Source organism: Mya arenaria, chromosome 15 (assembly GCF_026914265.1).
Source record: "Mya arenaria isolate MELC-2E11 chromosome 15, ASM2691426v1".
In the NCBI taxonomy this organism is placed as follows: Eukaryota; Metazoa; Mollusca; class Bivalvia; order Myida; family Myidae; genus Mya; species Mya arenaria.
The window spans coordinates 39,808,547-39,880,635 of NC_069136.1; the positions used below are offsets into that span (position 1 = coordinate 39,808,547).

The 72,089-nt window shown below is 33.5% G+C and overlaps 2 protein-coding genes across 2 annotated transcripts; one reads left to right on the plus strand and one right to left on the minus strand.

Moving 5' to 3' along the window:
- Nucleotides 1–3,063: 3,063 nt before the first annotated feature.
- LOC128220469 (orexin receptor type 2-like) lies at nt 3,064–15,877 on the plus strand. Its single transcript, XM_052928874.1, has 7 exons — nt 3,064–3,807; nt 6,355–6,560; nt 6,704–6,867; nt 7,850–7,997; nt 9,553–9,665; nt 10,475–10,615; nt 15,277–15,877. The coding sequence occupies exons 1-7, from the start codon at nt 3,397–3,399 to the stop codon at nt 15,363–15,365; spliced, it is 1,272 nt and encodes a 423-aa protein (XP_052784834.1). The 5' UTR covers nt 3,064–3,396; the 3' UTR covers nt 15,366–15,877.
- Nucleotides 15,878–63,680: 47,803 nt separating this feature from the next.
- On the minus strand, nt 63,681–66,990 carry LOC128219374 (putative nuclease HARBI1). The gene is made up of 4 exons (XM_052927183.1): nt 66,586–66,990; nt 65,902–66,050; nt 64,366–64,513; nt 63,681–63,878 (listed from the first exon to the last, which is right to left on the minus strand). The coding sequence occupies exons 1-4, from the start codon at nt 66,988–66,990 to the stop codon at nt 63,681–63,683; spliced, it is 900 nt and encodes a 299-aa protein (XP_052783143.1).
- Between the last annotated feature and the right edge of the window lie 5,099 nt (nt 66,991–72,089).

The window sequence follows — 72,089 nt, forward strand, 5'->3', positions numbered from 1 at the left end:
ATTTCTTGCGAAGGAGTTTCGAGCTTAAGAACTCATTTATAGAAACACACCTCCTATTCTACTTCCATAATGAACTGTTCGTAATTGAGATGCTTCAAGAGGTGATATTCATCATCAGATTCTTAATGCGATGTTTAAAACTCTCATACCACTGCAGAAAAATAATCACTTAAATCATAATTATCAAAAAGACATTTTTTTGTAAAGAAAAAACAACAGTGCAGCAAGTATATTTTAACTCGTAGTTGGATGTCTTCAATGACACAGTATCCTTTTAGATGCAATCCATATATCAAAATTATAAAGAAGAGAGACATAGTATAAGCCCCAAGGCTTTCTTCTCAATTCTGTTTACACTTTTGTTTTCGCATAATTTACATGTTTTTTTTTGTTTCGATGCAGTACGTATTTGGTCTTTGTTAATTTTGATTATGCTCATTTTTGTAGAACTTAACTAATTGTAAATATTATATCGAAATAAATATTGTTTAAACCAAAATTATAAATCGTTAGTAAAATTATACCGTCCTCGTTTATTTTTAATGTCATAGTCGGTGCAGTTGGTGTCGTCGGTGTTCACTTCTTTTACCTTTCAAACTATTCAAATTAAATACTGTTCATCGGTTACCAGTGACAATAAACACAGTACCTACATTTCTGAAAACATGACAACAACATCATCATCATCATCACCAACAACAACAACAATAATAGACGAGCGTATATGTAGCCGGTAGCTTGAATATTGATACAAGGATCTGCATATGATGATAACATATGGGCTGCCCCGCGATACTTAAACTATGAAACATGTTGCTGTTACAGGCATTTACATTTACATAGTTGGTGTTGGTGTTAAATTATCCCAATAAAGAACATTACTGTACTACAAGATGCCATGATTTAAGAAGCTGCTGTCAATCAATGTGATCTCCTATAAAATATAACAATGGTTCATTAAAATGTTCGTAAATCATATAAAGACATGCACATATTCATTAATAGCCTTCTTAAGAAAATAAAATTCATTTGTTACGTTCCTTAGACATGAACATATTCATGCATTACTATCAATAGACAAGAACATATTCATTAAAAACATGCAAAGGGATAAATATATTCAATTTTTACCATCAAAAGACGTGAACATTTATAGCCATCTAAAGATATGCACATATTAATGTATAACTTTCTTAACAAAGGAACGTATTCATGTAAACCCATTTGAAGACATAATCATAATCCTTTTCGACAATCTAACGACTGGATCACATTCATCCTGAAGGAAAAATATAAGATGTGAAAATAAAATGAAATTTCATAAAAACGCATAAAAGAAAAAAAATGGGATTCAATTATGTTGCACTAGAATCCATAGTCTGCATACAGTGAAAGTATTGTAAAATCAATGTGTATATTTTATAAATGTATCACGATCTAAAAACATGAAAATATTCATTTCCTACCATCTACATAAACAACCATACGGGTTCAAAACCTTCTAATGGCATGAAAAAATTATTAATCACCCTCTAATGGCATGTACATATTCATCATAATAAGCTATCTACATATATGAAGTTATTCATTTATAAACTTCTAAAGACGTAAACATCTTCCTGTATAGCCATCTACAAACGAGAACATGTTCATGTATATTTATAACCATCTAAAACAAGTTACATAACTCAATCTAAAGCCATGCAGTTATTAATTTACAGCTATTTAATGACATGAACATGTTTATGTATGGCCAACTTAAGATAAGAACATATAGCCATCTAAAGACATGACTTTTTCTATCTCTTACCATCTTAAGTAAAGATTATATAGCTATCTGAAGTCAGGAAGTTCTTTGTTTATAACCGTCTTAATTCAAGACTATTTAGTCATTTAAAGACATGAACATTTATATGTATAACTATCCGAAGAAAAGAACATAGTCATCATAGAACGAACGTTAACCAAGGAGGGACAGTTTGATAAAAATAAGTAATCAAAGAATAATTATTTTTATATAGAAAAGAGAGAACATGTTCGCCAATGAAGGGGGATTGTGTACATATTAGTTTTCAAAATGTAGGTACTGGTAATCATTTGTCTTCGCTCATGTGTATGTTTACCCATTTCTGATAAAAAGGTATTAACGATAAGTTTAGTTTTTATTGCAATGTCATTAATGAACATTTTCAAAAATACGGTTTATACATTGAAACTACTAATTAACACAATGAAGAATGTATCAGCTTGCATACAAAATAAAGGTTTATGAAGGGTTACTAGAAACGTCTCAATGAGGGAGATTGCATGTAAGCTTTTACAGCTGACATAAATCATCATTTGCATTGAAATATGCATCGTTTCATTTTCTACCTGTTAAGAGGAATGTATACAATAAACGCTTTATGAATATAACACCTGCAGAACTATGTTCACTAAGCATCGACAAAATATACACGGAGTCTTGTTTTCTCAAGCAATGCTTTATTTTCAAGCCGTTAATTCCAGTTTAAATTCTATGTCATTTTAAAAATTGCTTTAATCACATTCATATCGAGGGGTGATGGCTTCGTTATTTACTTCCTATGTTCGGAATCACCACAGATATGCAAGACAGGGAGTGTTAATGGGAAAACGCTTGTTTGTCCACGTTATCTAGTAAATGTCTTGTATGTGTTAGTGATCGTTCATAATTTAAATTTCATGGAATGTATTACGAGCGATATGTTCTATAAAAACATGACATGAACGACAACAAAGTTACAGTTAAACCTATTTTGTCACATACCTAACTGAATTTTAATCGTGTAGTCTCCGGTACGCATAAAAACATATTCAGAAAGGCTTTTTTTAATAATTAGCCTTTGTCTGTTTCTTTTGCAATTCACTTCCAACAACCTTAGAGAAAAAAAAACCGTCTGCATTATCTGATGTTCTGGTCTCGCATTTATCAGCTATATCGGAAACATCGGAAAACAACAGAAATCATTTATTAATAAGTTAAGACAAGATTCGAAGTTTATATTCAGTGTGTGACTAAAGTGTTGATTCTCATAGTGAGTCGTTAGAATATTTATATCGTTTTTTTATTTTTAATACAACGTTTTCTGTTACAATTTTTACTAAGAAACTTTGATAGAACTCGTGTTTGTCTCAAAACTGTTTGACAAGAAACATAAGTCCTATTATAACAGATAATATACTACTACGTGTTAGTTACCAGACTCAATTTCCAATGATCCATTCAACTTGCTGCAGATTTCTCCAATATCAATAAATATAGGTTTTACTTACTATACGGCAATTGAGGTCTCTATCGTTTATAAAACGGACAGTACCAACGGAATTATATTACATGGCAGCTACATATTGAGAAATTATTTAAAAAAAGAAAAGATGGATGTAGTTCTTAAAAATGGAACGAGTTATAAACCATGGAATACAAGTGTTGACCAACATAGCGACTGTACCAAAAATGCTACGGAAACTAATATAAATCTAGTAAGCTTATGCAGAAATTCAAGTTTGAAGAATTTCTTTGAATGTGTCATTCCAGACGCCGAAGAATGGGTACTGATTGCAGCTTACGTTTTAACGTTTGTAGTTGGTGTTTTGGGGAATATTCTCGTCTTTTTTGTACTTAGTAGAAACAAAGAGATGAGAACAGTTACAAACGTATTTTTGGTGAACTTGGCTGTGACCGACTTAACTGTGATACTGATAATTATGCCTTTGGCTCTGATCGTTGACGTTACAGACACGTGGCTTTTTGGAGGAGCAATGTGCAAAATCAGCATCGCTTTTGGGGTAAGTTATGTATTGTTATGCAAAGAACTACTTTAGGAGATTTTAATCAGAACTGAACTAATATTTTGATACGTATGACATGTCTACTCGTCACGAAATTATCGTTAATACCTCTTTAGTACGTTTTTCTTTGTTCTTTTTTAAGGTTTTTATCTAGGTTAGAAGCATATCAACGAACAATTAAGCGAATATAAAAGTTAACACAAATCTCATACAAGTTTTTTAACTCTGCAAAACTGCTTGTTATGAGGAACTACCCCTATGTACCATACCAGATGAAAATATTATGAAGCGCAACATCTCTGTACCATATATAATAATGTTATAAGGAACTACCCCACTGTTCCATAGATAATAATCGTATGAGGCACAACATCTCTGTACCATATATAACAATATTATGAGGAAATACCCCACTGTTCCATAGATAATAATCGTATGAGGTACAATATCTCTGTACCATATATATGAGAAACTACCCCTCTGTACCATAGATGACAATGTTTTGAGGAACTTAAATTCTGTACCATATAAAAAATATTATGAGGAGCTATGTCTTTGGGAAAATCCCTCTGTACCATATATAACAATGTTATGAAGACCTAGAATTTCGGAAACTCCCTCTGTTCCAAAGTAAACATTGCTATGAAGAATTTCCCGTTCGTACAATAGATGACAACGTCACTGGGAATCACTCCTCTGTATTTGATCTGACAATTTAATGAGGAGTCAACCGTCTGTTTTATAGATGACAATATTATGAGGAACTAATTAATATTCTGTACCTAAGACGACAATGAAGAAATACCCCTCTATATTGTATATGGCAATGCATATGGTAAATAATCCTTTACATAATTTGGGACCAAATCTGATCGCGTTTGACTTTGTTTCTCGCAAATAAAAACCTGTAACATTTGTATTTACATAACGGATAAGAACGAGCTTCATTGGCATGCTTAATATGTTTATTAAATAGTGCTTACTTCAAAAAGAAGAATTTCAGCGACATATTGAAGGGATGGCTACTACTTATATACATTTAATAAGTATGCTTTAAATTATTCAAAGAATCGTGATGTATTCTTAAAACAAATGATGGAGCAATCATTTTATTAAAAACAATAACTTTATTTTATGCCTTTCTTTCATTTTTTTTATTTTAGATAATGGCGGGTGTTAATTTTGATGAAGTTTTGATTTGAAACATTGAGATTGTCGAAAGATAACTTCATTGTAACATTATTAACACCAATTGTTAACAAACAAGTTGCCAGAGCATAATAATCCAGTTTGACGTCATGTGGCTAAACACTGGCACGATTTCAAAGTGAAATAGCAATAAACTGTTTATGTTAGTGTGTTTAAAAACGAAAATAGATAACAAACAAGTTTTAATATATTTCATCTCGTGAAAATATTTGTCTTTATGCTACTTGTGCATTAAGGCTTTAGGTCCTCACATGGTGAAATAAATTGCTTTCTTACATTTATGTTGTATAAGGTTTCATATATATTTTTTATCAATTTCATTTATCTTGTATGATATTTCATATCATTGTTTATCATTTATCAATGCAAATTGTTGACAACTGTCAAGCTGAAACAGTGAGTCGCGACAACATATGAGCAACTTATACAACACCATAATGTTCCTATCATAAAAACACAACCAAAGCAAAAGCGGATACCAACGCTCGTTTCTTGTTTCTGCTGTGTTTCAAGAGATATTAGTCTTCAACGCATTGGCACTGGTAAAATGTGTACGACATTGCATGAGTATTTCTCTAAGAGTTAAAGTTTGTGTAAGTACCGCGGAAAACGTCATCGTTAAAACCACAAAGGAAAAAAAGAAATGTATAATACCGTTCTATGTTGTAAATTTACATCTCACTAAATATATTACATTGTATAAGAAGACAGCATGCTGTTGTGTTATATTATAACTACTGAGCTTTTTTATCTACTGTTATTGCCCGGAAAACCTACATCTGCGCATGATTATGATAATGTTTGTATTGGCACTGTAATGCGAGATTACAACATCGAATTGAGTAGCTGTTAATTCAAATAATCTAGACAAGCATCTCATTAAAGAACAGTTATGATGAATGTATGGTACACACTTAATTATCTGAATTAGATATAATGCGTTAACTGTTGCATCTTATTGTCGACACGCTGTTTTATTGTAGCCATTATAGCTTCGCAGCAGGGATTCGTACTCTTATGTGACTTAGTTGCAGTAATTTGAAGAATGCATATAATGATTTGTAATAAATAGGTGTATTATAATCGTCGGTTAATATCTGAAACTTTATTACTTCCAGTCGTTCGCGTTAAGAATATATCGTACAAAGGGGGAGTTCAAGTCAATTACTAAAATAAGAACAGTTGTTTAACATGTTGTTTATTTAAAAAAAAAATACACACATTATGTTTTTGTTCTTTCATTTGAAGCATTGAACTGGGGATCAAAACATACATTCTGGGTAACTATCATTTCATAATAATAATAATAATAAGGAGTTCTTTCTATATTTTTAGACAATGTGTTTAACTGTCTCCATCCTGACACTTTGTGCGATCTCATTAGAACGTTGGTACGCCATATGCGGGTCTCCCAATTTCAATATCAACATCCAGAAGGCCCAGATCATTATTGCCGCCATTTGGGCAATCTCCATATGCGTGGCATTGCCCGAGTTCCTGGCCTTCACTGTGGTACCTTATCACACCGATTCAATCTTCAGGTAGCATATTTGTTTATGTTTTTAATAGTCCAATAAAACGTTTAAACACATAAAAATAAAAAAAATGAACAGATATACAACGCAACCAATATCTCTGTGGTACAGAAAAAGTCCAAAAAGGTATATCAACTTTCGTTCTGCAGGACAATGTGTTATCCAGCCCTATGGGAGAGGAAAACGATGATGATATTCCAGATCTTCTTGATGGCGTCACTTTATTTTCTGCCGATTGTACTCATCGCCACCGTGTACACATACATGTATGTCGTGCTCTGGAGGACACGTATCCCGGATACAGGAAATGTTCGTGCGTATCATTACTTCCAGTTTAGTAGATGCGTAGCGCACACGTATTTCGTTTTATATTATTAATCAGAAACATTGTATCATTTCTTTAAGGGTTTATATTACTTCGTATTTGACGATGGCGTTTTGAAAGCAATGCACACATGACCGATCATGAGGAATCAGATCATGCCAAATAAAACTGTTTATAATAAAATACGAGGCTAAGCTAATGTATCATTGGCAGTTTTTACACAGTAGAAATAGTCATTCAAAGACAGAAACATAACAGAAAGTGCCTTTTTTAAACAAAATATTGAACGTAAAACAATCTCCAGAAAGGTACACTTTTTAACGCAACTGTAACTAGATTACTTTGGTTACATACAGATCAATGACAAAAATGACGTCGACATGTTAATTAGTGGTCGTTTTGGATGACAGTTTATGTGTTTCATTTTTATGCGATACATTTTCAAATAAAAGAACCACCAGATAACAATATTGTTGAAGAACATTTTACATTTTGTACCTATAATTATTTTTAGAATGGCAAATTTTAGAATTTTTGATATCGATAAATCGTACAATATCTCAACAATAAGCAGACTAATAACCATGTGGTGAGTGTATGTAAGACTGATACATTGTTGGTTATATATACGGTAACATTATTCTTCACTTATATTAATAGGCTCGTCTTTCGATATTTCCGACCTTGATAATAATAATTGTACTCATTGATTTCTTAGTATTCTTCGGGTTACAATAAAATGTACATAGTCCTATTAGTACTACAGAATGAAAAGAAAAACGGTGATATTGCAAGACGTTTTCAGCTGAATACAATATTGGAACATTCTGATGGGTGGGATTAAACATTCACTTATTAGAGTGTTTTTGCATTGAAATGCTATTTTATGTTTTGTTAGTTAGCAAAGCGTTTTTTTCCAAATATTAAATATATTCATAAATATAAATATATATGTTACGATACATTGCAGACATATGTCCATTAAACGAATCAAGGCAACCTAATACGGAGTTTGGCAATAGGTTGTCGAGACGAAGAAAGACAGTAAAAATGCTAATGATGATTGTTGTGGTGTTTGCGCTGTGTTTCCTGCCTAACCACACACTCAACATTTTAAGGTAAGCTTTCTTATAACTCACTTAACATATTCATGACCTGTCCTGGCATCAAGCAACTGATAAAAGGTTTGTATCAGAATGTATGGTGTAATATGATTACAAGAACCACGTTCGCTTGAACAAGTCATTCGACAAAAGATTTAACTTGATATTAAGTGAAAACATAATTGTTATTGTTTCATGCTTTAATATCATGACATTCAGAAATAATAAAAATAAATGGAGTTTTAAATCACACGAAAAATGATCAAAATTGATGAATACATGGAATGCAAAAAATTAAAACATCTGCACAAAATTACGTTTTGAAATTAACACACAAAACCCATGCGCACTGCCTGGAATATCACGCAAATGAAATGTGTAATTTTGTTCTTGGAAATCATTGTCAAAATACAGAGTTAGATTCTTTTTTGCATTACCGATAATATCTGGGACACTACGAAAACAAAGACAGTAAGATCCGAAAAAAACATTAAACTTGGTACTAATTGCAGAACAATTTAAATGGTTGCTCCTCTATAAACAGCACACCACAAAGAATGCTATCATATCCGCCTATCTATCGCAATATTTAAACATAACGACCATATCGTTATTATCAATCGAACACGCTTGTGAATTTATGTTCACGAGTGGATTGTTGGATGGCAAATATAACATTATACCATTTTTTGAGGTATGCTTTTGAATATATGTAACCACTTTAAAAGTCAATGCAGGAAATATTGGTTTAAATTAAATCTATATTCTTCATTGTTCCATAGGGTAGTTCTTTCCATAGGCTTAGTGCTGAAATGCAGGCCTTAATAAAGCATGTGTTGTATATACTGCATATGTTATATGTCGATATTTTCTAACGTCTGTCTAGCATGCCCTTGTTCTGCTGAGCAGGCACACATGTATATTAAACGCCATTCTTCAACTGCATTTTGCTATCTTCTCTACATACGATTATTTCATAGATACACACATAATCAGTAAAGAAGAATAATTAACCGAAGAATACCGTTTAATATTTGCACCTCAAATTCCATTCCTTAATTGAACTACCTTTCGGCAATTGCGTTCATCAAACGATGAACGCAACATCTTCGGATATGTTCGGATCGGAATTCATTGCAAAACAATATACATGAAAAATATTTATCTTGTTTAAAATTTGGGTTTAAAAGTTTTTCAAGTGGTTGATCTTTTCCCGCGATATTGTACATCATTTGAAAAAAAATGCTTCCGGTTACAGTCGGGTCGTTCTATTTACAGAATGGGTAGGAAAGGGTTACTGAAAGGATTTTTAAAATGAAATAAATTATTTTTTTTAACAATTATTGAATGAAATAATGAACAACTGGTGTTAATATAAGTAATGAATTGCGGGCTTGATGTCATTATCGGGGATATGAACGCAATTGGGCTGGTCAAAGTACGCGTGGAGTCCTTCGGACTCCACACACTTTGACCAGCCCAATTGTGTTCATACCCCGATAATGACATCAAGCCCGCAATTCATTCCTTAAAAAAAACTACAGTTTGAACGCATGTATTTTATGTTCAGATACATGGAACAGCTGCAGAAGCTTCCTCACCTGAGAAGCATCGCTTTTATCTCTCATTGGTGCTCATTCTTCAACAGTTGCGTTAACCCAATTATCTACAACTTCATGAGCGGTAAGACTTGATAGGAGGACAGTGGTCTAGTGGTATGGGTTTCCACCTCTCATTATCGAAGTTGGCTTCGATTCCAGTCTGATGTTCTTCCTAATGGCCAATTTTAAATTTGAACCGTTTTCTATCAACGAACGTACTCGAGCGTAATTCTATTATCTATCAGGCCTGAGGCCACAGTCCCAATTGCAAAACAAGTAACTGGCAGCTGTAGAACAATTCAAGACACAACATCTAATCACAAGAAAACATAATGTTGACCAATGCTTTGTCTCACAAAATTCAGTAGTAATACCCGACCCTGAGGTCAAGTCGGAGTAAGACTTCAAACAATCAATTTACATAATTCCACAAGCAATGGTTTTTCCAATGTTTACACTGAAAACTATCATTTTTTTGCGATACAGTGTCTAATTATGTTAAGCTCTATGCAAAAAGGCCACCCGTTTCTTCTCCATCATTCAAATTCAAAAAAAATAATATTGATACTTGAACACAAACACTCTTTTTTCTGTATTCACATCCGGATCTTGGTCAACGGGGGGCAGATAACTGTGGTCTTGAGCCACCAGCTTTCATTAAAGTCGAGCTGAAGGAAATAATTATAAACTTTATAAACAACCCATTCGGTCTATAATACATCTGAACCGAGCAGCTGGTTATTCATGCTGCTAATTGACATGGATTATCTTAATAGCATTATTCCCATAATTCCAATGTAAGCGTTGTTATCTATTATATCATGTCAGAAACAAATACAGCGGTATATACAAAGAAATATAGATGTGCTGCATAGGTGTTTTATGTTACAGACAATTTCCGGAAGGAGTTCCGTGCGGTGCTCTCTCTGTGTTGCCATTGTGGGAAAACTTCAACTCGGGAAACCAGGATTCGTAACCAAATAACTTGTTCCGAGACGAGGCATTTACCGTTGATGAATAGGAACACTGACGGTAACTTCATTGTAAAATCAGAAGAGTAAACATGACGCTTTAAGATTGATCATTGTATGTGACATTCAAATGTCATTCCGTAAATGTTCTCTTTGAATGCAACGTCTATATACTCAGCCGATTCGAATTTCAATACTGTTGTTACAATAGACGTTCCGAAATTCGCACACATCGTCCGTACAGTTTGCTTTGTGTTTTGACCTTACGTGATTCGAAGCTCTCTAATATTGAATGTGAAAAGAAAATCGAAGAAGGTCGAATAAAGATGGCTCATGAATGAAAAGGCTTTAATCCTAAAATATTTTAAGCAAAAAGAACAAAACGACCTTGGTCTGTCCCGTCGTCGCATCTCACAAATAGGGTTTCGTTTTATTTCAATACATTATGCTGATACACCTATGAAATCATATAGGGATGTTGGTTATTTATATAAATTGTGCACATGTAATTTGTGTGCTATTCACTCGGGGAAAGAGTTATTGCATTTGACATAGTCAAGCATGGTCTTAATTTGTTTGTTTCGCAACTAGCTCTACAATAGTACCACATACACTCATAAAACCTCATGGAACTGATGGTTACAGTAGGAAACTTTGCAATGAGTGTGAAGTTTAAAGCAATCTTAGATTGGTTGTGGCGCTTCTCTTAGTAAAACATGAACTTAAAACATTCCGTTTTATGTTCATTCATATGGCAAATACACTCATGATAGAAAATACGAAGGCTGTACGGCAAAGGCAATTGTGCACTTATGGTATGAATATTATTTCACTCGGACTCACTATAGCTCAAGACCACTTAGTAAATATCTGTCTGAAAACATTTATCGGCTGACCTTATAATACTATAATGTTGGTCCGTTTTATAATGAATAGAAGCAAGTCGTTAGATCAAAATCTCGACATTAATAATGACTCTTTTCAGACGTCGTCTGCGGGTATTCATCACTTTTATGATAAGTCTTGGTATGTTTTGAAAAGTTGTGTGAATTCAGGTTTTAACTGGCGACAGTTTAATAAACAATGAACGCCGGGAATTATATAAACAATGAATGCCGGTGATTCTATAACAATGAATGCCGGGAATTCTATAAACAATGAATGCCGGGAATCATATAAACAATGAATGCCGGTGATCTATAACAATGAATGCCGGGAATTATATAAACAATGAATGCCGGAAATCATATAAACAATGAATGCCGGTGATTCTATAACAATGAATGCCGGGAATTCTATAAACAATGAATGCCGGGAATCATATAAACAATGAATGCCGGTGATTCTATTACAATGAATGCCGGGAATTCTATAAACAATGAATGCCGGGAATTCTATAACAACGAATGCCGTGAATTCTATAAACAAAAAATGTCGGTGATTTTACAACAATGAATGCCGGGAATTCTATAACAAGGGATGCCGGGAATTCTATAAACAATGAATGCTGGTGATTCTATAACAATGAATGCCGGGAATTCTATAACGATGAATGCCGGGAATTCTATAAACAATGAATTGCAGTGATTTTATAACAATGCATGCCCGGAACTATATAATTGCGGTAAATCTATTAACAATGAATGCTGGTAATTCTTTAACAATGAATTCCGGGAATTCTATAGCAAGGAATGCAGAGAATTCTACAAACAGTGAATGCCGGGAATTCTATAACAATGAATGCCGTGAATTCCATAAACAATCATGTATGATTTCTGGACAATTAGGGTCAGCAGTACTGGCATATTTAATAGAACATACCGTCACTTTAGTGCAACAACTCAATAACTGCATATAGATATAGAAGCAGATATTGAGTTCTTGCACTAAGGTGACGATACGAACGTTACCATTGCCGTTAGGGAATATCTTTACTGTTATCATTATGTCCAACAACGATGCCTGAAATATCAAATATTAGCTAGTTCGTCTTATAATGGAAAGAAATAATTGTGTGACTCCATTTAATTAAATTACCATTCTTGATAATATTCGAGACGAACGTGTTTGGATATATGAAAGTACAGTAGTGGTAGGAAACACTAAAATGTCAATGAAACTTTTATTGATAGTAGTTATGTATGTTAAGATATGCGTATAATCCAATTCATACTAGTATGAAAGTAATTGTAAATAAGGGCTAAAATATACGTTGTCTCATTCTCTGGACAGTAACGAAACATTGCGAGATAATATACAATGCTTGAAAATGAGGTAGTCGTCATGCTATTTCAAATTGATTTGAATAAAATGAGTGTGTAATATTAATAACGCAATACATTCTTAACCAAGGGCAGTAATGTCAGGTGCGTCCATGTTTCCCGGTTCATTGTTTTGAGTGATAAACGTCCTCGATTCGGTGATTATTACCACTGTTTTCTATATGTTTCAACGATAATTTTTAGAAACGACCTTGTGCACCGAATGAAGAGCAATTGCTCGTTTACGAAGACGCTTGTTTTAGATCAAAATAATGTCTGTATTAATATATCTCGTGAAAACAATGCTCGTTCTTACTAGGCTTCCCGACTCACTCGATGCATTTTTTTGCTTCAAAACAACTATTTAATACCGTTTTCTTGCTTACAAACCCCACCCGATGATTTGTTTTGGTCAATAACAGTATTGCTATTGTTTTCCGAATGCAGACAGCCAATTTTGGAGTTAAATCGGCTTATTTACGAAAATGCTTGCTGGTTCATTCTATACATTTTTAGAACCTAGGTTCATCTCAAATCTGGAAGATCTATGACACACTGTATTTACCCGAATTACCAGTCGTTTTGTTCTAGATTTTCAAAAATATTAATTTTGGTAATTATTTAATTAAATAAGAGGGTGTACAGATATATAATTTATATTTTCAAGGAATAAAAGATGAAACGAAAGAAGAGATCAAACCTGAATCTAAAAAGACAAAAAACAAGACGCTTTAAGGTAGTCCATATAAACGACATAATAAATGAACTCTGAAAAAAAAATAAAAAAAATAGAGGTTCTTTATATATTAAAGGCACTATACACCAGTTTGGCACCAAAAGGTTTTTTTTTCTGTAAAGAAATTTAGGGCAAGTATTTAAAGAAATGATTTACTCTTTCATATCATTAATGTAGAAAAAAAATCGAGGCGGAGACCGGGGTTGGGACCGGTGTCGCCAAAATTGCAGTCCAGTGTGATAGTCTAAAATAATAGACGTGCTATACGGGATTCTTCCAATCCCTAACGTCGTGAAGGATTTGCCATATCAAAAATCTAAAAAAAATCCGTCAACGTACAATTATCCAGTGTGGTATCCACTTTTTTTGCTACTTTAAAAATTTCTAATGTAATAATGTAAGGGAAAAATGTGGATTATTTAAAACTACCTTCTTAGGAAATAGCAATGAAGAGGAACAAAGATTTTACTTTAAAGAGTGGGCTATTGTTTACTTTGGCAATCGAAATAAAAAGGGAGACAACCTGCAGGAAACAGTCAACAAATTAAGGTCTTAAACTGTTTTATGTACAGACATAACCGTGTCTCGACTTACTATATAACCTCCAAAAATAATGACAGTTCTACTTTAAGTAGAGAGCCCTGTCAGAGTGTCTATACCACGTGATAAATAATGTAATAAACGCTACGTCAGAAAACGTAATTTTGCTTCGAATGAAGACTTTAAACAATTTGAAAGATAACTTTCCTATTTCTTCACCATTTTAAATGAAATATAGCGCAGTCTACGCCGCTAACGGAGCCCCGCCTTCGGTCGTTTACCAGTGTTTGATTGAGAGTTTAGTTTCTTAAAACACTTCGACAAAACTTTTCACAATACGGCCGTCTGACGGAGCACTGTCAAAATATTATTTTGGAAACAGATTTGTCAAAGTGTTTGTTGAAACTAATCACCTTATCAAACTCCGGTAAAACAACGAAGGTGGGACTCCTTAGGTGGCATAGACTGCCCTTTGTTTCATTTTAAATGGTGTAGTGATTGAAAAGTCATCGATTTAAGTCTTTATTTAAAGCAAAAAGTTGCCTTCCGACGTAGCATATATGACGTAATTTATCAAGAGGTATACACATATTGCCTGTACAAAATTACCCTTATTAGACGTGTGAAGAACATGTACATGAATTTAAAAAAAAATAAACGCCTTTTATTCGTTATTTTAATGTCCCTTAGATCTTCAAGATTTGAGATGAACCTAGGTTCTAAAAATGTACAGAATGAACCAGCAAGCATTTTCGTAAATAAGCCGATTTAACTCCAAAATTGGCTGTCTGCATTCGGAAAACAATAGCAATACTGTTATTGACCAAAACAAATCATCGGGTGGGGTTTGTAAGCAAGAGAACGGTATTAAATTATTTTTGAAGCAAAAAATGCATTGAATGAGTCGGGAAGCCTAGTAAGAACGTGCATTGTTTTCACGAAATATTTTAATACAGACATTATTTTGATCTAAAACAAGCGTCTTCGTAAACGAGCAATTGTTCTTCATTCGGTGAACAAGGTCGTTTCTAAAATTTATCGTTGAAACGTATAGAAAACAGTGGTAATACTCACCGAAACGAGGACGTTTATCACTCAAAACAATGAACCGGGAAGCATGGACGCACCTGACATTACTGCCCTTGTTAACACTTGTTTTAATCAAATCCTTACCATATCTTACAGAGATCATCAGTTTGATTTACCCGGAAGAACCAGACTTGCAGGGCGACGAAAGTGTGAGCATGTGTCAACAAAAAGGAATGCCGTTATGAGGGGAAAATATTGTGTGAGATGTGAAAAGCTAATATGCAAAAATTTAAAAATGTTGAACACTAACAGAATTGGATGTGACGACATACAACATCACAGTATTTGACCTATTGTCATATACTAGCATTAAAATGGACTGAAATTCTACAAAACTATAACAAAACACGAAATAATTTATTTCATTGGTATAAGTCGGTTCATGGTACAAATATATAGTAACCATTTAACACAATTGCTATTTAACTTGGAGAAATCTTCCCTTTAATAGTTTATGTTGTTATTGTTTTCTTATAAAATTATTATACACTAATTAGTCGAGTCATACACTTGATTTTTTAAAAGAAAATGATTATTTCACATACTCGTAGAAACAATGGTTTTCTTTTCCTCTCTTTTAATACGCATTTTGGGAAGGGCCACATTTTGGAAAGGGCCGTAACTGATGTTGGAAAAACTGGTGGCCCAATCACTTTGCATGTCCTTTTTATATGAAAGAAAGCTTTTTTACATTGCATTGTTTCTGTTTCTTTGTTGTTATCTTTATCATATATTGCGCAAATGAATCGCCATGCTATAAAATATGTTCATCTAAACTAAACTTTAATACGCAATATTTCAAGGTGATATTCGAGGGGAAATTAAATAACCGTGCAACTGACAATATTATTTTAAAAGCAAAAACACCCATTTAATGGCAAAAATTATAATCATTTTGAAAGTAAACGGATAATTGATAATTCCAATTTGAAAAGAAATTTCGATTTTGTATTTCACAAATGCAGGACGCTAACCTTGTAGAATTAACACTTCTATATTGAGTTTCCTCAACTATATGAACAGCAGTTATTTTTGAACCAATTTAATGATAACATTAATTGTTGATCATTGGAATATTTTTTTTTTCTTTTTTTTTTCTTTTTATGTATTCGATTGCAAAAATTGAATATGCTTATTCTATCTTCAAACAAACGCAGTCATAGGGTCAAAACATGATACATTGTTCAATGTTTCAGAAATAATACATGGTAGCTTCAAAATGAGATATATTTGAAATTAACAATACAAGTATGTATTTTTTTTATCTTATTTGCATTTCAATGATAAATGTCTTTTAGGATTTAAAAGATACATTTTTTGGTCAACAAGCCGGAGAAGTGGGTTTCCTCCGGGTATTTTGGTTTTCCCCACAAGACAAGACCACGCTCTCGGGTAAAATCGTGCCAACGAGTGTTATTATTATAATGTTGTAATTACTTGTTTCCCAATCGTTGTAAAAGAAATATTAACATAAGATTTGGTGGTATACATTAAACATTGTTCACCGTAAGTTGTGAAATGTTTTATTGAAGAATCGAATCAAATAAATTTTACTAGTAGCAGCACTTACCATTCAGGTTTATTATTGAATAATGCGTCCTCAGGCATATCCAACAAAAATTAGTTCAAAGTTAAGCATGGGAACAACATGATTTCCTGCAATAACACTGTCCTGAATTAGTATTGATCAAATTTTTCTCTTGGTATAGAAAAATAAATCTGGTAGACACGTCTAGTTTTAGTTGATTTAGTTACTTACTGACAATGTTGTGTACCATTGTACATTCCTAACACGTTACTTACGGGAAAAAATGTCACACTTTTCATATAATATGAATTCCATACAGAGAGCATACTTTTCGTCCATCTGTCAATCATTCCGCTTTGAGATGTCTCCTCGATAAGTCAGTAATCAGTTAGATACTCACATAATGTTTGTGCTGAGTGTATGCTCAGCCAATGTAGCTCCATGGTAAATGCAGCACTGCAATCAATGAGCAGATAGCCAGCCTTCATTTCCCCGGAAAAAAAATCCTCAACCAATATATTTGTTTCCAAATAACTGAACAAGTACAAAAACTCATCCTTTTGGGAATACGAGAAGTGCGCATGTCCAGTAAGGTTCCTTTATATCTAAAATTGGAAGGAGCAATTGCCATCATACGCGTCCGTTCTTAAATTTCCCAAGTGATGAAAGGCCAGCAAATATGAGTATAAAATCTGAAAGCTGTTAATTGAGTTTATTCCACAACCACTGAACTGACTTACAACATGCAAACAAAAGCCAAATGAAAAGCAAATACACATAAAACAAACACACTAAAAGTGAAATGCAATTCATGAAATGTTAGATAATATTTCGATTACATATAAATGTGTGTCAAATTTTTGGGATGAAAGATAACTTAAAAAATATAAATATAACTTTCACAATTTTATTATACTGTAGGAACGTTGTATTCATGTTTCTATCGATACATCTTGGATTCAAAGTTTAATTTCAAACATTGTATAATTAAACAGCAGGTAGATTTATTATCTTCAATTAGATAGCAAAACAAATTCTTTGAATTGATGATGATATCGATCATTATATACTTTCAAAATTGAAAGAAATACAAGTTAAAATCTAAAATTTAAGTTACATTAACGATATAAATATCAAATGTGTCTTATCATAAGAACAGAATTATATGCTAACGGAATGTAATGTAAAGTATACCTATCAAGGCAACCGAGTACGGATAATGTCAATCGGTTGTAAAGCCTACGAGAGGCAGTGAAGATGTTGGCGATAATCGTTGTGATGTTTGCGCTGTGCTTCCTACCTAATCACAAACTTAACATTCTAAGGTAAGCCTTCTTACAATTCTTAATGTATTCATAACCTGTTCTTTAATCATACAACTGATTAAGGGTTTGTATCAACATGTATGTGTGTGCTATGACAAAAACATATTCGCTTGTACCATAAAACGCTTTAACTAGACCCCGTAAGAAGACATATTGTGAGTAGTGTCCAATGGAGAAATTGTAGAAAAACTACCTTTATGGAGCATAACGTAATCTGGTTTGCAGCACAAAGTTACCTTTTGGAGCACAACGTAACTTTTTGGAGCAAAAGTTATGTTGAGGGGGGGGGGGGGGACTAACGACATATCATATTGGTTTAAATGGTGATTTTCTTTTATTCCCCTTCATCCAAATGTCTGTAAACACCTGATAGTCCACGTGAAACAACTCGCATAAAGATTGAAGTGTGACCTATGCCTAATGGTAGGACTTGTACTTCAAGATCATATAAAAGTAGAGCTTTTTGATCTGGTGCGTTTCTAGGATCAGTCACGATGGATAGTGAAAAAGATGGTATTTTACGGAACAATAATTGCTAGAAAAAGAATCCTTCCTCCTACGCCAGTTCACAAAACTATTTAGTGTTATTGATAACCTACATGATATAAATATATCTTGGAATATTTACTATAACTTTTATATAACACTGGTTAAATAAGCATGATGCCTACTCACTTCAAGTCAAAGAGAAACAACTCGAGTTTTATCAGAATGAATTCGTTATGATTCAAGTGTATTGCTTTTTTGGTAATTTCTTAGTTAATACAAGTTTTAGTGTTTTTGGTCGTTCTGTTTATCTGACTAAAGCCGTCTTAACACATTAGTTTAACTCAAGGCTTTGAGAAAAAACAACAAATGTAAGCGTAGACGATTTTCTGTAGATGAACGTGCGTTTTTTACATTCATCGCACGAGTTCCCTGATGAGCTTACTAAATTAATAAATCATGGGGATGAGGATAACTTTTTTTATTTAGTGGAAACTTAATCCGCCCCTTATACCAGTCCTCAGAAACTTGTATTATTAATAAACAACATTCTGGAATATTGACTATCATCTTAAATGAGCAATCCGTGATCTGTTAATTCCAATGATGGTCTAATTTGCTTCCATGTTTTTTTTGCATACTGAATTATGTATTTGGCTCTTGTTTTGGTTACTTAAAAATGTTTTGCACCACTTTAACTGGCATAATCAACGGAGAGATTTCCTGATGTTTCACTAACTGTTTGAAGGTGTTTACACACTTGTTCATCGATACAGGTTTTATTGAAACTAACCTTTACTCAGTGAATGTCTTGTCTTGCACATGTACAAGTGTGTTTTTATAAAGATCATGTTGCGTTTCGGGTTGCCTGACCTCACGAAACGTTTCGAGGCGAACATCGTTTAAATAGTTTTATTGATCTTGTTGTTCTTGTTGTTGTGTGTGTGTGTGTGTGTGTGTGTGTGCATGTGTGTATGCGTGCGTTTGTGTATGTGTTGTGTGTGTGTACGTGTTTGTGTTCTGTGGGCGTTCTCTGTAACATCTTAATAATTGAATGGAAGCCGAGTTTTTTTGAATTAGGCAATAAGCTGTAAAATCTGTAGTAATTTTAAGAATCTACTGCTTTTTAGTTTTTTTAGTTGAATTTTTACTTTTTCCTTAACAAGACTTTTTCTTTAACTGTTTTATTTTCAAGAAAATTACGTCATGTTAAATGCGCACTTCTCCATTTAAATAAATTATAATTAACACGTAATTAAAGAGATACATGTTTTTTAAGTAAAAACATTCTTCAACATTAGCTAAATATTCACTTAAACAATCTAATGTTTCCACTCGTCTCCTAGTTATTAATCTTAATGCCACTTTAACAGATGCTTTATCACTTAATTAGTTTGTCTTTTTCCACTTTTAGAGCAATTTTGAACATTCTTGAAAGGGTTGAAATACGCATGTCAAATTTGTTGTCTATATGTGAATAAGGAAACCTTCAATTGTATCATTTTCTTGTAAAAAACATGTTTGTGTGTGAGTGTTCCATCAATAGTCATCAAAAGATTCAGAGTGCAATATAACCTCGAATATATCATTCATGTGAAAATGTATTCACATCAATATTTTACAATGTTTCGTTTGCCAGTGATTTTGTTTGTTAAGAAGAATGGGCAAAGACTAATTGTGCCGATCACAGCCCTGGAATCATGTGTTGTGTTGTTAATTAGACAACACTTTTGCTATTTCACAGCACTTGTACCTAGTGATGTGCTATAAGTGACATTACTATCTTACAAAAGCTCATCGAATCAAATGAGTATTGTGATAACAAGCAAATTCGTTGAATTGATATCCCCCGCCTGATTAGGCAAAGTTCATGGATTCGAAAAGAAAAGTAAGTGGAATATTCCTATATTAACATGTAATATGGCTGCAGAGAAATGGACCGTTATGAATGTTGGATACAAGTTTGAGTTTGTTTGGAATTATTTGAAATAAACGTGTTGTATATCGAATAACATTTGTAATAGTTTGTATGAATTTGAATGATTTCAAAGTACAATTTCAGATAAGTCTGAAGTGATGACAAAAAATAGTGGAAAATGACATTTTAAGGTACCTGTTGATCATGTTCACTGTGTTTATTTTCAAGCTTATAGGAGCTTCATGTTGGTGATTATTGATTATAACCTATCAACATCGATTATAATGGAAGTTGATGGAAGTAAATCATCATAAAATAGATATATTTAGTATCATATGTTCAGTCATACATTTATGAACATAATCCGAGTAATCACTAATATGAAATATTTTTGTAAGATTTGACCTAGTAACCTAATTTTTCATCACATGTGTCCCAGTTTTCTATTTTTTATCACATGTGACCCAGTTTTAAACATGTCCATGAGTTCATCAAGCAAAACATTCTGATCACGTGTTATAAATATTAGACCATACATAATGCCTCTAATGTGTTACAAAGATTTTTGAGCTAGTGACCTAGTTTTTGACCCCATGTGACATACTTTTACAAGCGGTACATATTTCATATTAAGGGGTACATCCTGACCACATTACCATGATATGGTTCCTGACAAGATTTTTCCTAAGATGTGACCTTATGACCTAATTTTAGATCATATGTGACCCAGTTTTATATATGTCCAAGAGTGAGTTTATCAATGAAAACATTCTGATTAAGATTCATGAATATTTGACAATGTATAATGCCTCTAGTTTGTTCCAAAGATTCTTCAAATATTTGATATATTGACCTAGTTCTTGACCTCATGTGACCCACTTTTACAAGTAGTCGAGATTTAATCAAGAGGAACATTCTGACCAAGTTCGCATATTTTCTGATCAATGCCTACCAAGATATGGTTCCGGACGGACGGACAACGCCAAAACAATATCACCCTCCCGAAACCTTCGAAAAATGCCTTTAAAGATACGACAGACACAGTCACTAAAATGAGGATAAAAACTAAGGGTTTTTTTGTTATTTAAGCAACAACATCCAAGCAGGTAGTAATATCGATCACTCAAATAACTCTTATCACATTAAATGCAACTATTTTCAAAAGTTTGCACTTCCTCTCATGCTCGCTCAGGGATTGACCAGTTCAGGACGTAGCTATGTTTATGTTATGGTTGCCAGTTCGTTCAACTATGGATCATTCGGGTCACGTCCAATGAAGTTGGCTGAAGATGACCGGGTAGTAGAGTCAACAGCATAACTGTTTGTTGGTATCAGATTAAATATTGCTTATTATCACGGACCATTCGGAATAGTTTATTCTGCTTGACCTGAAACTCCCCGAAAATAAACTTTAAAGTATTTAAACAAGCTGATGATGATCCTAAAAATATATTTTTTTACACTCTAGGGACAAAAAAAACATGACTTCAATACATTTCATCATTCTGATAATTCAGATGCCATCGTGATGAACGTGATGGCAACTTATGACAAAATTGTTGAGTTCTGAGGTTCAATATTTTACAAGTTTAATTCATATATCTGTTGAAATATGTGTAGATGTAATTACAAGTTGAGCAAATTTTAAGAAGATTTTAGATTTTTCATCAAAATGCATTTTTCCGGATAATTCTTCATACAAAATAGGTAGGTTTCTTGTAAGTATAGTCAGCACCTCCGAATTTACAATGTATTTCAGCTTTGAGGTGATTGCAGCTATTTTCATGGACAAATTCACATATTCGTTAGGCAATAAATTTAATCTACTCGTTTGCATTATTATATAAAATATATTTCTTATTTGAAAATACAGTGGAAACTCACTAAACCGGACAAGGTCCGGACTGGGCAAAATTTCCGGTTTAGTGAGGATTTGATGTACGGAGTAAGTTTACTCAAAATATTAACTGAGTTAACCTTTACGTTTAGAGGGAGGTTGAGCCATGATTAAAGCACATGCAAAAGTGATAAACATTATTAAACATTTCTGCGTTTTTATAATCATCTATTTTTCCAAGTCTTAAAATAAAACAGCTCGCGTAATTAAATGCTTGTTAAGTATGTTTGATAGTTTAATTAACGCACCGCTCTAATTTGATTCAATCATAGAAGTCTTTAGATAAAACAACCTTCCAAAATGATCACTTAATAACCGTTTCTAGTTGTTTATTTTCTGCAACAAACAAATTAATGTTTCAATCAATTTTCTTTTCACAAGTTTGATTATCGTTTGATTATCGCGTGGCAGTCAATCCACAGCGCAATCATCATTATCGATTATCGAGTTAATAACACAACATCACAGGTGCAATATTTAACGACGCACCGGCTGTCAAAACAAAGTGACACGCGATTCGCGAATTCCTAATACACAAAATCATTTTGACATGTTTGAACAAAAATACGTCCGGTTTTGTGAGGTAAAATTACGTTGACAACTAACAAATTTTCTCGATTTTTTGTCCGGTTTCCGGAATTCCGAGGTTCCGGTTTTGTAGGGATTATTTTACATTGAAAATAGAAGGGGAAAACCGGGACTCTGAAAAAAATCCAGTATCCCGAGGATTCCGGTTTTGTGGAGATCCGGTTTAGTGAGTTTCCACTGTATATCATCAAGAACTCGCAAGAAATTGTTGAATGAGTATTCTGGGACATGTTGACATAAAAACATAATTATATTGTCGACAAACTTTTTCGAAAAAATGCAAATGCTTTTGGTTAAAACAGGTAATATCTTCTTCATAAAATTTGATTAACTCTTTATAACCCCAGAACATGTCACAACTGATGTATGTTTTACTCCCTATAGAGATTTTTCCTCTAAACTAAATAACATTTGGCCTTTCAAACGTTTACATTTTGCCCTTTAACACCCTTTACCATAACACCACTTCTTTTTTTTAAAATAAAACTCAGCACATAACTTATCTGAGTAATTACGCACAAATTTGTGTCATAACTAAACTTAATTCGACCTCAGCAATACTTAAAATATTCAAATAAAAGAATATGCACATTGTAAGTTAATATTCCTTTCTAACACACTTTTCATGACATTGTTTACAAATTGATCGCTGTTCAAACATGTTGAACAATAGTTCTGGTTTATTTTCAATGTTTGATAATCATCAGTCACGAGTGACTTTAAATGATTCATAACGTCAATTTGACTCACTGTAAATATGGCTGTAATCCATTGATTAAAATCTGAAACTATTAGTTAATTGAGTTGACAGTCATGCTTCCAAACACATTTGATAGCGAAACCTTTCTGAAGCAATGAGATAGAAACAAAGCTTTCACAACTATTTCCCTTGACTAAACAGGTACCTTCCTTAGGAATACTTAAATCATTATTTTGTGTGTTTACTAAAGTGAAAATTCTTCATGTATAATTAGGGAATAAATCGAAAAAAAGTAATTAAATAAAAATGAAAATATAAGAGCGAAATGCTATCAAACAGCGATTAATTAAGATTTGTTTTATTAAGATTAAAGGCATTCAGAATTTAAGTATTTTATCCAAGAATAAGGAATCGTATAGGACAGCATCGAAACTAGCTTCAACTTTCAATTTTGATGAAATATGTTCATTTTCAAAATTCAATTTACTAAGTGCTAAAACAAATGCACGATAAATGACATTGGCTCATTTTAAATTATTATATCAGGATTCCATCCATTATTTAGTCATGTGACTCCAACTAATTCACACGCGCTCGACGCACACCTCCAGCTAGTACGGTGCATTTTGTCAAACATAAGGATATTATGGTGATATTTTTTGGTGAATTCCATACCTTTTATACAAAAACTAATAACATCTTCTATAATTATCTTTTGATTGCTATATTATTTATCAGTGTTGGTCAGAATGAGGGAGTCTATGGGCGAATAGTAATATAATGATTTAGCCCAAGAATTTCCAGAAATATCATCTGGTTTGTTATCATAAACTGGCATGACCCTGAAGCACCCTTATTTTTATGGTGTATTTTTTATATTTTAGTTATGAGATATAAATATGATTTTCTGAATATCGAACTTATTGTATCTATCGCTTTGCTTATGCTTCAAGTACTTTGATTTGCCTGTTATACAGCAACAAAGTATCTGTTCATTCTATGACTTAATCATGTACTGCCTTTCGGGCGAAAATTATTATAATGATATTATTTCATTTAATTGAATTAAAGCTCCGTTCTTTGTATTCTTGGCATAGTTAGCAGAAACAAGCTCAGTAGCAAAAAGTTTAAACATAAACCTGGTTTAGTGGCACTGGGCAAACGCCAAAGACATAGAACACAAAATCACAAACAAGTAACATAGAAGAACAGCACAAAACTCTACAAACAGCACAGTGCGTGCATACATTCTCTCTCTCTCTCTCTCTCTCTCTCTCTCTCTCTCTCTCTATATATATATATATATATATATATATATATATATATATATATATATATATATATATATATATATATATATATATATATATATATAATTGGTATGTTTATCAAGAATAGTAAGGTACCGCCTTTGAACGGTCAGTAAAATGTAAATTTACTGAGGGTTTAAACCAGTTTATGTACACAAACCTCACTCTTATCCCAACAATTCTTAATAAAGATAAAACGCAAAAGGTAAATCTGATCAAAGTATGCATTAACTTGAGGAAATTTATTAATAAAACATCACGTCACGATTGAGAGAAACAGCAATATACGTACAGCAAAGAAAATGTGTTTTAGTTCAACTTATTAGTGTTTAACATTTACTCTAGCACGTTTTCTTTGAAATAGTAACAAATGGTTCTTATCAATACATGATACAAGCAAAATGTCTTATAAAAAGTAAGCACACTATTTTGAATCATGTTGTGCTGGTAAGATGTAAAATGAGTTGAGATTGGTAATGACTTGGGTGTTTTTTGATATTGTGGCCAATTCAATTCATCATATTAATAACCTACTATCACCGTCCTGATTGATTAACGTTTACCAGAAAAGGTTTAAAGTGATAATGAAATAACATGTTTGTTTTAGATTGATGAAGTTCCATGACGCAGGAATGTGGAAAAGCCGATGGTGGCCAAGTAAAGCCATTTGTGAAAATAACAAAGCTAAGGCAGGAAAAGCTATTGCTTTAGCCGATATACAGAGCGTTTACTACGCTTGTGATTTCGTAATCTGTCTTGGTGTGGTTGTGCTCATTGTAGAATGTGTTGTATACAAACTGAAAAAGGACAAAAATAAACACAATGAAATTGAAATCGAAGTATCACCAAGTGTTGACGATAAGACTAAAAACGAAACAACCTGAGTGCAAAAACATCTTCATGGAGTGTATAGAGTGAAGGGTTTGACGCTGATGACGGCATAAAATATGATGATAATGAACGACAATCCGCCAAGTTGAAAGACAGAACTATATGCGCTTAAACATAACAATTGCTTGAAGTTGTGATGAAGACGTACCTTAAATTACCAACCATCATGCTGATGTTTACCAGAACATATTTGGTAGGCTATTTATATTGATTGAAATCCTTTTTGTTCACCGCTTTAGAACAAATGATTTCCTATTAATTGCAGTACTAGAAAAAAAATACATCAATGTCGTTAATGCTCTGGAGATGGCGGACGTACACCAGCAATGATACACTTCATTATTTGAACACTTATAAACAGTAAGAGATTGCCATACGTATCATTGACAAATGTTTTTTATCTTGCATTTGTTGATAGTTTGTGAGATATTTAATATATCATGAAGATTCTTTACATCGCGACTCCTGCCGTAGGCGCAGCAACTAAAAAAGAATAAGGATCAGCGCATGTCGTTGTCACGTACCAGTTAACAACAACATCAGACCAAGCAATCAGCTTATCTGCCACCAGTGTTACCAAGAAAACTGGACAGTGTATTACATTAATAAAATAATCGACAAATGTACACTTCATTTATACAGTGACATTTTAAACAAGAGCATGGCTAATGTTCTAGACACACATTTCATTAAGGTGAGCAAACACCTTTTTGCGCTGTCAATTCTACAAAGAGCCTTATTAAATGTTTATGACCATTTTTACTTAACATTTTTATTCAAAATGTATGGACGTATGTTTGCCTAAATGATCATTATACAAATAGTAATAAAAACTAATTTGACCATGATGTATTGTTGCACTAAGCCTGTATTTAGAAGCACATATAATCTTCAATATTGATATATCAAATGCTAACAGATTGATTTGATGTGATCGGAAATCTTATTATAAGAATATTGTTCATACATTGAGAGCCATACATTGAACACTTCAGGAAGAGCAGACCTAAAACGTTTTGGAATCATTTTAAGTTTATATTTTCAAATATGTTTTTCGCAATGTGATATACCTTAAAGAAGAAAATGTTCTTTATTTGATGTACTAGAAGATGAAAGAATTTTGTTCTTAAATGTAAATTGTATATTGATTTTGAATAAAGCTTACATAGATGAACATTATTATTACAAGATTTTCATCCATCAAAATACCAATGTTAATAGAACACTATCGATGTTTCAAAGCTTATGAGTTCAAAAAGACACACTATATATTTTCCGGATGATATTTATATTTTCGTCTCGCTTGTATATGTTGTGCTTTTACAAATTAACTTTTTATTCATGATTGAAAGTTTGACTGGACATTGACTATTTTCTATGCTAACACTTGCTTTCCTGATAGCGTATATGTAGCACATTGTCTTTTGTATTCTGAGATCAACTTTGAACAAATCAAAATTGTCTATGGTGTAATTCCAATGATATTAGCGATGAATTTTACTTTGTCTATGTGTGTCCTGCTTTTAATGATTTTATAAAGACATATATTAAGAAATGATATTATATCAGACCATCTGTATTTTAATTCTTCAATTGTTGCGAACAAATAATAAACGTGACTTCATTAAACTATTTGTGTTTGTTAACGAAAACCCACTATGATTAATGTTTGGAATCAATATAGTTAAATTTGCCGTCCCCTGACTTAGATAGATGATAACAGTAAGAAAAGCTACCCGTTGTAAGTTATTACTTTTTGCGTGTGTTTTTTTATCATATTTAAATAAACTCCTGTGTACTTCATTGTGTTTTATTAAGCATAGACATTGCAATTAATTATTTTAAACATATGTGTTGTTGACGATGTACACTGTACGAATCGAAATAAACTGTCGCGTTTGTCTGTTTAAAATAAGATATAAAGCAACTTAAAAACGTTAACAGAAAGTGCCAAATAAACCAAAAAAAACTTTAAATTTCCTCAACGTCTATTTGGTATTAAGAATCCAGAACCGATATCATTCCGAAAACCATCCCTTGATCCATTATTGGGTGTAAGTAATTTTATTTATACTCGCAATTGGGCAAGGTCCATTTGGCGAGTGCTCCAAAAAGATCGTGCATTGATATAATGAATTAGAGCTACCCTGGTTCTTAAAATGCAATAGAGTATAATACTGTCCTTCGGGGCTCCCATTTCACACCCATCCCGGAAGACGAATAATATTTATCAATTATGATTAGGCGAACATATTTTAAGAAAGCAGATCATTTTTCTCCAAAAAAATCAACTTTTAATCCCTTGCCATAATTCATCAAAGTTAACCTAAACGAAGAGAGAGAGTATAAGACGAGTAAAGCGAAATAACTTATAAAGTTTATGTTTGCTAAATAAACAACCTTAATAATTTTGGAATCATTTGGCATCTAAGAAAAGAAGTACCGCGAACAATATTAACACATAACGCTTCGTACTTTACCCATTTTGAACAGCCCCATTGCATACCATCGCCCAATAAAATGCAAAAAGTCGAATTTTAATCCTTAAATATACGTTCCACACAGATTGACGGAATATATACTTTTTCAACGATACAGAGTTTAATGTCAACCATCCTATCCAATTTGAATCTCTAAATGTTGCCATAACTCGTTCGGCAGTAACATGTTTTAGACTGAATAAATTTGCGTGTCTGATTGATAACGCTCGACAACGAAATCAGGCGATTCACTGTCTTTCATTACAGATATCGTTGAATTCGGCATCAGTATTATAAACTTTAATATCTTGAGCATCTTACAAAAAATGATATCCTATAATTTAAAGCCAAGACCAAAGGCAATTATATCCTGATTCATAGGGTCAGACCCCTACCCCCATTTGAAAATACCGTATAGGAAGACAAGTAGGCGTTGTCGAAATTTACGTCCGCTCTGGTACTAGACTAATGCTCTATGGGTTGAATTCACCGCACTACAACACTTAACACTCCTCATTTGAGGGTTCTGCGGACCCTAAAATTATATTAGCGATTTTCCTGGCCACTCGTAGAGTAAAGATAAGGCATCTACACGTATTTCAAACAACATGCCTATAGCCGGACATTTCAATGTAAATTTATACGATTCACATAAAGACGTAAGTTTAAGACTTGATTCATATTAAAATGCACATCAACTAATTACTGATATTATGATCGTGAACCATCCTAAACATGTTATGCCTAGTTCAAAGCAGACCCTTTTATAAATGACCTAGAGCGCTTCCACTGTCAAACTGTAACTTTGTAAAATTTAATAAACCTTAAATACATGTTAATTGGAGCAAAATTATAAAACAGGAGAAATCAAGACCGAGGTTCGGAATGAATAAATGAAAGATATAACTAGTCGCCCAAACGACTTTCCTTGGTTCATTTCTTACCTCTGCAAATTAACTAATAACAAAACGACTTCATAAAAAAGCTAAATTACCAAACCTAAAATCGCATGGTCACGTAACGAGGTCACAAAAGTAATACGCAAAGCTCAACACGAATATCAAAACATGCTCAGTTAAACAGTGAATACATAAGTATTCAAGAACGATTAAAGCTATCTGAAATACTTTTAATTAAAAAAAAAACAATCGAACTCAAGTATCACATTAATTAGCCAATGGAATCACTGCTGCCATTGGCTTAGACAAGGTAAGACTCTTGAACTATTTTTGTCAACAATCCACTGGACTCTTGTGCTGGACTCAACGTATCTTTAACCGTTATTTCCCAAGAAAACTTCAAAGACGCCACTGCGATATTAGGCAGTTTAAGTCAGTCTTAGGACTTGGTCAGTCCTAAAATTATCAAAAAATGTTCTGATACTCTTGCGCCTCCCCTATCGTTGCTCTTTTCAAAACTGATATAGTCATCACACTTCCCGTCAAATTGGAATCATGCGAATGTCGCTCCGAACATTCAGAAATGGCACTTGTTCATCCAGAACTACCGGCCTTTTTTTCATCTTAGCTGGCAAACTGATGGAACGTGATGTTCCACAAACATCGTTATATTCAACGAAAACAATCAGCTGTTATGATATCTGTAAGGCCATTGACGAAGGTAAGGAGGTCCGTGCTGTTTTTTGCGATATACTCAAGACATTCAAGAGTGTTTGGTACAAGGATAAAACTTTCCAGCTACAGCATCCCGGTATTAAATCTTCTCAAATGGTTTGGCTCACTATCGTCTTCTCGTACACAAATGGTAGCCTCGCACACATGCACTCAAGCTGGTCTAACATCATCTCATCAGGCGTCAACCAATGATCCATCCTTGGCCTCTCACTATATCTACATCAATATGTCATCCTTCCCTGTAATACAATGTCAAACTATTGTATGATGATCGATAGATAAATATATTTAACGCTGTTTTTTTGCGAAAACACTAACTGCACGATGAAGATAAAAATAACAAACCATCTTTGATAATGTCCATATACACCTGCAGCTTTCATGTCAGCTTTAAATCCCGTTCGACTTCATAAATCCAACCCGTTTTTCAACATTGGCATTTAGCTCGCTGAAACACAACCTCCATTGACGTTTTCTTATCGACGCATTCTTATGGTCATGTGGCCAATCTGAAGACGTAGACAACTTCATTTCGTACTGTAGAAACTATGAGCAATTGCGTCAGGTATTGTTTTCTAACCTTCAATAATCCCACCCTTAATAACCTTTCAAATCGAGATTATCCATAAAACAAGCTAATATGTCAATTTTACCTAACTGTCATTGATAAACATACGTAGTTATTTTATATATAGCACTGTGCTGTTTGTGGAGTTTTGTGCTGTTCGTCCATGTTTCTTGTTTGTGAATTTTTGTTTTTATGTTATATGTCTTTGTCGTTTGCCCAGTGCCATTAAACCGGGTTTATGTTTAAACTTTTTGCAACTGAGCTTGTTTCTGTAGCTTTTCGCATAAATATTAAACTTATAGTGTTGATCGAGGCGACAAAACTTGAGGCAACGCATTAGGTCGGCCCGATAAAAAGAAAGAAATATCATGCATCTGCATCACTAATATAAATAGGTCTTGTTTTCTTCAATGATAAAATATATAGTATGCATATATTCAAAACACATTATTGTAAATAATACAGTTGTATTGGTTCTTTGGACACATTTAACTGTTGTAAGTAAATTGAATAAAGAAAAAATTACATTTTGAGAAAAAATATTGGAAGCTATTTTTGAATTAAGCGCAATGTAAGTTTTTCAAAATTACCCCTGTACCTGCTTTTCGCCAAGAGAATTTACTATCTAGGAGATTTAGAAACATATGAGAAATTGTAATGGTATCGTGTAAACTCCATCTATTCGGGGAAAAGTGAGTATTTAAATCAAAACAACTTTATTCGGGACCCGTTATTATTTGAGACTTCGTAATCAATTAAATTATACATTTTTAAACAATCCTTCCTTTACATTCTATCGAGAAACGTGGAAAATATCAATAGAGTTCTTCTGCAACTTATGAACTGTTCTCTAACTGACGCTTTATTTTTGACAACATAAAATATTGTCGGCGCCATAGAAGTAGATATAAACTAGGATAGGGGTGACTACGATATTTTACAAACAGCGTACATTATGTGTGTGTGCTTTCTTAATCTGATAAAAAGTGGTATAATAACACAGGTACGGCACTGATTACCGATTTGGGTTCGATTATAAAAGTCATGTTAAAATATGCATTGGATTGTACGTTGTTTAGCAACGTTCGGTAATGATAAAAGCATATTAAAGATTTTTTCAATAATGACTTGAAGAAAAACATCAATGTTTAGTACCTTTTCTAACTACTTATGATAACGTATATTGTATATAAAATAATAAAAATACATTTTTAACCTTGCCATAAAATAACACTTTAGTCTATCGAAAACCAACAACATTTATTCCGTTATATTAATATTTTTGGCATACAAAATATACTCGTCTGTACATATAATTACATATATATTTTAAAAGCCTACTGGCCTTTGTCAAACCATTTTGCGAAACCTAGGATGTATATTCTTGAAAACAAAGTTCCAGAAACGACGATTCACATGTTTGCACAAGTATAAAACATAAACTCTTGAAATGTTACATTTGGCTGTTTGACAAATACCTCAGCCGTATTCAATCAGCGATAAGGCAGCAGTAGGTAATGCATTAAATGAAAGGTAAATGCAGTTTATTTTATTGCTTATGGCTACAAAAGGGAAATTGTCGGTTTAATATCAGCATAGAATGCAAATTCACTCATGAAAACCCTTCTACCAACGTTTCAAGGTAATAAGGTCCGGTTTGGCTGATTTCTTAGAGAATGCACTTATAGTGTACCCATCGAAATTCTTTTTTGTAAAATATTGTCTGCTTCACGGATGTGTTGGAGGGATTGATAATAGTTACACTCCATCAAAAAACTATATTAACGCATTTTGGTAGAAAGGTCAGATTCAGTTACCCCTTACCGGTCACCATCGCCAATCGTCAAATAATCCACTACAAGTCAGGCTGAACATATCGGCCGACCAGACGCCACTGGTTTTTGGACTCCGTCAAAAATGTGTAACAATATGTTGGCATTATTTGTAGGATACTTTATTTTGGAACATTTTGTCCCCCGTGAATCCTTTGTTTAATGTCAAATAGTAACCTCTATAATACATATGTCCTATATGAGCTGTAACAATTCTTCTTCCGACGTCGATAAAAAATGTCATTTTTGCGACTATATTGGAATTCAGCCAATGCTGAAATATTTGCAATACGTTGACATGGTATCAAGACAAACGTCACGGTTTAGAAATAAATATACGCATCACTTTTCGAAATATTATTTACCTTGGTACTAAAAAAACTGATCATTGACCCTTGTTGTACTTTGCTAGAACCCATATCAAGAACAAAACACGCATTGGATTTAAGAACTGTGCAAGAACTTTAAATGACTGGTAGTACAGCATTAGGCAAAACTAATGTCAAACGTGAAACAATTGATGTTTTACAACGGGCCATCAAACGATCTTTATCTGTTAAAGTAATGTATTTTTAACTGTCTATATTTACACCTCAACTTCCATTTCTTAAATGAACTGCCTTTCGGCAATTGCGTTTATCAATCGATGAACGCAACATCTTCGGTTATGTTCGGATCGCGAGTTATCGCATAACAATATACATGAAAACTATTGATCTTGTTATTGTTTTTATTGTGTCAGGAGGTCCCGTAAAATATAAATCAACAGTTTAAACAGTGGTAATTTATTATATTTTAGATGGATTGCCGCCATAAGTGCTTCAATTTTACGTTTAAAAGTGATTTCAAGTGGTTGATCTTTTCCCGCGTAATCGTGACGTCAAAAAAGAAAAAAATGTTTCCGGTTACAGTCGGGTCGTTCTATTAACAGAATGGGTAAGAAAGGATTACTGAAACGATTTTTAAATGAATTAAAGTATGTTTTTAACAATTCTTGAATGAAATAATAAACTGTTGGTGTAAATATAAGGAATGGATTGGTGGGGTTGATGTCATTATCGGGGATTTGAACGCAATTGGGCTGGTCAGTGTACGCGTGGAGCACACACTTTGACCAGCCCAATTGCAATCATACCCCGATAATGGCATCAACCCCGCAATTCATTTCTTAATTAAAGTGCAGAAATTATATTCTTCAGAATAGATTTTTCACATCTAACCTGCTAAAATTATATTTTTATTTAGCTGAAACTAGATCGTTTAATTCTTAATTCATACAACGCGTCATTATATAGATTTTATTCAACTAATGATTGGCAGATACGATTATATCGTATTTGTTTTGTCTTTTTTTGTTTTTGTTTTTAAAAGGAAAATCCTACGTATTTTAAGATTACACAGTATAATTTGAAAAAGTACAGAAAAGCCTGCAACATTTTTCAAAATTTTAAAAATAATACATTTTCGACGATATTAAAATCTGTACCTTAAACACTCAATATTTGAATATGTCACAATATAAATATCACTATTGAATTATCTTGTAAAAAATACAAATTTACAAAAAGTAAAAAGGTACAAGTTATTGTTTGAAACTGAATAGAATTCATATTCTTTCAAGTTGAGAGGTTTGGTGCATGCGTCATTTGCTGATAAGATACGTTCATCAAAGCTGGGAGTATGTTTGTTATTGGTCCCAGTTCAAAGATAGAACATCAGTTCCTGTATCAACATTACACTATTAGAACCTAAGCAAAAACATAATGTCTTTAATATTATTTATGTATAACTGTTTAGTTCGTAATCTGATATAGATTTTTTAATAACTGTCATGAGTCCTGTGATTGTCAAAGCGTCATTTATTTATTATTTTATGCATTATTTATTACCTTTAATTGGAAAGTTTGCTCTATAAAAGCATCCTATTGCCTAAAAGAGACCCGCCAACCTAGTTTATCTTAGTAGTATATTTTTATTATTCTAAGCTCAAATTGAATTACTTTACTGACATTTATAAACAATCACAAAAAGCAATTGACAAATACGCGTATGTAAATATTAGTGTTCACCCGAAATGAATACATTTCAAAAATTGTTTCTACCTCTTTTGGCAATTTTTTAAGGACGTAGTTACATTAGAGATATAATTTAAAACATGTTTGATCTCTTAAACAAGCTTTTTGATCGCATTTCAATCGAAAATAGAAATTTTTATTTCCATGTCTGACCCTATACAGCGTGAACGAGCCGCTTTAAGATCGAATAATCAAAGCAAGTGTAAGAAATATATATAACAAATATTATTGTTCGGAGGGTTTAATACGTAAACGTGTTTGTATTGAGTAAGTGTTTATGTAGAGGAACTAAAAATACAATGAAAATTACAGGGATAAGTCCAGTATATGAATATAAAACCTCATTAGCGACATAAGAGAAGTAAGATAATATGAACTAAGGCGCTGCCTCTACGGGCTTGAAGTGCTATTGCCGGACACTTTAAGTTTACTTAATGACTAAGTGAAACATACTAGAAGTAAAAGGGAAACGTTTTATTTGTATACTTTTTATATAACAAGCAGTTCTGTTGCTGTTAGCAATTTATTTAGTGTATACGCAACAATCTTCAATAATAGTGTATACATTATATATAATGCATTACTTTATATTCTTTATAAAGTTTAGAGTTATTCTTCTCAATTAACTTAAATAAAGCTACTTTGCATTTGAGATCAAGTACACAAACGCATTTGAGGAATATGTTACAAACAGAAAATAAATAAAAACAAGAGCTGTCACAGAGACAGCGCGCTCGACTATTCAGCCGCTTTTTGGTGTATGGATTGAAAAGTTTTGGAGAAACATGCATCGATCACTGTTAGATTAGATTTCAATGCAATACATGATGTGCTGAGATCTTTACATAAATTGAATTGGAAAATATTTGAGGTAGTACGCAAACTTTATCATAAATTGTAAGTTGAAAAAAGGGCATAATTTTGTCAAAATGCTTGATAGAGTTACCTCCTCCTGTGTACAGGTTGGGGGCATAAGGTTGAACAAGCGTGCAAAGTTTCAAAGCCAGATGTCAATCGACTTTGAAAATGTTTGAGGTGGTACGCAAACTTACACGTAAATTCTAAGTAAAAAAGGTGCATAATTCTGTCAAAATGCTCGATACAGTGACCTCCTGTGTACAGGCTGGGAGCATGATGGTGAACGAGCGTGCGAAGTTTCAAAACAGTATGTCAATGGACTTTGAAAATATTTGAGGTGGTACTCAAACTTTAACATAAGTGGTAAAGCTGACGCTGACACTCGGGTGACTAGGAAAGCTCTCCTCATTCATCGAATAGTCAAGCTAAAAATGATCACATATCAATAATGTTGCACTGAAGTATATTACAAGCAGGGGTAATTATAATTTTAACTAGTCTAAGAATTGAATGGGCAAAAATCTATTTAAATAGGATGGTAAAACATTTAATCAATTACTTATAATTATGATTGTATATGAACAATATGTAGCCAAGCAGCTCTGGAAAATTGTCTGCAAAATATCTCAGTGAGAATACAGAATATATTCTTATTTGTTTGTTACAAAAACATACACCACACCCCGCCAAAAAAGTTGCAAAATGTTAATTATGAACAAATGTGTTGTTAAGATTTTAAGGGCAAATACAATTTTGCTTAAATTACAGAATTATCTTAACGATGCTTCCAATAATTTTAAAATAATTTGTGTTTGCAATGACAAATCTGACATCATGTCTAATGATCGAAATTATCTAAATTTCAATTAATGAATACTGTAAACAGCTTTGCTAAAATCAGGTATAAACCAAAAGACCTGTGACAGTTAAATATGCAGCACCACATGTATTTTTTACAGATCACCAACAGTGACCTTTTTGATAAAAAGGTTGTTGTTTTTTACATCTGGTGGGAAATAAAATTGTATGAATAAATTAATGTTAAAATTTTCTAACTTTTAAAGGCCCAATAAGTTATGACCTCTTATGAGGTATATTCTAAATGAAGCATGAAAATAGTCAAAACCAATTGTTCATATCATGAGACTTTCAAGACCCAGTGTATTAAAGATTAAACTTATCAATGTGTAATTACAAACAAATGACTTCTAACCCTCACATAATGTTTAACCCACAGGGTGATCTAAAAAGAAATGATAAATTGCAATTACAATCAACATTCAACAGAGCTGAAAATATATTCTAAATTTAGCACCTATATAGAATATACTATAAAAGTAATCAAGTCAGTGATATTGTTGGCACACACCCAAATAAGAACCCAATGAAAAACTGTTAGCTGAGCTCACTAAGCACTATTTCATATATTTTTTATATTTGTTGAGTGTACCAGCCAATAGAGCAAGACCAAATTTCAGTTACAAAACCATTTATATATGAAAACAATTGAAACAATTAAAATGATTATATTATATAATTTATACAGAATTACATCATGAGGCTATTAAACTATTTACATATGTTAATATGCACAAAATAAGGCTACAGTTATCTACTATTAATTTATATAGATTTGAAAAAATGCTTGCAATATGTACAGTGTCAAATTATGTTGATAAAATTCAGTGTTCTCAAAAGCACAATCAATGTTTTCTGTACTGACAGCTGGATCTTCAATGTTTAACATATATATCAGTTCAACAACATACAGTGATCTTGGATTCATTGACAGTTAAAACACCATAACTACTATACACCGAACTGGTGTCTTCTTGAAAAAATCATGAATAAAAGAAACCGAACAAACCAGCAAAAACTGAAAGTATCTGGTTTTAAATGCTACATATGGCACAAAATTAACAGAACAGAGTTTTGCAATTGTCTATACGTTACTCAATTATTACATATTTGCTGTAAATGTCACATTTTGTATTATTCACACAAACAAGTTTGACAAGGGTGACTAACATCTGCATTCTTTTGAAATATGGGATTCTGTGCTGCATCCCGTTTCAAATTGTTTGACCATTTCAGGCTGCTGGCACATCAGAATCTGCAAATAACATAAATGCAATGTTTTCAACAGGGTAAAAGTACTAACTACTACTGTGAAGGTATACCGGTTAACAATCATTTGAGGCATACACACTTCTTTATTTAGTCATAAATTTGATATAGTCACATATGGTGATAATTAAAGAAGTCCAACTTCAACACAAAATATTTATTTATGAAACAACGTTTCGGCCATTCGGCCTTCATCAGGTTGTATGTATATAATGAACAGGAAATGACGTCAACATCAAATGACGTCAACGTTGAAAACGTTGATATAGTCACATAATGATAGTCGTAGTGTAATTTGACGGATTCAAAGATCAAGACAAAATAGATGAAATATATTACGTTTGAATATTTTGCAATGAGTATTAAACAACTTCAAGGTAATTAACTACAAAAAAGCATTTTGGAGGAGTCAGAAATGCACTTGCTTAGAATCTCTTCTTACTTGAAGACATTTTCCATTCTCTGGAGGTGATACGGAATTCCAGACAGTACAATCTTGAACAGGATTTTTGTCCATAAAGGTCCTCTCGAGCTTCAGCAACAAGGTGGCTATAAAAAAAAGAACCAATACATTTGTGCTTTTACAGAATGTTGAAATGTATTAAGAAGTATTGAGGGATAAGTCAAAAACCTGAAATTTATAAAAAAGCAAACAAAATAGTTAATGATATATTCTCGTGGCCGTGACCGGAAATAATTTACAAACAGCATGAAACAATGTTATTTAGGAATGAAACAAACAGAAAAGATAAACTTAAAAGATTCAAACCCGCTACTGTTTGGATACATTTTCATAAAGTGATTGTGAAATACCGGTACTAATAATTTACCGCATGATGTCTAATCCAATTTGAGTTCGGCTGGCTGGTCTGTCATCATCCCCATCTCCAACCTGTTGCAAACAATAACAAATTAATAATAAGTTTAGGAATTAAGGAATGGGATTACTAAAAAATGTCCACTATACATGGTTGATGTAATTACTAAAAATCGTATGTTCATAAGGACATTCACTAAAGGCTTCGAGTTGGGTTGGTGAAGCTGGCATTTATGCACCAGTCAATTGTAACCATCCCCCAGGTCCAGGGAATAGCAGGGACTTTGACTTCTGGTCAAGCCAACCCCGGCTAAAATCTCCGCCCTGCGGGGACGAACAAATTGTAAAATCCCTGCCAAATGTCCCCGCACCCCAGGGACTCTTGGTAGGCCCATTCCCCGCTATATTTTGCGCAAAGACAAAACCACCGCATTCATCCGGCACTGCGGGGCCACTTGATAGGTTACTAGAGCTATCACTGAAGGTGATTAAAACCCCCGAACGCCTCCCTGATATAAAATTGCAGTCAACTATTTGGAAAGCCAACCTATAAATGACAACTTTATTTTATGGACTATTCTCATTGTAATTTGCTGAAATAGTGTAATGATTCATGAACACTGAACTCCTTCTTATTGTGCTGTACCATTGTATAAAGTTTTATTATATTCCATCCGGTAGATTTCAAGTTATGCTCCGGACAAGAAAAAAGTAACAAAGGGCAATAACTCTGTAATTGGCTCAAGTAGCATTGCGGTTCCTATACACTGCACTTCCTCTCATTATGATCTATCACTGTATGAATTTTTTTTAAATTCCATCCAATAGTTTCAAGTTATGCTCCGGACAAGAAAAAATAACAAAGGGCAGTAACTCTGTAATTAGCTGAAATAAAATTGAGTTTCCTATACACTGCACTTCCTCTCATCGTGATCTTTCATAGGTATATAGATCATAGGTATACCGATACAATGTACTGTTTTATCTACATTTTGACTTGACCTAGTTACGAGTGGTCAGTTTTACATAATGGCGGACAATAACACAGTTATAGCGGACACAATCAATAGCGAGGGCAACGCAACTTCGGACAGCATGTCCGGACAACAGTTGAATATACCACTTGTGTTTATTCGCGAAGTGGAATTGTTTGGGAAACGAACCCCCAGTAAGGAGGAATTTGTTAGGCATGTAGAGCTTTATGAAGCAATTAGTAGGACAATTGAACACACTCATATAACTGGTCTTCAACGCATTCATGGAATGTGGCGTGTTTACCTAGACAATGTCCAGGATAAAGTGCAATTGATTGCTGAGGGGGTAATACTTCGAGGCAAGAAGTTGACGGTCCTTCCTACAAATCCTAACCGGTTCGATGGTGAACGAACAGTTAGGGTTCGGGTCCAAAACATCCCCCTATCTGTTGAAGATGGGATAATTGAGCGAACGCTCACTCTACAAAATCTCACTGTCATTTCGCACTATCGCGAGAAACTCCGCATCAGTGGAAAGCTCACTAATTGTGAAACCGGTGACCGAATCTTTATTGTAAAATAGTCTACATTAAAAGCATTTTTACCCAAATTCATGCAATTTGGTCAATTTTCAGGCCGGATTTTTCATTTTGGACAGAATGTGAGGCCGAAAGTACTCAATTGTACAAAATGCTTACAAGAAGGGCACGGTTTTAACGAGTGTCCTAATGACTGGATATGCTTATACTGTAAGCAGACAGGGCACAAGAAATCAGACTGTAATTGTGCAGATGTGTCAAATGGCGAGGAGTCTGACTCAAGCGTCGAGTCTGATTCCCCGGAGAGTCAAGATTCACAGCCAATTCTGCCTTCACAGTCGGAAACCCCCGCTCCTAAATATAGAAGCAAAATTCCAGTTTCTGGGTCGTCTACTCCAATTCTAACCTCGAGGAAACCGGACCGTGATATATTTAAAACTAGCCAGCAGTCCATTGACAAATACGTCACACCAAACAAAGGTAAAACCTCGTGCGCGGCAGAGCGATCACCTCCCACGCCAGCTGAAGATCTTCATGACAGAACAGTTACTCACAAGGAAACAAAAAAAAAAAAAACAGAAAAAAAGAAAAAGTTTAGTAGCTTTATACTATCAATATTATGTCAACCCCTGGTCAGTTCTACGGACACTTAGCGCTAGATTACGATTTAATGTACGTTTGTTTGGTTCTGATTATTTTGATAATCGCACTTCACATGTATTTAAAAACACGCCTGTTGTGGCTTTTTATCATTTAAACCCTTGTACGTTTACATATATATATATATATATATATATATATATATATATATATATATATATATATATATATATATATATATATATATATATATATATATATATATGGTTCAATACTTAAACCACTGTATAACATGTAACTAATACTACGTGACTGTCTATGTCTGTTAACTGTGGCGATTGTTTATTGAGGCGAATAATCCCTTCCACATTAATATACAGCAATGAATGTTTATACGTCTATACTTTTGTTAGATAAGGGCATTATTATTATATTGTACGCTTACTTGTTCGTTGCTATACGCTTAATTGATTTTTTTTCAAACGATAGCATACACTAATGTGGCGCATGGCGCATTCACAAGCATTAGTTGTTGTATCATTATTATTGAAATAATTATATGTGTACAACAATACACGTTTCAGCGTGTTCTACGTATTCGTCCATTGACAAGATGGTTTTTTGATAGATGTCTAAATGCAATATTTCTATACATACTAATTCTACTTCGTTTTTTGAAGTATTGTTTGTTTCTGTTGTGTATTAGAAATAATTGTTTGTATGGTGCCTTTTTGCACTTCTTATCCTTTCGCATTTGTTTACGATAAGAATGTAGTTCGGGCTTACATCATATTACTTCCTTTTTTCAGTTTAGAAATCTGTCAAAGAATGATTTCTTTTTTCTCTCTCTTAAATCATCTATATTTAGGAATATCCTTATATAATGCAACACAGACAAAGAATCATTCATATTATATCTCTTACCGTTCAAGGTTAAAGGGATAGTAGTTAACGCGCCCGTTTAATTCAATGGTTAAAGAACCAAAAAGCAGATATAGCCTTTCTACAAGAAACACATTTTACTGATAATATCGACAAAATAATTAAAAATGAATTCATTGGGTGGACTCTTATAAATAGTTATGGTGAATCGAATAGTAAGGGTTGTTCAATATTGATAAAAAGTGAACTTCAAATAAATATTTTGAACTACGTAAGCGATATACAAGGCAGATATACTTTACTCAATTTAGACATATTTGATAATACATACACATTAGTGAACTTATATGCCCCAAATGGTAAAAAAGAAAGAAATGACTTTTATACCAAATTATCAAATATCATATATGAAAACAGTTCAGGTATTAAGATTATTGGGGGTGATTATAATGACACATTAACAATTAGCGATCGAATAAGCAAGTCACCAAAGGCTGTGATCAATACAGTTAAAAACCTATCGAATCTAATCAAAACGCATAAATTGTGTGATATTTGGAGATTACTTAATCCAGAGAAACAACAATTTACTTGGAGGCGTAAAAATGAAATTGAGAAAAGTAGAATAGATTTCTGGCTAATTGAGCATAACTTTGTACCCCAAATATATTCCACAGATATAAGACCTGCCATCATAAAAACAACGGATCATATGGCTATCTCAATGAAAATCAAAATACCTAATAAACGATGCCCTGGGTATTGGAAATTTAATAATTCTCTCCTTGAAAATAATGAGTATAAAACTATTATCGGCATTTCTTTAGATACAATCATTCAACAAGATATTAAACCTCAGATAAAATGGGAAATTTGTAAAATAGAAATTAGAAATCGAACAGTTGAATTTTCGAAACAACAATCGCGAACTCGCCATAACCGTCTGAATGAATTAGAAAAAGAACTTAAAATATTATATGAATCGAATGACAATCACCCAGTTGTTGAAATTTCCGCACGTATTATTTTAATTGAAGGAGAAATAAAAGAAATATATAAAAATAAAGCCATAGGCGCACAGATACGGTCAAAGGTAGATTTTATTGAAAAAGGAGAAAGTAATTCAAAATATTTCTTAAATCTTGAAAAATCACGTCAAAGTAAGAAAGTTATTAATTCACTCAAGATTGATGGGGCCAGAATACTTATAACTCAAGATATACTAAATGTAGAAGTCGAATTTTATAAGAATTTATACACATCAAACTTTAAAAACGACCAACATTATAACCAGTATTTAAATGATATCGAATTAGATTTAACATTGGATTCTAAATTAGCCGATAATTGTGAGGGAGAAATTTCTTATGAAGAAGCTACAAGAGCACTTAATGATATGAAACTTAACAAAAGTCCTGGACTCGATGGTCTTACGGTAGAGTTTTATCAAAAGTTTTGGAGTCTTAATTGGAGACCTAGTTATTTCAGCTTTAAATGAGAGTTATGAAAAAGGTGAATTATCTTTTACTCAAAAACAAAGTGTATTTTCGCTATTATATAAAAAAGGGGACCCAGAAAATCTTGAAAACTGGCGACCTATTTCTCTCTTAAATATTGATTATAAGTTAGCAGCAAAGGTATTAGCAAAACGACTTCAATCCGTTTTACCACGCATCATAAGTCAAGGACCAACAAGGATACATAAAAAATAGAAATATATGTTTTAACATTAGGCAAATATATGATATAATTAATTATACGGATTTAACTGATTTAGACGGTGCTATTCTATTTTTAGATTTTAAAAATGCTTTTGATACAGTCGAGTGGCCTTTCCTGTTCGAAATTTTGAATAAATATGGATTTAAACCCTCCTTAATTGGGTGAAAACTCTGTATTGTAACATAACATCAAAAATTGCAAACAACGGATGGATCGCAAACTCATTTAGACTACAACGTGGTGTACGGCAAGGTTGTCCTCCTTCTGCGTTGCTTTTTATTATAGTAGCTGAAGTCTTATCAACACAGTTAAGAAAATGTGAAAATTATGAAGGTGTAAAAGTTCAAGGGATACATCTTAAAGTTACTCAACTCGCTGATGACGCAACTGTCTTTTTAAAAAATCACAATGAAATACCAATTGTTCTTGATATAATCGATCAGTTTGGAAATTATTCTGGACTGAAACTAAATAGGGAAAAAAACCAAGGCCTTTGGATTGGCAAATCAAAAAATAATATAAGTAATATTATGCATAACATAAAGCTTACGTCAAGATACGTTAAATCTCTTGGAGTATATTTTGGAAATGATAAACATGAATGTATAAATTTAAGCTGGAATGAAAAAAATATACAAATGTAAAAAATTGATAAATAATTGGAGTAAAAGAAATCTAACTGTCTTTGGCAAAATAACTGTTATAAAATCTTTAAATTATCCAAAACTTGTATATCTTGCTCAAAATATAGTAACGTCTGATTCAATTATAAAGACTATAAACTCCATGGTTTTTGAATTTCTTTGGAGTGGAAGAAAAGATAAAATCAAGCGTAAAACAGTTATGGGAAACAGACTTGAAGGTGGTTTAGAGATGCCAGATTTTGAATATTATTCTAAAACAATGACATTAAAATGGGTGATTAATCTGACTAATACAGTTGATGCAAATTGGAAAATCATACCATCAGTAATATTAGACCAATTTGGAAAGAATTTTCTTATTTTTCATATGAATTTAGACTCCATTAAGTCTTTACCTATTAAAACAAACAAAATCACACTGTTCTATAAGCATTTGATATTAATATGGATTCAGTTTAAGCAACTTCCAGTTAATCAAACGAAAACACCCAAAAGTTACTTCAATATTAGAAAAGAAATAATATGGGATAATAAACTCATAAAAATAAAAAATAAAAGTCTTCTATTTAAGAACTGGATTGATTCCAACATACTATACATAAACGATATTCTTTCGAATTTGGGCAACTTAGACGTTAATTGTATTCTTGATAAGCTAAAAAATAAACAAAATTGGATTGCAGAAGTAAATATTTTAAAACAAGCAATTTCTAACACTTGGAAAGAAACTCTTACATCGGATATATCTACAAAAACAAACGTCAATCCAAAATTACTAATAAGTATCCAAATTAAACCTTTTAAAGATATGACGAATAAGCAAATATATCAAATATATATAAAGCAATTTTATGAAAAGCCTTACATTCATGGTTATTGGGATCGGCGGTTGCAAGAGCATATTTGCTGGAACTCTTGGTACTATATTGTTTATAAGTCCATTGTGGATAATAAAGTAAAACAATTTAAAATAAAGTTATTGCATAATCTTGTAGCAACGAATTTAAATTTATTTACTTGGAAATTGTAGGATTGCCCTTTATGTATTTATTGTAATGAAGTAGAAGACTACGAACACTTCTTTATTAAATATCCATTTTTGACAACTTTCTGGAATGCTATACATGATATCTTTAAAAGATGCGGAATACAGAAAGAAATTAAGAATTTAAGATATATAGTAATAGGTTACAAAATCAACCAAAAAGAGTATTATATTGTAAACATTGTTTTTAGTCAGATTGCCTATTGCATCTATAAGACCTATTTTATTTGTGAAAAGAGATCCAAACCGATAAATATTATGTACCATTTATATAATGATTTGAAAGTTCTTCAAACTCACTTGAACAATAAAAACATTTCTAAACGTTTTTTTAAACGATTTTGTTAATAAAATTACAATATAATATTAAGGCATTTTCAAAATGTTTAATATTTACCTCAATTGTTAAATGATATTGTTCCACTTCGATATAAATACTTATATATATTGTATGTAATGTTCGTTTTATAAAATAAACGGGTTGTCATTAACTGGCAATTCCAAAAAGAAAAAAAAGGTATGTGTCGATCAATGTCTTACACCAGGACAACAGTGAAACTAGTTTGCAAACATTAACACAGTGCCTAACCTTGAAATTTAAAATAAGTTCATGTATAACTTTATGCAATTTAAATTATGCCAAAAAGCAAAGACAAATAAATAAGAATTAAAGTCAACCGTGATTTCAAATTTCGCGTATAATGACGTCAGTATACAACATGCAGGCGCATTTCAGTGAAAATAGCAGACGATGTGTATTTAACCTAAACTGTTATTGCCTATGAACATTAAAGTAATGCAAGTATTTGTGTATGTGTCTCCGGTACGGATAGAAAAATTCCCATTATTGGGCACGCCAAACAAGTCTCTATAACAGCTTTCACACGAACTCTCGGGTCGGATTTTCCATTTGTATCAGAATGATGGATTTTAACGTTAAGTTAAGTTTTTAGTTCCGATCTGGCGAATGATACAAACAGCAGACATATAAATCATCTTCTGTTCATAACATACAACATCAAGCATGGAAGGCTCTGAAAACGAAACATGATTAACGTTCATTGTATCATTAACCTTTGGGGGAATGCCTAGACAACAATGTTGTCTTTATTCCTATAATACTTTCTGAGCATTTTTATTGAAAAATATCAAAATAACGTGAATCGTCTGGGCCTTTTCTCTTGTTTTCATTTTGATATACTTAGGAATATTGTTGGAAATGTGTGTATTAACATATACATAAATAGTTTAGTGTACTATCGTGGACATATGGTTACATGTATATCTTGATTGTACTAAGAACATTAAACTGTTTAAATTGTGTTGATATTTGTATAAAACTGCCTACATAAAATGGCAATATTTCTGTTTATTTGATTTGTCGGATTGTTGTTAGCACACTGACGACAGTTTTGGTTTGGTACACCATTTATCACCAGTAACGAATCACAGTTACAGTCCCGTGTTTTATGACATTATTTTCAATATGGCCTGTGGTATCCTTTCCCTTAGGCTTCCCGATGAGGCGTAATAAAAAAGTATTTAAAATATTTTCTGAAAAAAAAAAATCAGATTTATGTTTTGGTTAGGAAACGTAGTAACAATAAAGCGGTCCTGAAATTCTCCCTAAAGTGAAATTAAAACACGAATCAAAAACATTCATTTCTATATACAGATACATTGTACAGGTTTTGTCGAAAACAAGTATAATGTATTGATAAAAATAAAATGTCTCTATTGCACAAAAAATATAAGATGACGTCATATGCTATTCTTTAGACATTAGTGGACACAAACAATTTCGATTTCGCCAGATCTTATAGTTGTATTTATCGAAATATTTGTTAAATTTTGATAATATCCGTGTATTGTATCATACACCTGCATGCTAAGTTTGCGATACACTATGAAAGGCAACAATTAATAAAGACATTTCTGACCTTTATTTCTTTCATCACACAAACTCATTGGTGCTTTACCCACTTTTATGGGAACAAAACGAAAAAATCATTTATCAATTTAATCAAATCGCACTCTTTTGATCAATACTTCGCGCCAAACCATTGTTTGTTCGACGCTTATTCCACGTCCATTTGTTCCTTTCGCATGTAAATGTGCATCTCCTTATTGGTTTTTTTTTTCAGTCATAACGAGATACCATCTGTTTGTTCAGTGCCAGCCTTCTCCAATACCTCTACAGCAGTTATATGTGCTAACATCTAACAAATTGTGCGATAGCTGCAAAATGTCTCATCATAGGATGGCGATGATATGAACGGTAATTTATTTGGATAACCAAAGTCATGGTAATTATACTGTTCATCATTTTATTAAACAAACACAATAATTTCACTGTGTGCTCTTTTTTAATTTATAATACAAATGATTGTAATTAAATGATAAAAATAAGTATAATCAAAACTTGTGGAGTGATAAATAATGTGCATTAAGTGATATAAATGTCCTTACGATATACGTTTCTTCTTCATAGCTAAATTTTCGTCGTTTTAAGTCGAATAATATGAAACGTTATATTAATACTGAACATGGCATGAACTTCCTAATTTTTTAGGCGAACGGTAAGGTGAGGGATACTACACAATTCAGCGTTATCTTGTAAATTGTATATGACTGAAGTGCTATACTTGCGCTCGATGTTTTTAGCTATGATGTAATTATTGTTGATAATAAGCACAAATGGTGCGAAAGCGATGCTTTTAAGTCATCATCCTTAGAATCGTATTAAATATAATAGCTTAAATTTAGAAAAAAAAGTCAATTGTGGGACATTGGTTCATTTCTTCATGTCAAACATATTTTGGGCCTTCTGTCATAAATATTATGTTTATACTAGTAATTTTGTTTCTTTAATGGGATTATTTTATCGCATCATTTACTTGTTGCTCAATGACAAAGTCCATAGAATTTTCCCTAATTCTTTTCCACTGTAATCATCAGTTATAATCATCGATTTTAAAAATGCTAAAAGGATTCATCAAATTTTATGTTCCATAATAAATCCTTGTAAGAATAAAAAAAGTAAAATTATAAGCTAGTTATAATAGTAATACATTAATTATGCCTGTCGTTTCCAACGATATTATTTTTGTTATAACAACATACTTATGTCGTTAAATTAAACATTTGCATTTTATCACCTTGAAATACACTGTTAACGCAATGAAAGAGAACTCATTATGAATTTTTTCACATTGTTTTTTGAAATATTATTGAATTGAATTAAGTAATAAAATGATAAAAACAAAACAAATGTACGTGTTAATGCAAATAATTCGCGATACGGTTCAATTGCTGCAAGTACTGCACTATGACACAACAATTAATTGAATTTCATCAGGACTTAATAATATTTATATCGTTGAAATTTAGGTGACACATGTACTTGATAGCCAGTGAAAGATTTCTTATATGTTGATATTGAAAATATCAGTATGTTATATACACTTGTCATTTTAATATAAACTTTATTTAAGTACATACGTATCGCATTCGCCGCGTCCTCACTTATTTCATTTCCTTCTATTATTACCTACTTTCTCTTACTCACTCGCACACTCACTCACTCACTCACTCACTCACTCACTCACTCACTCACTCACTCACTCACTCACTCACTCACTCACTCACTCACTCACTCACTCACTCACTCACTCACTCACTCACTCACTCACTCACTCACTCACTCACTCACTCACTCACTCACTCACTCACTCACTCACTCACTCACTCACTCACTCACTCACTCACTCACTCACTCACTCACTCACTCACTCACTCACTCACTCACTCACTCACTCACTCACTCACTCACTCACTCACTCACTCACTCACTCACTCACTCACTCACTCACTCACTCACTCACTCACTCACTCACTCACTCACTCACTCACTCACTCACTCACTCACTCACTCACTCACTCACTCACTCACTCACTCACTCACTCACTCACTCACTCACTCACTCACTCACTCACTCACTCACTCACTCACTCACTCACTCACTCACTCACTCACTCACTCACTCACTCACTCACTCACTCACTCACTCACTCACTCACTCACTCACTCACTCACTCACTCACTCACTCACTCACTCACTCACTCACTCACTCACTCACTCACTCACTCACTCACTCACTCACTCACTCACTCACTCACTCACTCACTCACTCACTCACTCACTCACTCACTCACTCACTCACTCACTCACTCACTCACTCACTCACTCACTCACTCACTCACTCACTCACTCACTCACTCACTCACTCACTCACTCACTCACTCACTCACTCACTCACTCACTCACTCACTCACTCACTCACTCACTCACTCACTCACTCACTCACTCACTCACTCACTCACTCACTCACTCACTCACTCACTCACTCACTCACTCACTCACTCACTCACTCACTCACTCACTCACTCACTCACTCACTCACTCACTCACTCACTCACTCACTCACTCACTCACTCACTCACTCACTCACTCACTCACTCACTCACTCACTCACTCACTCACTCACTCACTCACTCACTCACTCACTCACTCACTCACTCACTCACTCACTCACTCACTCACTCACTCACTCACTCACTCACTCACTCACTTAGGCAAGTACCGCAATAGTAAATCTAGTTAGGTTGTATGCCGCTAGGCCTGCAAACCTATTAAACCGTTAATCGGAATGTACCTTATTTAGATCGACATGACTATTTTATCATTTGACGAATGAATGACCTAATTAACATTACAAAACTGCAATAATATCTACTCTACGGAGCTGCGTTCTGTACATTGAATAGCTTGCTTAAAGTGGCGCTGTAATGAGTATTCATAATATGTAAAGCGGTTAATATAGTGTGATTAAGCAGTGTTTTGCGCAATTTAAATGATAGAATACGCAATTACTTTAATATCGAAATGTTACAAAACGCAATATAAAAAAAGCAGAATACGCAATTGGTTTCAAACTGACCGCGTACTGATTCTGAATAAATAAATGGGTTAGGGTAGGATTTGTGTTAACATTTTTGCCGCGGCCGGGCAACTAGATACCAGCATTTAAATATGAATCTGGGTCATCGGAATTGGACAGGTTTATTCCCCAGAAATTTACCCGTATAACTCGTTTAAACACGGGGAAAATGGATCTTATTGAAGATGCAATTGAAAGCTCATTTGGCGTAAGATATCATTTTTTTTATGTTATCCTATTATCAGTTTTTTGGTGATTGTAATTCATTCATTAGTATATTTCCTTTGCTCAAAATAGCCTCTTCGGCTCTTCTTGACATATTTTGATTAAGATTGTTAGTATATACATGTACTTACATAGAATAAATGTTCATGCAACTGTGTTGTATCAAACCATTTGCTTGTGTAGTACATATTATCAACCTTCAACAACAATTATAAAATGCATGTTATACACTTTTACAATTGCAATCACTGCGCTTAAAGCGTTGACAGGCTTTTGACCTGCTACGGATTGTGAGTATAGTCATAAAAAAACGAATAGAACGAAAATTGTGAGAAGATTTCTCAGTTTCTCTCAGTAGTTTCAGCCCAGACTCTTGCATATGCATATTTATAAACCACTCATATAAATTCGTTCATTTTTTTCACGAGCGACATCGGTTGAGGGCAATATTAAGATACATCAATACATACAGGAAATAAATAATATGTGTGTGAATCGATCCAGGGGAATTTTGCAAGACAATCATGTCATTGTTACAGTAGTATAATAATAAACATAAACTTAATTTATATGTCTACAGCATTTTTGTTAGATGCATTTGGTTAAGCGGTCATATCAAGTTAATCAAATATGGCTTAGTCACTCTCCATACTTATTATTTGATATTCTACATATTAGATGAATCTTTCAAGTGACTGATACTCCATTGTTTGTATTAAGTCTATAAACAGCATTCATATACAGCATTAGACCGTACCAAACTGATTCTGTGTTAAGCATCTGGCCCTAATTTCAAAACCGTCAGGCAAGAAGGAGGGAATATATATATCTTTATTGCTCGTAAAAGCATTGCATCGTTGTAACACTTACAGGCAGAACCTAGTGTGTGTTCACTTGCGGGTCCATATTGTATTTAGCCAATGCGAATGATATACATGACTATATCTGGATTCCAAGAAAATCCAATTATTCATCAATTCTCTGAAACAGACTAATTGTAATGACACTTTAATAATGCACTTGTTAGCACCTTGAATTTCTACCTCAAAATGTTCTGAAAAAGCCTTACGTAATATTCCATTTCTCTTTCATTAATCGAAATTCAAAGAAGTGGGTGTGGCCTATGAACAGGATCTTGGTGATATAATGTATGATAACTGGGCTTCCATTAAATCCAAGGTATGCTGAAATCTGCATTTCTTACACAATTCATAAAGAAAACGAAAATGTACTGGAGGAAAATGTAGACAATTAATTGATTGTTCATTAGATAAAACACGATAAATCGCATTGATAACAATTTTGTGTGTTGTTATTACATCAAAGGCAACTGGCCATAACTAACCATTCTGATATCAGTGTTAGATAAAACGCCCCCGACAAAGTCGGCCAATCTAACATGAATGCCTGTACAATCATTCTTGAAACAATTTCCACTGTTGTTACTACAATATGATTCAAATTGTTAATAAATCAAAAATTGATTTGAAAGTTTAATTTCCTTGAAAATGTTGACTCACGAGAACAAAATTAATTCACTCAAAGACAGCAGTATAATGCAATTAAAGCGCTTTTGTTATAAATAATTGAAATATTAACCTGAAAATTGTACATGGTTAGTATTATTATATCTACGTTACAGTGCAAATAAATATTTAAAATATAGTTACTTTGATAATTTTTTGGGGGCCCAACATACTCAACGGACAGACAATGTTAACTGTTTTTCTTACGTATTCTTTTATGGGACAAAAAAAAAGTTAGTTACATATTTGCACATTCATATTAAGATAGTTTGTGTTCATAATTTCCTAGTTTTTGTTTGTTAAGAATACCAGTGAAAACCTAATAATATTTGCCGACTTGACTTCTGAAAAATTAAATAAAATATAATTACTTTTCAGGATATATTCCTGTTTTTCGAGTGTTTTTTTTTCATTAGTACAGCTCAGACCTCTTTCAAAACTCCACGAAACCCGTTAGCACGTCTTTTGAACTGTGCAAAATCAGTCCTCATGTTTTCATTATATCCGCGTATGCCGTCTCATTAAGCCTTATTTTCGAAGGATTTATTTATCTAGCTAATGAAAATGTTATTTAAAGTGTTACCAAAGTAAAAAAAGGGTTTATCAAACGCTTCAATCGAATCACTTCAGCCATTATCAAACATATATGACCTTGAAAAAAATACCGGGCTTAATCCATGATTGAGCCGTCCATATTGAATACCTGTTGCGTGTGTTTTCAACCGTCAAAGGACAAATCAAATGGGTTTTTAGGGGGGTCAGTAGTGACAACATACCGGTCCTGAAATGTCATATTCAGGTTCCTCTTTATTAAGTAATTAAGACACGAATCAAATCCATTCATTTCTTTACATTGTTTACGTTCTCGAAGGGTTCAAATATAGAGTAATGCTAATTGAATTAATCGCAGGCGGCCTCATCACATTTTTGTATATCTTGAACCCTATTTACGACGTTAAACCCAAAGCTTGCCGGAGATTGTAACAATTGCAAACGTCCATGTGGATCGGTTGTAGTAATATTGTTCTGCAAATAGAGTGCAGTCAAGTGATGTTAGTTTATGAATCTTTTTTGCAAGATAAATGCCTGATTATCGCCCCTAATTTCTTCAAAATGTATCGTTGATTGCAGGGATGTAGGCATTGCTAATACATATATATAACTCTGCTTTTCCAAATTTTGTGAGAAATTCAAACCGATAAACAACATGCATTGCTTTCAGCCATTTTAAAACATAGCGGCATTAAATGTTATTGTAAAAATAATGACAGAAATTCGAATGGTAATACGTCAGCTTGAAAGCGAAATCGCACCATTGAAAGCGACTGTAACACAGACTTACGTTTTTTTCAAACTTCATCGACCAAATGCCATGTACACACCTGCTTGGTTACTGATGACGTCACGCAGAAATGAAATTGCTCTTATTATTGATTAAAATGAGTTTTATTATGTATTTATATTGTTTTTAAGTGAAATATATGAAAATCGTTTGATAATTGAAAGTTATGTGTTTTCTTGTAAATAAATTGTTTTATATGTGAGACAATTTTCTTTCCTGCGGATAGAACAGCTTTATAACATCTAATGTTCTTCGCACTAGGACACGAGAAACTGTACTGAAGAAACGTTTACCTTGATATTTAACGGAAATTATTTAAACATTTATTCTCACATGTGTGTTTATTAAAAAATATAAAATTTATAAAATTGTCATTTAAATTCGATAAGAACTCGACAGAACCTCGATTTTATCGTCTTGATAAATAACTCATTTAAAAAAATCGATACAAAATAAATCCTGATTTGAGGTCTTTTATTTAATCAGATACTTTCCAAAGATATATTTATTTGCGAAGAACCCAGGCTGAATTATTATAGTTTTTGTTGTTTTTTGTGTAAAAATAGTTATGCGAAAAGCTACAGAAACAAGCTCAGTTAAAAGTTAACGTTTACAAATCAATCCATGTAAACTTTGAGACATTAGACACAGGTGTAAAAGATTAGCCGAGTTTATGTTTAGGTATTTTACCATTGGGAAAATGGCCTCGCTTGTCCTGCGTGAATGCGGCATTGAAAGAAACAATGACGTTATGATTCCTTGCAGTTTAATGAAAAACAAATTATTATTATAGCGTATTACTGACTGACATATTATTCATTGCATCATTTACTTCAAGATATGTACTAAACCTAATAAATTATTTTCCTCCAGGACTCCTCGGCATCAGAGCTGAATGGGAGGTACGACGCCTTTGGAAACAGAAACGATTATATAAATGGATCAATAATTAACACAAGTATTCCTGCAGCAACATTGCAATATGAAGACCCCATTTATAATGCAGTTATAGTTGCTGAAAAAATAACCATACCAGTTATATGTGTGTTTGGACTTGTGGGCAACACGCTGTCCACGTTGACCTTCCTTCGTATTCCCCTTCGAAGGGCGCATTGTTCTATCTATCTGGCAGTAAGGGGAATGAGCGACAATGGCTTCTTGATAAACCTTTTGATGACTTGGGTTTCAAGTGTGTTTGACCTAAAACTTAGTCGGCTTAAAGGTGTGTGTCAAGCTATTATTTTTACGACATATGTCTGTGGATGTGTGTCGGTGTGGTTGTGCGTGTTCATAACGGTTGAGAATTTCTTGCTTATAAACAACCCAATTACGGCAAGACGAATGTGCCGAGATGTCATTGCAAAAGTATGTACTGTGGCATTGATTTTGATTGCAGTATGCATTTATAACTGCACACTTTGGATAGTAAATGAGGACTGCTCACCTAAAAAAGAGTTTATAGTATTGACAGAAATGTTGGTTTACGCAGACACCATTTTAACTCTCGTTATTCCAACAGTATGCATATTAATTTTGCTATCGGTCATTTCGTACAAAGTACTCAAAATTCTCCTCATTAGAAATTTAACTTCCAATACGATACCCAAGGAAAGAAACGCGATGCTACAGCAGAATATATTACCCATTGCAAAAGTAACAAAAATGTTATTTGTAGTGTCTTTAGTGTTCTTTGCGCTTAACCTCCCAAGCCATGCCATCCGTTTATGGCTTCTTGTGAATCATTTTATAAAAGGACAATCGTCGACAACGACAAAAACAGCTACGATTCAATCTGCATTTCAGATCCTGTATTACACTAGTTTTTCTATAAACATAATCGTATACGCTATATTTGGCTCCAACTTCCGGCGACTGTTCCGAACAACCTTCTGTCGTTACCAGCCGCCGACTGTCTCTACTCAAGTGCAGACGGACGTGGTGACCCTAGGAAGGATGCGACATAGGTCGAACAATGCAACATCGGAGATCATATCAAATAGCTGTGATTGTCAACTACTTGCGCCTAGTATTTCTGAAAAGTGTTATACCAACTGACCGATTTTTTTCTTTGCTACAATTTTCTTTTATCCAACCATGTTATTGGCATGGATTGATGATGCAAATAAAACTGTTTGTAGTTATGTTATAGAACAGACGTTTATAAATACTTTCAGATATATATTGTGTTAATGTATAGTACAGAAATGATGGTTCGGTAGCGATAACTAGCATGATGCTTAAGTGACATTGTGTCACAATTTGTTTCACGTTTTAAATTTAGTCAATTTCAATATTAGCAAATATAAAAAAAGAAAGGACGTACAAATTTAACATCATTACCTGCTTGATATAATAATCAATGAATTTATAAGGCAAAATGTGGCACCATTCCTCTGACCTTTAATATGAGCTCTAAACCGAGCGAAGCCCGGCAGAGCCATATTAAGGTTACAAGTATGCTCGTATACAATTATAACAACTTTCATTCAAAAGCGCAGCCACTATGCATGTTTATATGAAAAACTACACAAACAAGCTCAGAACACGAGAGTTTAAACATAAAACCCATTTAATGGCACATGGTAAACGCCAAAGGCCTTGACCACAAAAAAACAAACAATCACACACCTGTAACATGGACTAAACTTCACAAACAACACTGTACATAATTATATACTATTAAAAATAGATGTGTTTATCAAGGATTGTTAGGTACCGCCTTGGAACAGTCAGTAAAATGTTAATTTAAATGGGGGATTAAACCAGTTTGTGTGCACAACCTAACTCTTATCCAAGCACTCCCGAATAAGGCTTTAAAAAAGACGTATATTTAATTGCACCAGTATTTTATGTTCATCACCCCTATTGAGCACTTGAATGCCGGATACCAACATTTTATCATACCGTGACGAAACTGCGTTTGGTAGTTTTCGTCATCATAAACTCGGCTGTTTCCGTAAAAGCATTTGTTCACATACAAAAGATAATCATTTAAGTTTATAAACTGTACAAATGTTACGCATCAACAATTAAGAGTGTTTTAGATTTTACAGGAGCGCTTTCGCCCGTGTAAACAAATTCAATCACGAGGATTGCGGTTATCGTACCAGTTTTTACATTGTTATTACGGACAACATTATAAATTATTAGTGTGGGTATTAGTGGTAATATAACCGTTACGCCTATTTTACATTTTTATGTTTAGATATTGAAGTTAATGCGTAGACAGAAGATATAAAACTCTCAGACAGGTCAACAGCTTTAAATCTTTCAATAGTTCTAGCAGAACCTTACCTTGCATCTGACGGTTAAAAAACAGTGCTTTAAATATGGTCATTTAATATAAACCAACCCCTGAAGTGGAATTTATGTTTTAAAATTGGTGGGGTTGGAGTCTGGCATCCAAATTCATTTGAAAATATAGGGCGGGGTTGCATCTGGCCTTGACAAATGATTAAATCCCATCTGTCCAGTATCATCCACTGTCCTATAAATAGACATTCCGGCAAATATTAATTATGTGAATATTTTGACAGAATAGTTTTCCAAGAAACTATATATAACATGATTAAAATGTTTGCTCCAAAATCTCATTTCAGAAATTTGCACATAATAAAATGCTTCAACCGAGCATTGGCATTTTAACAGTTCGTTCTTCTCATATCATAAAAACATTATGTATATGTTAAAGTTTATTTTGCCGATCTACAGAAAATGGAACGATCGAAATTTGCGACTTTTTAAAACGAATGTTTTAAACAGTTAAGGCATATTATTGGACTGTAGCAGTGGATCAACTGGTAAACATTAACCTTTCTATGGATAAAAACCGGTTTATGAGCGTTATACACTTCACTCTTGTCCAAATATTTTCTGATCAGTTCGCGCAAATTAAAACGTTTAAGCGGAGCCAACATGAACAAAACGCATTGTCACATGAAGGAGAGTATCACATTTATGAGTAAATTATAAACAAGTAATAGGACATAACTGAAAATTGCAAATTGGACTGGAAGTACTTTTGAGCGTTGAAAATTTATTCAATATCTAAGCATTATTTCGAATAAATTTGAATGTTTATATCAACCCATACCTAAAACATGACATATTTGTGTCAATATCAATCCTTACGAAATCGAATTCATAAAATAGGACACGCATTTCATTTTGTGCGGATCTTACACGCGTAATCCGTCCAGACCAATACTTAGTTGGTCATGATATCAACTAGCTGTTACTGTGAACAAGGTGAAGCTGGTATGGTTAAACACTACACAACAACTGACGGTCAATCATTCGATTGATCTAACTTGTGCAACTGTCTTTTTTCCAACCGTGCGGGGTGTATGTATTGATTATAGAAATTGTGTGACGTCAATACACAAAAAAATGAGATAACGTGTTCTTTATGTTGATTTGCCAATACATTGTTGGGAAGTTTTACTAGATAAAACAGAAATGTATTAATGGTAGCGGTAAGAATGGTAAAGTCTTAAGAAAGTTTCACATGACATTAGTTGCAATGTATGTATAAAGACACTTCGCTTTGCAGTAACTATGTCTTGCAAATTTAGTAAAATCTGTAGGTTATGAAGAATTCACAGTTTCTTTCAAATTATATTGATAAATTCAAAACCGAGCAAATTGTTGTAAATGCAACCCAAAATATATCTCTAGCGATTATTCGTGTCTGCAATATCATAAATTTGCGCAGATCCTCACCAAAAGTGGCGTGTTATCTGGCTTCATTTTGTAGTGCATACAAACTACCTTCTTAATTTCTTAGATGTCTGGTGTAAATTGCCTAGCTTACGATAGAACAACAGTTGCAATGATAAACTCTGGCATTTAACAGTGTGCGAATTAGCGTCCATGAGAATGCGGCTTTATACAAGATATATATAGCCTGAAACATTCGACAAAATGATAAGCATCGCGGTTTTATAATAATGGTGGGTGAGCAGGCAAGCACGTTTCTTGTATCTTGCAAACGTTTGGGAATGTCATTTTCATGAACTCCATGCAGACTACAAGCGTATAAAACCGAACGCAATGCTATCTCTTATGTAATGCTATTTCAACATTTGTTTATGGTAGTGAGATGTAATAATCTTAATGGATTAGATCTTGACATAGCACTCAGAACTATGGTGAACAATTGATCAGAGTTGAACTTCTAGATGTGAATCTGTGTCTCAATATACCAGGAAAATGATCTTTGTTACGTAAATACAAGGTGCAAAATATGATAGTTGGACAGGATGATATTTTCTTATACTTAAAAGTAAAATTGGAAAATCAATTAAGCTGACATTCAGACGAGATATTTAGAGGTATGCAAATGAGATATATAATTCTTTACCCGCAAAGCCCCTTTTAATTAATCGGACTATCTGTATACAGTAATGAAAGTAAGAAACAATGTATCAATTGGTAGAATTAAGATTTTATTTAAACATGCGAGAAACTGCGCGGTCTACGCTCACCTGACCGTAACGACCATTGACCAGGCAGGTTCTGGGAGTGCCATTCATTCAGGTTTCTCTGTGCGCGCTTAGCAAAATAGTAAATTCTTGTTAAAAGTTCCTCCAAACCACTCCTTACTATTTTTTCTTTCTCTTTTTTTTGTTGTTGTTTCATCATGCATTCATTCGTATTTGTTTTATGATTTATTATTAATGTGTTATGTTTTTTGTGCTATGAAATATGCTTGTTTATCAGTTAATGTCAACTGCGATTATCTGGGTTTCTGATATTGTTTTTATGTGCGCGCTTCCTCTTAGTTTGGAGCTGTAGTTTGTTGTATAGTAGTATTAAAGCTCTCAGTACCTCTCATATGTTTGTTGTTTATTTCGATGATAAGCATATCTTCTAGAAACATGGGGAAGCGACTTCGCGATAAACTAGAGTCCCAAATGTTTTTTACGTAAATCATTCATTGAGCGTGTATTTATATATTTGTGTTCGGAAATGTCTGATGTTAATTTCTAGCGATGATGGAACGATGGCATCATGAAGGTTAATATGGTAACAAAGACAACATTCAAGATTGGTGCAGAGTTATGAACTCCTGTCTAGTGAACCCGAGTTTTAGGCGTTAAACAGATCGTTTATCGGAAAAAGTTATTGTTGATCCATGTGTGGTCTGGCTGTAGTGATTGTGTCTCTTGGTCAGTATTGTTTGAGCCAATGCCTGGCCCCTATAAACAGGATTTATATTTCATATCTCATATTTCGACTATTAGGCTTGTCCTTATATTATTCATCGTATTTTTACTAAACGTATTATAACTTATCAGCATAAGCACGCACATGCATTTATTTTAATATTTGTTCAATAAGGTTTTATACACACATAAATGTCTTTAGCTCTGAATGGGGATTATCTTTGCCAACGTGTGGTATATTCGGTATAGTGTTATAGCCATACTGTGCTATATTGGGCACTGCACTTTTTTCTAAGAACGTTATGGTATACAAGACTTGAGAAAAGTGATTCATATATGCCGGAATAAGAAAACACCACCAACACCACATGTCATTACCTATTTTGACCTAAGGTGTGGGTGCTGATGTTTGGCACGGCCTTATTGCGCCAGGCCAGACCGCTAAGGCGTTTTTCTTCCACATGTAAGGTAATAGCTCATGCTTTTTTCAAAAAAGTGCCTTAAGAAATATAGACATATAGATAATAAATGTATGAGTCCATTCTGAGTGTACATACATTTGTCCTCACATTATTTAGACATGAAATCAAACTGTACATCTGTCAGTTGCAGTGTTATGCCAGCACAGTTATCGGCCAGCTATTTTGAGTCCAATGAGAGCAGGGTCACATAAACGTACAAATCCCCCGAGCTGATTCCGTATACATGTGCGTCTAAGTCGTCGGCAGCCCATCTGATCGAGCTCTCCCCTCCTGTCGGTATGAGAGGGAGTTGTGATTAAGACTAGGTGGTAAAATGCGCTGGAGACAGAAGCTACTGATAAAGCTGGGGCGTAGCCAGTTTAATCACAAAACACATTAATATGTACATTCCCTAGTTCAATAATATCTGCTCTACGGAAGTTACTCGACATGTACAGCTTCTCTAGCCTTTTTACGCTTAGCTCTCCACCGGGTCTCGTCCAGATTCCACCCTCTTATTGTGCGTGATGCTTTGATATATTTATAATAGTTTATCTGTTTAAAATTTACCGCGTGTGTCATCGGCATTAACTTACAAAAACAGACTAATTCTGGGCGAGTCCCTTGATTTAGATAATCGGAAGCATACCAAAGAAAAGTCTGGAATCTTCGTAATTACTTAAAACTAGGAATCAGTTCCGCGAAGTGTGTGGACTCATGATATTTTTCGGAAGAACTTGCAAAGTATTCTATCTTATAACGAAACCAACTATTAAGACTGGAAAATGACAAAGGAATAGTAAAAAATAGTTCAATAATGATTTACAATTATTACAAAAAAGTATTCATTATTCCACCAAAAGAACACTAGCTCTTTATATTATCCAAAAGATTCTTGACAATGTAATACTTTTATAACTATGACATACTTGACTCCCTGTTTGCTTTAATCAACCAGTTTGTTATAAGAGTGAATACATGCTCAACATCCCTAAATGTGATGATATTGCGCTTTCTGAGAAATATAACAATACGTTTAGATACATTGATGATATTAAATGATGATATTTTATGGATTATCCTTCTGAATTTAATCTAATAAATCAAACACGGCCGATCAAAATGCCTCGTTTAAGATCTTAGACTTCTTAACAGATGAAATATTAACCATCAAACTTTATGTGGATTATTATAACTTTAAAAGTGTACATTATATTACCAATCAGAATGATGACACTCTCTAAAAACTTTGTTAAATTTAAATGCTGTCTCCATTAAATCTTACTGATCAACTTTAAGGCCTTTTTAATACTCATTAAAGGGTATATTGGTACTATTTTACATGACACATGCTTAAAGTTCCACAAGTAGTGCTCCTACTATCATCTTCTAAAGGAGAGATTGATTTTTACGTCAGCTGCAATTGACCTTTAACTTAATAACTTTCTTCCGATAATATAATATTTCTTCAAACCATTTTCGATCGACGTGAGCGTTTAAGACCGCGAATGGTTTTCTTGGCGATCGAACGTTACCTTTCAGACCATTTTAGGTTGGCTCTTTAGCTAATGCATCTGCATCATATATAAATTAACTGTATGTTTTTACAACTCGAAGAATAATACACATCAATCGAAGAATTCTGTATTGAATTATTATATTTTCATTGTGTTTCTTCTCCTGAAAAGACAGAATTTTAAACCTTGTTAAGGCGAGCTATGTCTGCTAGTTGTCTTTGTGTGACCTTATGGTACCTCTGAAGACTGCAGGTCCGGCTTGATTGTAACAGGTCATTTTGATACCAGGGGCCGGTTGCTCAAAACCTCAATTAAATTTAACAGTACGTTACCTTAACAATCCGTTAAATCCATAACTGACTGTTACTTAACGGTCAGTTTATTGCTATTTAACGCTGCCGTTTAGTAACGCTAGCGTTAAATGCTTAACAGTCAATTAAATCCAACTTCCTGTCTCATAATTCATCTGTCACCATCATTCAGCATCCAAGATGGCCGACATCACAAGTCTTCTGCTTATGATACTGAAAAACAAAAAAGGAGAAAATAACCTAATTTCACAGCTAGTGACACTTTGATTATAGAGGAATGTATGGGAGACTTCGAGACGAGGGAAATGCTGACTAACAAATTTACAGATAAAATTTCTAATGAGAAAAAGAAAAGAAAATGGGAAGAAATAGGTGTCAAATTTTCTGCCCTGGGGTGTGCTGTTCGGACTGGCGATGAAATCAGTGTTAACTGGCAGAACATGCGAAAAATGCCAAGGCTGAGATAACAAGGTAGACTGATATTATATTTAAAAAGTGTTTTTGTTAATATTTTGAAATATATTCAGCATGACAGATGTACTGAATGAAATGCATTTTTTATTCATAAAACAACTTAATATACATGTTTAAATGAAAAGGTTATTTTTGATTCAGAGTAAAGCTTAAAATTTGGCCAGGAACACTAAATTTGTTTATTCAAACTCTTTATTGATACTTTAATTTGTGTCATAACAGTGAAAGGCTCCAGCGGAGAGAGAGTGGGCCGGGTACTGACACGCTAAAGAAGGCTACAGATCAAGCCAATAGAATTGTATCTATACATGCTGATGCCAGTTTCAATGGAGTTGTAGGTGGAATGGACTCTGATGAGCCAGGTAATTTCGTGATAAACATGATAATTTGATATATAAAACATAATGTCGTCTGATACATGAAAGGGAATCTCTTAGTTAAAATAAACAAATCATAGCCTCGTATACAGATTTTGTTTCTATTTTTAGTAACAAAATCCTCCAACGGAAAACATTTATTATAATCAAAGAAGGCGGGTTACAGGCTAAGATACATATTTAGAAGGCATAAAACGATATTGATTTCTTACCTTAATCTATTTCCAAACGGTGATTTTGCTATAAAGTCGTTATTCCAATGTAAATTAGAGGATCCTCGTTGTTCACATCCTTCACCTTCAAATACTTCGTCTAAGTTAAAACGTCCGAAAAAAATCGACTCTGACTATAATTCTAGTTAACACAGTTGCCTCCCTTATCTTAATTTTACACCATTTATTGTGTTTCGCAGATGGTCTTTCGTTTATACCAAATTTAACGGATGAAGAAGATGCGGAGAGTGAAAGCCTTAGGTCATCAAAGTTACCCCCGCCATCCAAGATCATAATGGCGGCACAGCCTACTGCAGGACCATCAAAGAGCAGTTACCAAGAACACAAACAGGAACGTGTGTAAGTGTTTGCCATGTATTCAAACAACTGCATTGGAAAAATACGATCTATAAGATATAAACACAAATTGAGTAAACTTCAACAATAACAGTTTGAATCCACACGTTATTTGATAATTTTTGTCACAATTAGCAATAGTTTCAGTTCACTGTTATAACATCATATTATTATGATCCTTATTATCATAATCCTTATTGTTAATAGTGTCAAGAAAAGGAAGACCAAAGCAGAGGAACTCATTGATTGGCAAATTATATATTTTCAAAATCAGGTGGAATTGGCACAGCAAGTGGTATGAAAAAGACTAAGGGTACGGAGGATGTTACAAAAAGTATAAATGTACATGTAGTACAATACAAAAGGGGTTTCAACCACAACAATTATATGTTAGATGAATTATTTATGCCAAAGAATAAAGATTGTATTACCAAATCGGCAAAGTTGTTTATGTTTTGTTTTGTTTTACAGAAGGAAATCAATCGGGTGAAGCTGAGAGTGATGGAAAAATATGAAAAAAACTTGATACAGAGGAAATAGACGGATTCATCCGGACAAGTTTCTTCGAGAGTTAAACATGAACATGTGATATGGTTTATTTCATCCTGGTTTTCATGGCGTTTATTTATTTTTTGACTGTTTGCAATTTATGTACGAGCTTGTAAAGTTACCTACATGATGTTTTTAATTCAGTGTGAATCGTCTGGCTGCAGTATTTGGGCCATTCTCAGCGATTTACCTTACTTGCCAAAATAAAGTGAGCACGTAAAAAATCCATGTATCCAACCGGTGTTGTTTTTCATTAATACGTGCCTTTACACAACACACAAACAATTATGAATGAAGAGCAAACAATGTAAGAATTATTATTTTTTACTTCAAGAGGTGTATGAAGATGTTGATAATCTAACAGCGATGATGATAAATTAACAGTGGTGATGATTAACTAACAGTGGTGATGATGAACTAACCGTGGTGATGATGAACTAACAGTGGTGATGAAGAATGAGCAGTGGTGATGAAGAACGAGCAGTGGTGATGATGAACGAGCATTTATGATAGCAGTGGTATATATAAGTCCATATCGATACTACACAGAGAAGAAGTTTTCCACAATGAAGTCTCTAGTGGCAACGCCAGTACCACCATCGTGGTGTACTCCATCATTCCCATTCTGTGGCTGAATGAACTCATCGTCGTCCATAGGCATGTTCATGTCCACTGCAATATTATGTAGGATTACACATGCCACAGCTACCTTGCATGCCTTTTCTGGTCTGAGGTGTATCTGTAAAATTATATAATTTAATTGAAAAAGGTGAATATTTGAACGTGTGCGCGTACATGCATAACCGGTTTGGTGTTTGTTTAAGTGCGTGTACTAATGCTATAACTATAAAGAAACGATACAATAAGATAAATTAATCTTATTTAAAATCGGTTTTGATAATCATAAATAACACTAGCTGATAGCTATTTCCGACATAATAGATTATCCAATAACAGACAAACTAAAGACCAAGAAAGATTCAAGATCATAATATCACATGTTATAGTATAAATGCATAGGTTGCAATAAGATTATAGGCTTCATTATAAAAATAACCAGATACATTAAAAGATACAAGATAAAATATGTTCACGATTTAAATACTATCACAATACATTAAGTGGAAATTAAATTAAGGCAACAGTAAGGCACACACAATGTAGTTTAAACACTAGTAAATAACATTAATTAATATACAACCATTATTCATATACACAAGTAGTACTGAATGTAAAACATGAAATCTCCTCTTAAGCCTGCCAAATGCTCTCTCGATGCAGGCCTTTGTCCGAGTGTGTGCTTGTTGATATCTTTCCGTTGCTTCACAGTCAACCCTAATAAAAGGGGTCATGAGGAATGGCTTCAGGGCGTACCTGCATATAATAAGACATACTAATGCAACTTGGCAAGGATGGATGTCTCTGATTCATAAGTAATATATTCTTATTACTGTAAACAAAATAAATCTTATCTATGTAGTAGTGATGGGCAATCAGCTTGGATTTTCATAATCGATTAATCGGAGACCCTGATCGATCCATTATCCGATTAATCAGCTGTAATCCGACAGTATCACAAAAGCATCATTTTCTGATGTATATATCAATAAGGACCTTTCATGTGTATTTCATTTTTTATGCTTCAGTCAGAAAACAGGTATCGGGTATTATTTCTTGCATATTGAATAATTCTAAAAAATATTAAAAAAATAGATATTCCAAGGTTTATGAAGTAAGGGAACACTTCATGGTGAGGTTTACTTAAGATGACAAATAAATTAATATGATAAAAATATTATATATTTATAATTATTACATTATTATGTAAATTATAAAGATAATACATGGTTGACCATGGCTTTTGGTTGATAATTGCCCCAGTGCGCAGAATAATTGCCAGAGGCATTTTTCAACCATGTCTTATCCTGTATGATACACATGTTTTGTCATTTGGACAAATTTGTCAATGACTTATGCACCAGTCAATTTCAACCACAGCCCCCGGGGATATACCTGGGAAAGCCAGGGAAATGGGCCGTATTTTTACCTTCCAGGTGGCTCCACAGTGCCGAGTGAATGCGGTGGTTTTGTCTTCCCGGGAATGGGCCTAACATAAGATTCCCGTGGGTTCAGGGGCATTTGGCGGGGGGTTCAGGAGCAGGTCCTTCCCACAGGGAGAGGACTTTGGCCGGGTTTGGCTGGACCGAAAGTCAAAGTCCCCACACTATTACCCGGACCGCGGGGGGGGGGGAGCTTGGTTACAATTGACTGGTGCATTAAACTGGTTTTGAAATTGAAACAAATGAGACATAACACATTGTTTTTGGATGGCATTAGCTATTAAAAATAACGAGTACTTGGAAATTAAAAAAAAAGTTAAAAAAAAAAATTCTCACATATTTTCGGAGTTGGACGGTAAACATTTCCATTCTTCAAACAGTTTTTACATCGACTGATCTTGACGTTCATTTCAATATGTGAGCACAGCTGGGGTCGATCAAGCCTAGTTTTATAAGAATCTGGGCTTGAATGACCCTAACCATTAATAATCTGCACTTTTCCAGCACCTTGGCGACCGATATCCAGGGTAATCAAATATTTTTAGATCGATGTCCCACCCTGGCCGTCCGCCATCATAAAGCGATTTGAACGCAAAGAAAAACTAAATGAAAGTACTGTTAAAACTCAAAGTATCGGTTACTTCCCTTAGCTCTAAGTTACTGCGCTATATAAAGTTGGAAATTTACTGGATTCAAGCAAACTTTTCATGTTCATACTCACTGTCTCCTAAAAGGTCACCATCGGAAAACGCCACATATTCAATGGTCAGTTTGGCTGCCAATCCCGACGTTCTGAAGACGTGCGCGTCGTGGCACGACCCAGGCCAGCTTGCATTTGCATGTAAATTTTCCTGTAAAATGATTAAACAATTAAACTGTGCAATAACAATCAGAGTTGAATCCGCAAATGGCAGTGGTTCACTTGGGTAATGGTTCACTTCGTCCTGCACCCTCCAAACTCTTCACAATCTGTATGCATGGACTCTGTATACAAAATATTTTTGAGTACGGTACCATATGTTACCTATGTCTATGAGTTATTTATTTAACAAAAAAATGATAAATAGTATAGTACATCGACTTGAATTATTGTATTAATTAATAGAAATGTAAAATCACTATTTAATAACATTTTTGGTCAGCATTAAATAACATTTTTGGTAAGCATTTTCCCTCTTTATGTATACTGTCAGCGCTCCAGTCAGCCTTTTAGTATCGCCCTTTAACCGGACGTGTTTTGGCCGAATTGACAATATAATTATTATGTTAAGCGTTCGAAAGAAAAGATGGAAATACTGAAAACAAAAGTGGAAAACTCAAAGTTTTATACCTTTGATGTCACATACAGCCTGCATGTTTGATGCTATGGAAGCCTTTCCTATTCACAAAGGCTGGTTCGTCTTCGGATGGCGCCTGGATTCGGATATGTGTTCCGTCTACACATCCAACAACATTCGGGAAACCAGCTTTCTTAAAAATTTCTGTCATATTCCATGCTCGAGCATTGGCATCAGGCCACATCACAAACTGATGTATGTGACCACAAATTGCTTCTGTTACTTGGGCTACAACACGTGACACAGTGCACTTGTGGTAGCCCATGCTATCACCAATGATGTTAAAAAATGCTCCTGTGGCGAAGAAGCGCAACGTAATCAGAATCATCTGTCTAACAGTAAGTGCTCTGTTTCTTCTTGTCGTTCTTTCCAGCGATTCCTTCAGCAAATCCTCTAGATAATCTATTCCACCATTTGCATATCTGTATCTGGCATACATCTCATTGTCTAGCATATTCTGTAGATGTGCAGTGTGCCGAAATTCTTTCACTTTTCTATGATTTACAAATAGAGCCGCTATCTTGGAAACCTTCCGTTAATGTTTTAACGTAGGTCTATTCCTCCGTTGCATTTAACGGCTGGTTCAACCGTTAAACCCACCGTTAAATTCTAACTTTATTTTGAGCAACCTCATGCCAAAGATAGTTAAAATTTAACGGACAGTTAAAACTTTAACGAGCCGTTAAATTTAACTGAGGTTTTGAGCAACCGACCCCAGGTCGTCGAGTTCTTGTAATTACAATACAACCTACATGTACAGCTAATGAAATTGCAGATAGGCAATCATTAAGTACTAGGCTTAATCATTACGAATTTAGATTTTCCGGGACATTGCGTTCGCGATGTGTCAGCCAACGATGATTAATTCTAAGTCATTAGATAACCTGACCGCCCATTCTAAATCATTAAGATTAAAGTATATGTCATCTATCTATTCCGTAATTACTTAGTTTATATATTCCTTTTTGCGTCATTCTATATTGTTTCATGCGTGCTCTGATAAGACTTATAAGGTACTATACTAACTAGTTTATACAGTAGACTAGAGTTCCAGTGAACTCTTGTTAGACTGACTGGTCCAAGGCGGTAATCATCATTAAACGGTAAAGCAATCTTTGATTATGGCATGATTTGTTTGTGGTGTATATATTTGTGAATGCGGTGTAAGTTTGTTTTGGGTGTTCGTGTTTGTGTATGTAATGTGAATATGGTTATGTTTATAGTTAATTGTCGTTTGGGCCCTTGCCTTTGGCCCCTACAGAGGGATTAACTTTGATATGTCCCCCGAGTTTGTCCCTGTATTTGTCATGGTAATATTAATCATGGTAAGATATTTTACATTCACCCTACTTTCATACTGAGGTATTTTGCATTGAAGAGACATGACTAATTTAATATACTAAATAGTTGCCAATTCGCCACACTATGTCGTTCTTTCTGGTATATCTAACACGCTAAAAAATGATTTCATTTGGTGCTTTATGTTCAATTTTGATCAACCAAGTATCGCCTGTCTGTTAGGACATTTGTGCAGTAATTTACACGCCTCGTTATGCTTCACCGTGTGATGCGAAACGCATCGATTCCTGTATGCACTCAGGCTCATGTCGTGTCTCTTTGCATGCATTACTCCCATTTAAATTGATGCATATCTACCCTTAAATTAAAAAAACCACAACCTTCAATTGTTTTATAAATGACATAGAACATATACTGTCAATTTGATTTTGATATAAAAAAGAACTTGAGAAACATGTATTTATTCAAGAAATAGAGTAACAAGCAAACATTCATTTTACTTGTAAAACAATGTGCCATAAATTGATTGTGTTGACAACATTTAAATGTTTATTGTTTAATAAAGAAAACATAATTATAATAAGAACTGCTATGATAATGAAAGTAATGATATCCATACTATTTTATTATATGAAATTGATAACATGTTCTAACAACTAAGTCCTTAACTTATATGCCAGGCATACTTTATCTATACGGACATTTCAAATTTACCACCCACTGCCATCGTTCCCCTCGTCTCATCTTTCTCATTTTTTCCATATTATTACTCACTTTACTTCTACATTATTTTGCCTCATTCCCCATCTTATTAATCGTAAATCATTTTTTTAATATTCGATTAAAGATAACATCCTTTATACCATTATAAGCAGCTTGACGACATTACAGAAGCGAGACATGACTTGCGCTTTTAAACTTTCTTCTCTTTTCTGTTAAATTGTTATATTGTGTGCATACATCACGTGCCTTCTTTCATGTAATTCTACTCATACAAACATGTGTTCGAGCTCAAATTGTGTTCCAGGTTGTTATTGTAATATTCGAATACATTTTCTTTAAACCAAATACTGTTTCAAACTATCGATATTTTGTCCAAAGAGATTGAATAGTTTCTGTCCGCTAACTGATTCTTTATATTTTTCAAGTTTATGAATTGCATTACTAAAAGTGTTATTTTCGGTAAACCGAAATGTCCATTCCTTGAAAATGTAATAGAAGAAGTAACACTATAGCACTCTGGCCACACTATGTAGACTGGCTGGTATCTCAATCCACACTTTCGAACAGGGTTGAGAATCAAACTTGATTAAGCTCTAATATGTATATATCCTATATGTTTATATTCCCATTTAGATATATGAACAACTTAAAGTACTAACCATATCATTAGTTATTGAATTTAACTATTTGTTCTTAAACTGCAAAAACTGAGCGAACAAGCAGAATCAGTAGTTTATTTTTACGATTTTGAAAATGGCTGACCAAATAACAACAACCGTGTATAAGGTAATTGTACCTACTCGATTTTCCCCAGCTGCCAGCATGTTTAATATTCACTTTCTCATTAGGAGTACACTTAATATTAGCAACAACCTCTTTGCAAGAAAACGATCTTATTAAAGAAAACAAATAGCATTCGACAACCAATTATAAAGTACAAAATTTAAAGCGGAGACTAGTGTGATAAATGACATCTTATAAGTAAGACTAAGTTTTGTGCACGCAAACTGGTTTAACCCTCCAGTAAATATACCTTTTTACTGACCGTTCCAAGGCGGTACCTAACAATCCTTGATAAACATACTTAGTTTTTTTATATAGTATATATGCACTGTGCTGTTTGTGGAGGTTTGTGTGTATATATTGTGTGTGAAATTTGAACACAAGATTGCGATGACATATTATGTATTGATTTACATTTATTTTATTTTTTTATTAAATGACTGAAAGCATTTGGAATTATTATATGACTCAACATAAGACATGATTCCACGTTCTGTAACTACTTATGAGAATTGACATTAAATGGCAGAGGAAAATACGTCAAATGAAACATGGTCACTCCATAAAGATTTTAGATTATAACCAATCAATTTATGGATGCAAACATTAGATAGAGAGCATAACAAACTCGATTATACAAAACATTTTAGTGTGTTTTATTTTATTATATGACATTGCATGAACGGGGAGTTTAAACATATCTTTTTATGATTACAATAAAGTTGACATGATCATCATGTGGTAAATATCAACCGTAACTAAAATGTTCCTTTTGGACTGATATGCTCTGGACTGAGGTGTGTACGAAACCTTATGTGACAAAAATATATTGTGTGTTGGCAACCATGCAATTGATAGTTTAATATTGAAACACTCGTGAACAATTTCATAACAATTGAAACATTTGCATATGTCGATATTCATAGTTTTAATTATAATTACGATTTTGATTGCTTGATAGTAATGTTAGATATGTAATATGCCTGTACTTTTGTTCATTCGACAATAATGTCTTCAATTCCTTAACATACTCTCCGTAAGAGATCAGGTCCTATTTTGAAAAAAATGAATAAGACAAATAATAACTGGAGAAAATAATATCGGTTATTTGAGACATCTGGAAACATAAAGTAAAATAGAAAGATACTGCGATAAGTACTATATTCCGTGAACAAATGATATTCCGTCAACTAATCGCACTCTAAAAAAGAATATTATGTCTTATTTTTATTAAATGGTTTTGGTAAATATTAGATGTATTAACATTTGACAAAAAAGAACTTTGTTGTAAATACACATTCATTTCTCTCACGATATAAATGTCGAAAGGTTGATTTTTCAATATCTAGTTAGATTGAAGACAATCATAATGCCAAACACAGATAGATAAAAAATATATACAATAGCATTGTTATTTCATGGACCGGAAATAATATATGTCACATCTGTTCACTATTTAGTAATACGTCGTAAGTCGATGATATTTGCGTGAAAACAAGACGGATGCAATACGAAATAATATACCTTATATGTCAGAGCAATTTTGATTGGTCGAACGTGGTCTAGTTCCTTGGAAAGAGATATACCGAAGAAAGATAATGATCTTACATCGGTTTAAACGAGAAATATAATCCTTAAAACTGACATAAATACTGAAAACTGACAATAAAAAGTACACTAGAATTAAGCAGCACAAATCACCGCCAGGCCAAATATTAAAACAAAATAAGTCAAATCTCAATCTCAGACTTAACTCATTTAACCATATAAAAGCATAGTAATATTCTTAATATTGCATGTACTTTTTTAATGGAATGGGTTGATAAAAACGACAATTATAGAGCAAAATATATTTCGAGTATTTGGAAAATAAAGGATTGTACTCAAATACTATGTTACAAATAGTTTACATCTTATTCAACAGTCTTAATCAACACATGATAGAATGCGCTCTAGAAGGGTTTAAAAACAACATATTCATATTAATACAGGATGGCATGTTACCATGGCAAGTATTAAACAACATTGAAAAGAGGACAGTATTTAAAGGGGTTTTGTTATGAAGGATATAACACAATTAAACAAAGGTTTGACCAATATGTCCCACTTTACGTTTCGGGTAAATAGACATATTCAAATACTGTTAAAAACAAATATCAAATTTATATGAGGGTACTTCAAAAAGTACTAGTAGAAATAATATTACATAATACGCTATCTTCAGTTAGCATTTCAAAGCATTAATAGTATATTATTTGCGAACAAGCAAACATGTGACTTTGTCAAGATAAACGTATGTGCAAATAACGACTTGAAAACAATTATTATAGCAACAACAATGTCATATTATGACCCCATCTAGATTGGAATAAATATACCTGTTACAAACGTCGCTGAATGTGTGATCAATGACTTTCCATCCTTTCCACCTTCGGAAATAAGCTTTTTACTCATTCGAATTTCAAATGAGTTGGATATGAAACTAAGGCAGGTAAAGGGTAAATGTCGAACTCTTAATTATATTGCCTTTTTGTTGAAGTGTGTACGCGCGGTTGCGCGCTATCATAACTGTTGATTCAAAACACAATTATATTTAGCCGAATGTGCGAAGATGTCATCACAAATTTACGTGTTGTGGCATTGAATTATTTGTAGTAGTTTATTACATTTCCAAGCCTTTTGACTGTAGATGAGGATTGCCCACGTAATTGCAACGGTATGTTGTTGATTTTGTTATTTGTCATCAAA

Bases quoted from the DNA above. Each gene is read 5' to 3' on its own strand.
- LOC128220469 (XM_052928874.1), top strand. From the start codon at position 3,397: ATGGATGTAGTTCTTAAAAATGGAACGAGTTATAAACCATGGAATACA. The intron at 7,998-9,552 runs GTAAGCTTTCTT...TTTTATGTTCAG, and splicing joins CACACACTCAACATTTTAAG to ATACATGGAACAGCTGCAGA. The intron at 9,666-10,474 runs GTAAGACTTGAT...TTTATGTTACAG, and splicing joins TATCTACAACTTCATGAGCG to ACAATTTCCGGAAGGAGTTC.
- LOC128219374 (XM_052927183.1), bottom strand. From the start codon at position 66,990: ATGCTAGACAATGAGATGTATGCCAGATACAGATATGCAAATGGTGGA. The intron at 66,051-66,585 runs GTGAATAGGAAA...ATCATTTTACAG, and splicing joins CCGAAGACGAACCAGCCTTT to GAAAATTTACATGCAAATGC. The intron at 64,514-65,901 runs GTTTGCTTGAAT...TATTATATGCAG, and splicing joins AGTGAGTATGAACATGAAAA to GTACGCCCTGAAGCCATTCC.